Source organism: Salmo salar, chromosome 18 (assembly GCF_965601325.2).
Source record: "Salmo salar chromosome 18, fSalSal1, whole genome shotgun sequence".
Lineage (NCBI taxonomy): Eukaryota > Metazoa > Chordata > Actinopteri > Salmoniformes > Salmonidae > Salmo > Salmo salar.
In genome coordinates, this window is record NC_138308.1 from 28,727,714 (window position 1) to 28,799,802 (window position 72,089).

General features: G+C 42.6%; 3 protein-coding genes across 3 annotated transcripts in view; 2 read left to right on the top strand and 1 right to left on the bottom strand.

The window, feature by feature from the left end:
* Positions 1-458, bottom strand: part of LOC106577181 (monocarboxylate transporter 12-B) — a 15,549-nt gene extending 15,091 nt beyond the window's left edge. Inside the window, exon 1 of the mRNA XM_014155001.3 lies at positions 314-458. The gene's annotated coding sequence lies outside the window, so the exon portion shown is untranslated. The remainder of the gene's footprint in view (positions 1-313) is intronic.
* Positions 459-16,314: 15,856 nt separating this feature from the next.
* On the top strand, positions 16,315-54,504 carry LOC106577167 (tau-tubulin kinase 1). Its single transcript, XM_014154979.3, has 15 exons — positions 16,315-16,639; positions 18,558-18,716; positions 19,905-20,052; positions 21,297-21,370; positions 21,705-21,848; positions 22,815-22,919; positions 26,436-26,501; positions 26,668-26,760; positions 27,102-27,227; positions 27,531-27,688; positions 28,270-28,474; positions 31,002-31,186; positions 33,130-33,679; positions 41,847-43,975; positions 44,238-54,504. The coding sequence occupies exons 2-15, from the start codon at positions 18,609-18,611 to the stop codon at positions 44,692-44,694; spliced, it is 4,548 nt and encodes a 1,515-aa protein (XP_014010454.1). The 5' UTR covers positions 16,315-16,639; positions 18,558-18,608; the 3' UTR covers positions 44,695-54,504.
* Positions 54,505-58,706: 4,202 nt separating this feature from the next.
* LOC106577168 (solute carrier family 22 member 7) overlaps positions 58,707-72,089 on the top strand; it is a 16,507-nt gene continuing 3,124 nt past the window's right edge. Inside the window, exons 1-10 of the mRNA XM_014154984.3 lie at positions 58,707-59,098; positions 59,916-60,332; positions 61,133-61,236; positions 61,330-61,484; positions 61,697-61,865; positions 62,551-62,674; positions 64,901-65,010; positions 68,509-68,723; positions 69,442-69,550; positions 69,989-70,201. Coding sequence (XP_014010459.1) covers positions 59,955-60,332; positions 61,133-61,236; positions 61,330-61,484; positions 61,697-61,865; positions 62,551-62,674; positions 64,901-65,010; positions 68,509-68,723; positions 69,442-69,550; positions 69,989-70,201 — 1,577 coding nt within the window. The 5' untranslated portion in view covers positions 58,707-59,098; positions 59,916-59,954. The remainder of the gene's footprint in view (positions 59,099-59,915; positions 60,333-61,132; positions 61,237-61,329; positions 61,485-61,696; positions 61,866-62,550; positions 62,675-64,900; positions 65,011-68,508; positions 68,724-69,441; positions 69,551-69,988; positions 70,202-72,089) is intronic.

Sequence of the window (72,089 nt, forward strand, 5' to 3'; positions counted from 1 at the left end):
TTTGCCATCTAAGAAACCCTTCAGACAAACACAACGTCAACTCGGTTTGCAGGTTTACATATCCCAAAATGTTTTATATTTATTGAACAGGGTTCATAAAATCCTCCGTGCTGCATTAAAATAACCATTGGCCTTTCCATATTAAATAAGGATGATGAGGAATAGGCTATAATACATCAAAAGCTGGTTTACACAAGAAAATAGGTACAAAACATTTGCATTCACGAGTTGTATATGCGAAGTAGTTCTGCAAGTCACAATGTATACTGTGCAACTATGACCTAACTAAATTAGACAGCTTGACAATACTTACATCAACACCCACGATTAACGGTATCGTCGCTTGCCTCTTCCGCGCATTACGCTGAATACACTCACGAGTGAGGTATCCTATTATTTTCCACGTTTTTATAGTGCCTTTTGTGCCCGGCGGTCCCCATCATTCTGCGACTTATAGTTCAAGGAACTCCGGAAAACCAAGTGATTTGCATACGCAGCATCAAAGGGGCGTGACCGACCCCTCCTCCTGACTACAAGCACCCCACCCACCCTGGAATTAAGCCATTATGCACATAAACTGTGTACACCCTCCACTTCTGCTCCCAGAAACACATGCTCGCATGTGAAACTCTCCTTATCTACTTGTTGACTAAGGGGAATTATCCCTCACCCTCCCACCATATATATTTTAGTGTTTATCTTTAGTGTCCACAACACTGAGTTATTTTATGAATTCATTTTCATGCTTTATTATCCTCGAAATTACCATTCCTCTTGAAAAGGACAGGCATAGGTGTCTCACTTTCAATGAAGATTCTCCATTGATCCATTGAGCCTGTTGCACCAATGATTAATATGTATCATTGTTGTACCACACACAAGTGGCCTAGATGAGGCATATTTCTGTAATAAAGCCATTTTGAGGGGGAAAACAAACTAATTATAAAAACAAACATACAGGTGTGCCAAGCTTGTAGCGTCTTAATATCGCATTTACATAAGTATTCATACCCTTTACTCAGTACTTTGTTGAAGCACCTTTGGCAGCAATTACAGCCTCGAGTCTTCTTGGGTATGACGCTACAAGCTTGGCACACCTGTATTTGGGGAGTTTTTCCAATTCTTCTGTGCAGATCCTCTCAAGCTCTGTCAGGTTGGATGGGGAGCAACGCTGCAACGCTGCACAGCTATTTTCAGGTCTCTCCAGAGATGTTCAATCGGGTTCAAGTCCGGGCTTTGACTGGGCCACTCAGGGGCATTCAGAGACTTGTCCCGTAGCCACTCCTGCATTGTCTTGGCTGTGTGCTTAGGGTTGTTGTCCTGTTTGAAGGTGAACCTTCACCCCAGTCTGAGGTCCTGAACACTCTGGAGCAGGTTTTCATCAACTGTGAGACGTTATATAGCCAGGTGTGTGCCTTTCCAAATCATGTCCAATCAATTGACTTTGCCACAGGCGGACTCCAATCAAGTTGTAGAAACATCTCAAGGATGATCAGTGGAAACAGGATGCACCTGAGCTCAATTACGAGTCTCATAGAAAAGGGTCTGAATACTTTCTAAAAACCTGTTTTCGCTTTGTCATTATGGGGTATTGTGTGTAGATTGATGAGGACATTATAAAAAAAACATACATTTTAGAATAAGGCTGTAATGTAACAAAATATGGAAAAAATCAAGGGGTCTGAATACTTTCTGAATCCACTGTATACCAATCATCTGATCCTACATGTTATCTGTGCATGGCCTTGGAATACTCAGTTCCACAAAGTAACAGAGCAACAATAAGACTAAAGTTGTAACCAACGACAAGAGCAAAATGTCAATGACAGCATTCAAATATTCTCTGTACTTGCAATGTCACTACTGGCCTACTTGGCTTTCTTGGGAATTGGTAGTCCATTGGTTGGTGTATACTTTACATATTTGTTGAACTTTGAAGGGCTATTCAACCTCAACTGCCAAAATTGTACAAAAAATTATAATTCTCCTAAATAATTTGTTCCATTACATTTACAATTTAGTTCTTTAGCAGACGCTCTTATGTTTATTTTTTATCCTGAAAAACTCCCTAATCCTTGCCGATGACAAGCATACCCATAACATGATGCAGCCACCACATATAGAAGATATCAAGAGTGGTACTCAGTGTTGTGATGTGTTGGATTTGCTGTAAATATTCAGGAAAAAAAGTTTATTTATTTTGGAATATTTGTATTCTGTACAAGCTTCCATGTTTTCACTTTGTCTTTTAGGTTTGTATTTTGGAGGGATTACAATGTTGTTTATCCATCCTCAGTTTTATCATATAGCAGCCATTCAACTCTGTAATTGTTTTAAAATCACCATTGTCCTCATGGTGAAATCCCTGAACAGTTTCCTTCCTCTCCAGCAACTGAGTTAGGAAGGACGCCTGTATCTTTGAAGTCACTGGGTTTATTAAAACACCTTCCAAAACGTAATTAATAACTTCACCATGCTGAAAGGGATGTATTCAGTGTCTTTTTTTTTTTTTTACACTTCTACCAATCGGTGCCTTTCTTTACCAGACATTGAAAAACCTCCCTTGTCTTTGTGCTTGAATCGGTGCTTGAAATTCACTGCCTGATTGAGGGACTTTACAGATTGTTTGTGTGGGGTACAAAGACGGGTTAGTCATTATAAAATCATGTTAACCAGTATTATTGAACACGGAATGAGTCCATGCAATTTATTATGTGATTTGTTACGTATATTTTTTACTCCTTTACTTATTTAGGCTTGCCATGACAAAGGGGTTGAATACTTATTGACTCAAGACATTTCAGCTTTACATGTTTTATTAATTTAAAAAATGTTCTACCAACAAAATTCCACTTTGACATTATGGGGTATTATGTGTAGATCAGTGACACAACATCTCAATTTAATCAATTTTAAATTCAGGTTATAACACAACAAAATGTGGAAAAGTAAAGGGGTGTGAATACTTTCTAAAGGCACTGTATCTCAGCCATAGTAAGTAAATGTTTCTTCAATAAAGTAGCCATCAGCATAGTCAGCGCAGGTAAGGGGGGAGGAAAAGTCAAGTGTGAGTGTTTTGGGGGGGGGGGGGGGGGGGGGGGGGGCAAGGGGGCCTGCCTGCTGTGGGATTATTTAAAATACTCTTTGAAGAGGTAGGGTTTTAATTTTTTGGGGAATATGGGCAAGGACTCTGCTCTCCTAGCTTCAGGGGGAAGCAAGTTTCACCATTGGGGAGCCAGGACAGAGAAAAGCTCTGACTGGGTTGAGCTGCCCTCCCATAGGGCTGGGAGGGCCTAGAGGCCAGCGGCGGCAAAACGGAATACTTGGGTTAGGGTGTAGGGTTTGAGCATAGCCTGAAGGTAGGGAGGGGCAGTCCCACTTGCAGCTCCGTAGGCAAGTACCATGGGGTAGTGGATGCAAACTTTTACTGGAAGCCAGTGCAGTGTGTGGAGAAGGGGAGAACTTGGGAAGGTTGAACACCAGGCGGGCAGCGGCGTTCTGGATAAGGGGGTTTGATGGCACAAGCGAGGAGCCCAGCCAATAGTGAGTTGCAGTAATCCAGACGGGAGATGACAAGTGCCTGGATTCCATGGTATATGGAAACGAGCCCCTTATGTAATATCTAATGAAATCTCAGTACTCCCCTAAGCACACTCTAAAAACACAAGGAAGCCCCCAGAACTGCTACCATATATGATGTGCCTATTTATATAGTTTTGTACTTCACTATTGTTGGTAGCCCTTTACACTCGAACCTGTATACGGGTTGAAAATGGCAGATTTGGACACTGATAACCTCCTAAATTGGAACGCAGTGGCTGTATAGTAACATGCTGTTACGGCTTGGTAATCGTGGAGGAGGAATGAGGCGCAGGAAGCAGTGAACACAGGGTAGTGGTGTTTTTAATATACACTCACACAAAGACAAATGTTCCCAAACACAGGGGAGAAAACACATAAGCCGTCTGACAAGAAACAATCCCGCACAACACGGAAGCGGGCCAGCTAAATTAAATTGCCCCGCTAATTAACTAAACTGAACACAGGTGCCCAAAACCCAAAAAAGGGAAAACCAAAAAGGGAATCGGTGGCAGCTAATAGGCCGGTGACGACGACCGCCGAGCGCCACCCGAGCAGGAGGGGGAGCCACCGTCGGTGGGAATCGTGACACATGCTATACATGATGTCAGAGTTCAGGGTCTTTTCTTGGTTCTGAACTTGAGCATCACGCCCAACAAGAAGCTGCCCGCATCCCTCCCGCTAATTTGACAACTTTTGCTGTTTTTGTTGTTGTCTGAGTTAGGGAAATGCTGTAAATTACAAGGACTCAATGTATTTTGAAAGATGAGATGTTGAGGATTATAATAAATACCTCTGTGATGTCCTACAAGCAAGGCAAACACCCATAAATCCAAATGTGCACTTCATCATAAAACTCATGTCATATACAGTGTCAACATTTATGACCACTAAGTTTGGTGTACAGTTACAATATGACATGGCGTTATACCCTGGGTTATCCTGAACAGAATAAGCCTATGTTGGTTGTATTGTGAAGAGAATTTGAAGCAGACCACAAATCTGAATGCACTCATCATGACTCCTTTTTATGCGCACCAAAATGACGATCTGTTTCTCTGAATTGCATTGTGAAAGCCTAACACCGTAAGATCGTATTTTATAATTTAGCTAGTCATGTTGGCAATAGAACAACCTTTCAAATGATGCTGACCTGACCCAGATTGCGATTTATAATGGCCCGTTTTTTGATGGCATAAACAATAACAGTAATTGTGTAAAGGCGGGGATGCAGGGTTGTGATCCAACGAAAACAACTACTGTGCTCTCTCTAGTTCCTCAACCGCACATCTAGGATAGCTAAAAAATGCATCTTATAGTTGAAGACTTCTTTGAGTCATAAAAGTGCATTGAAATTGGTAAGACGAGGGGTGGGGGTGTGTGTCTTTTTGTCTATAACAGCTGCTGGGCAATGTCTAATATTAAAGAAGTCTCGAGGTATTGCTCGCCTGAGGTAGAGTACCTTATGATAAGCTGTCGACCACACTATCTACCAAGAGAGTTCTCATCTGTATTATTCGTAGCCATTTATTTACCACCACAAAGCAAAGCTCTCAACCAACTCTATAAGGCCATAAGCAAAGAAGAAAATGCTCACCCAGAAGCGGCGCTCCTAGTGCCCGGGGACTTTAATGCAGGCAAACTTAAATCAATTTGACCAAATTCTTACCAGCATGTCACATGTGCAACCAGGGGAAAACAATCCTAGGCCACCTTTACTCCACACACAGAAATGCATACAAAGCTCTCCCCCGCCCTCCATTTGGCAAATCTGACCACAATTCTATCCTCCTGATTCCTGCTTACAAGCAAAAACTAAAGCAGGAAGTGCCAGTGACTAGCTCAATACGGAAGTGGTCAGATGACGCGGATGCTACACTACAGGACTGTTTTGCTAGCACAAACTGGAATATGTTCCGGGATTCATCCAATGGCATTGAGGAATACACCACCTCAGTCATCGGCTTCATCAATAAGTGTATAGATGACGTCATCCCCACAGTGACTGTACGTACATATCCCAACCAGAAGCCATGGATTACAGGCAACATCCGCATTGAGCTAAAGGCTAAAGCTGACACTTTCAAGGAGCGGGAGACTAATACAGACACTTATAAGAAATCCCACTATGCCCTCAGGCAAACCATCAAACAAGCAAAGTGTCAACACAGGATTAAGATTGAATCCTACTACACCGGCTCTGACGCTCATCGGATGTGGCAGGGCTTGAAAACTATTATGGACTACAAAGGGAAACCCAGACGCGAGCTGCCCAGTGACGCAAGCCTACCAGACGAGCTAAATGCCTTTTATGCTCGTTTCGAGGCAAGCAACACTGAAGCATACACGAGAGCACCAGCTGTTCTGGATGACTGTGTGATAAAGCTCTCTGTAGCCGATGTAAACAAAACCTTTAAACAGATCAACATTCACAAAGCCGTTGGGCCAGACGGATTACCAGGACGTGTACTCAAAGCATGCGCGGACCAACGGTCAAGTATCTTCACTGACATTTTCAACCTCTCCCAGAGGTTTCAAGCAGACCACCATAGTCCCTGTGCCCAAGGAAGCAAAGCTAACCTGCATAAATGATTAACGCCCCATGGCACTCACGTCGGTAGCCATGAAGTGCTTTGAAAGGCTGGTCATGGCTCACATCAACAGCATCCTCTCGGACACCCTAGATCCACTCCAATTTGCATGCCGCCCCAACAGAGCCACAGATGACGCAATCTCAATCGCACTCCACACCACCCTTTCTCACCTGGACAAAAAGAACACCTATGTGACAATGCTGTTCATTGACTACAGCTCAGCGTTCAACACCATAGTGCCCACGAAGCTCATCACTAGGCTAAGGACTCTTGGACTAAACACCTCCCTCTGCAACTGGATCCAGGACTTCCTGACGGGCCGCCCCCAGGTGGTAAGAGTAGGCAACAACACATCTGCCACGCTGATCCTTAACACTGGGGCCCCTCAGGGGTGTGTATTTAGTCCCCTCCTGTATTCCCTGTTCACCCACGACTGCGTGGCCAAACACGACTCCAACACCATCATTAAGTTTGCTGACGACACAACAGTTGTAGGCCTGATCACCGACAACAATGAGACGGCCTATAGGCAGGTCAGAGAACTGGCAGTGTGGTGTCAGGACAACAACCTCTCCCTCAATGTGAGCAAGACAAAGGAGCTGATCGTGGACTACAGGAAAAGGTGGGCCGAACAGGCCCCCATTAACATCGATGAGCTGTAGTGGAGCGGTTCGAGAGTGTCCACATCACCAATGAACTATCATGGTCCAAACATACCAAGACAGTCGTGAAGAGGACACGACAAAACCTTTTCCCCTTCAGGAGACTGAAAAGATTTGGCATGGGTCCCCAAATCCTCAAAAGGTTCTACAGCTGCACCATTGAGAGCATCCTGACCGGTTGCATCACCGCCTGATATGGCAACTGCTCGGCATCTGACCGTAAGGCACTACAGAGGGTAGTGCAAATGGCCCAGTACATCACTGGGGCCAAGCTTCCTGCCATCCAGGACCTAAACGGCGTTGTCAGAGGAAAGCCCATAATAGCCCATAAAATTGTCAGAGACTCCAGCCACCCAAGTTATAGACTGTTTTCTCTGCTACCGCACGACAAGTGATACCAGAGCGCCAAGTCTAGGACCAAAAGGCTCCTAACAGCTTTTACCCCCAAGCCATTAGACTGCTGAACAATTCATAAAAATCACCACTGGACAATTTACATTGACACCCCCCCTCCCCTCTTGTACACTGCTCCTACTCGCTCTTTGTTTGTTACTTATGCATAGTCACTTCGCCCCCACCTACATGTACAGACTACCTAAACTAGCCTGTACCCCCGCACACTGACTCGGTACCGGTGCCCCCTGTATATAGCCTCGTTATTGTTATTCTTATTGTGTTACTTTTTATTATTACTTTTTATTTTAGTCTACTTGGTAAATATTTTATTCTTCTTGGTTAAGGGCTTGTAAGTAAGCATTTCACGGTAAAGTCTACATTTGTTGTATTCGGCGCATGTGGGAAATACATTTTTATTTGATTTTAAATTACTTTGCACACTTTGGACAGGTGTGTGGCCACATGGAAACACCAGTTAGACCTCTCACTCAAACCCTTATAATTATTTTGTCTTATATTGCACCAACCTCACATTTTCAAATAATATTCTTATCATGTTACTGAATGCATCCAGAGTATTTCTGATTTTGTTTCGTGGTCCCGTGTGGCTCAGTTGGTAGAGCATGGTGTTTGCAATGCCAGGGTTGTGGGTTCGATTCCCATGGGGGACCGGTATGGGAAAAAACAAAAAACAATGAAGTTTTTTTTTTTAATGAAATATATGCATTCGTCGCTCTGGATAAGAGTGTCTGCTAAATGACTAAAATGTAAAAATGTTATCAACAAATGCGGCAAAAGTTACAGTAAATGTAAAATGCACATAAAATCAACAGTGTAATGTTTGGATTCAGTCAGGTGAACTGTTGTGTCCTCACCTTTAGTCTAATAATTGACACATAACCTCCCTCTTAATTGCTACCATGGTTATGCCTTTGCATTCCGTATTTCTTCTGTAGAAATATCTCAATTTAGCCCTATCCATATAGGCCATTCCCACGAGTGATGGGAGTAAATTGTCCTGATATTTGTATTGTAAATATTTAATGTGTCCACCTGTTTTTCAGACTGCACCTGTGTCAATCTAAAGACGAGGCCCAATTCCCATAAAGGAAGGTGGCACATCCACCAAATAATCTAGCTTTGACAAAGTCGAAACGAGTCAGCTTTTTTAAGAATAAAAGCACCATACATAGAAAACAATTTTTCTTTCGATCTTTTTGGGAGACCACCTTTTCTACTCTTCCATTTTTTAAATGATTGGTCTATGTGCTGCAAATATTTATTACTCGGTCTATGTGCTGCAAATGATTATTACTCGGTCTATGTGCTGCAAATAATTATTACATGGTCTATGTGCTGCAAATAATTATTACATGGTCTATGTGCTGCAAATGATTATTACATGGTCTATGTGCTGCAAATGATTATTACATGGTCTATGTGCTGCAAATTATTATTACATGGTCTATGTGCTGCAAATTATTATTACATGGTCTATGTGCTGCAAATCACAAAAAAATATGGATTTAAGAGGCCAAATGAAATGAGTTAAGTGAGATTATTGAGAGACCTTTCAGAGAGATAAGTATAGGGTCCATCTAACACTCACATCTCATATCAATTGTCATTGTTTTACATCGGATTATAGCAGATTTCTAGATGAGTCAGGCCAATGTACCATTACCACAAATCCACAAACTTTTTCCCCATCTGAACAATCCCCCAGTACAATATCTTCAATTCAGTACATGCACATTGCACACAGCATATTGCCAGTGTTCCTTTTCTTAAGCACTTACACGCGGTAACCATTAGGTTAGACATCTCATTAGCAGACATATTGCTGGTGGGAATATTTACATGTCTCTGTACATTTAGATGAACAATGATAAAAGGTCCATCCGCTAAAGCATTCAAAATACTGTTAGTATCGTTTAAAACTTAGCAGGACTCACTCAATCAAGCTAAAACATGATTCTCAGGGCCAAGACAAACCAGTTTGCATAATTCTCAACATTACAAAATAAGAGTTTTGAACAATCACTTGCTCGTTTTGGGTTATTGGTAGTTTACGGCATTGCTGGAACATAGAGATCAATATGTTCTCTTGTTATCAGGGATCAAACTCCTCTTCTTAAACAACGCTGTGTAATGAAGGGACAAGGGACACTTCCAGGCTTTTCCAATAACTCCAATCACTCAATAGATCTTTATTATGGGTTTAATACGGGTGCATAAGGTAATTGCTGTCCTTGTGCTGACAAGTAATATTTCTTTACAAATGTCTGTACAAACCGAGCTCTTACATAATACAGATTTGATGGCTGAATTCATGACACGCAAACACCTGTGAAGAGGACCTTCACATTGAGCCAGACTAACATACTGTAAATTAAGTGTCCGAGTACAGGTGAATGGATTACTTTCTGTAGGTGCAAGGACTGGATGGAGACGGATAACTATTAAGCAGGTTTATCGGATCAAACCACATTAAACACCATCAGCGTGTCACGTCCTGACCAGCAGAGGGCGTATTGCTTAGTCTAGGTCAGGATGTGGCAGGGGGTTTGTGTTTGTTAAATGTTGGGTTGATGATTGGGACTTCCAATTGAAGGCAGGTGTGTATAGTTGCCTTTGATTGGAAGTCCTATATAGGTGTGTGTGTTTGTCTTTGGGGTTGTGGGGAATTGTTCTGTGTTGAGCCTATGCTTTGCCAGACTGTTGGTTGTTCGTTCATTCTCGTGAGTTCTTTGTTATTTTGGGTGTTCATTTTTGATAGTTAATAAAAGTCAAGATGAGCCTGCACATACCTGCTGCGTTTTGGTCCTCTTCTCTCCAGTACGACATTTAAGGATGAGTACGACTTATTTTATGACAGAATTCCCCACCAACAAAGGACCAAGCAGCGGAAGAAGGCTGGCGAGGTAAGGGAGACCGAGAGGCACCCCCAATAATTTTTTTAGGGGGGGGCACAAGGGCTGTTTGACGGGGCAAGAGCTGCCCGCCAGTCAACAGTCGTCAGAGCTGCCCGCCAGTCAACAGTCGTCAGAGCTGCCCGCCAGTCAACAGTCGCCAGAGAGGTCAGACTGCGCTGAACTGCCGGAGTGGCCAGACTGCCCTGAACTGCCGGCGTGGCCAGACTGCCCTGAACTGCCGGCGTGGCCAGACTGCCCTGAACTGCCGGCGTGGCCAGACTGCCCTGAACTGCCGGCGTGGCCAGACTGCCCTGAACTGCCGGAGTGGCCAGACTGCCCTGAACTGCCGGAGTGGCCAGACTGCCCTGAACTGCCGGAGTGGCCAGACTGCCCTGAACTGCCGGAGTGGCCAGACTGCCCTGAACTGCCGGAGTGGCCAGACTGCCCAGACTGTCCCCAGTTGCCAGACTGCCCAGACTGTCCCGAGCTGCCAGAGTGGCCCGACTGCCTGGAACGGCCTGCACCTGAGCCACCTCCAGGATAGGTGGGTTGGGGAGGGAGGGTGTAGCACAGTGCCGTCGTTGACGGCAGCCACCCTCCCTTCCCTCCCTTGTGGTTTAGGGGTTATTGTTTGTTGGGTTTTTGTTGGGGTATTGGGGATTTTCTTTTCTTTTTTAGGTGCATCCTAAAAAAGTCTGCACCTTGAGGGGGGGGGTACTGTCACGTCCTGACCAGCAGAGGGCGTATTGCTTAGTCTAGGTCAGGATGTGGCAGGGGGTTTGTGTTTGTTAAATGTTGGGTTGATGATTGGGACTTCCAATTGAAGGCAGGTGTGTATAGTTGCCTTTGATTGGAAGTCCTATATAGGTGTGTGTGTTTGTCTTTGGGGTTGTGGGGAATTGTTCTGTGTTGAGCCTATGCTTTGCCAGACTGTTGGTTGTTCGTTCATTCTCGTGAGTTCTTTGTTATTTTGGGTGTTCATTTTTGATAGTTAATAAAAGTCAAGATGAGCCTGCACATACCTGCTGCGTTTTGGTCCTCTTCTCTCCAGTACGACATTTTTAAGGATGAGTACGACTTATTTTATGACACAGCGACAGAACTAGAACTGTCTTTCCCTTCCTGTATCAATAAAGTTTAACCCCACACAGTAAAAGCATTGGCCAATAGGAAAACAGCTCGTTTATATCCAGATAAAGAAATAGGTAAACAGTTATTTCCTGTGAAACAGATTCACCACATATTAGCACTGTGTATAACTGACATATAAATGAAAAAATTACTCAGGAAATAATCCTACAATACTAACACTGATTTGAAGGGCATGTTGTATTCCCAAATGCATCAATCCTAGACTTGGTGGTCTTCAGGAGTGTCAAAATACATGGATATAACATATGGACCACTGAAAAAGGAAAAATAATTATTTTAACTTGATATAACAATTTAAGAAATTAGAGGTTGGGAAGCAAACAGAAATGTAATTTTATAATAGTACCTTCTTACAGCACGGGACTTCAGTAACTATTAGGCAACTATTTAACTAACTATTCAGCAGTTTTATGGCTTGGGGTTAGACGCTGTTCAGGGTCCTGTTGGTTCCAGACTTGATGTATCGAACCGCTAGCCGTGCTGTAGCAGAGAGAACAGTCTATGAAGTCCCATGCAGATGAATGATGTGCCAAATACTATCCTGACTAAACACTACAGATGTGGGATCTTAATTTGAGCCAGTTTAATACAGCAGGAAACGAATCCTGCAGCAACAGGAAATGTGAATTATTATGTGGATTATAGTTAATGGACATTTTTGTAGAGGTTGATACACTTTTCATTAGGGCAAATCAAGTCTCAAATGTCAGTGGAAATTACAAACCTTAGAAGCCTTTTAAAACTCAAATAGACTACAAGTTTGCATTCATTGCTTTGCAGGAAAATTCTCAGCAACAAAAGAGGCATCAAATGAAGATCTTACATCTGTATGTGGCAGCTGCACAGGGACTCTGGTTTCATATACTACTATAGGCCTAACTGGAGCCTGTAAAAACAACACACTGAAGTGTAAATACATTAAATGAAAAGAAAGACCCTCCTAAAACATTTTTTTAAAGAAGACACAGACACGTAGTTCCACAAAAAAACAACACAAAGGCATCAAATAGGGTGGAGATAAGAAGACGGTGGCCCAGATTAGGCTGTAAGTTAACTGCTACCCAGTTTGAGAACAGAGTAGCAGCTAAGATGAGGCAATTAACCAACATGGAGAGAAGGAAGGCAAAAGAGTAACAAACAAACAGAACAGAACATTCTGTGATGTCATAGTAGCAAATGTTGGGACATTGGGTGCAACACTTTTATTCTAAAAGAGGAGCTGCCAAAAAGCAACATTTTATTCATAAGGTCATTATGCTAGAAGTCAATGGGTGCAATAAATTGATGTTTCCTTCAATACTTGCTGGTCAGTTATTGCTGGCTTTTGAAATACAGTGCCTTCGGAAAGTACTCAGACCCCTTGACTTTTTCCACATTTTGTTGCGTTACAGCCCTAATCTAAAATTGCTTAAATAGTTTTTCCTCCCCTCCTTAATCTACACACAATACCACAAAACAGTTTTTAGAAAATGTTTCTAATTTATTTTTAAAAACCTGGAAATATCACGTTTACATAAGTATTCAGACCCTTTACTCAGTACTTTGTTGAAACACCTTTGGCAGCGATTACATCATCGAGTCTTCTTGGGTATGACGCTACAAGCTTGGCACACCTGTATTTGGGGAGTTTCTCCCATTCTTCTCTGTAGATCCTCTCAAGCTCTGTCAGGTTAGATGGGGAGCGTTGCTGCACAGCTATTTGCAGGTCTCTCTAGAGATGTTCGACCGGGTTCAAGTCTGGGCTTTGGCTGGGCCACACAAAGCATTCAAAGACTTGTCTCGAAGCCACTCCTGCGTTGTCTTGGCTGTGTGCTTAGGGTCGTTGTTGTGTTGGAAGGTAAATCTTCACCCCAGTCTGAGGTCCTGAGCGCTATGGAGCAGGTTTTCATCAAGGATCTCTCTGTACTTTGCTTCGTTCATATTTGCCTCGATCCTGACTAGTCTCCCAGTCCCTGCTGCTGAACAACATCTCCACAGCATGATGCTTCACCGTAGGGATGATACCAGGTTTCCTCCAGACGTGACGCTTGGCATTCAGGACAAAGAGTTCAATCTTGGTTTCATCAGACGAGAGAAATAGTTTCTCATGGTCTGGGAGTCTTTAGGTGCCTTTTGGCAAACTACAAGCGGGCTGTCATGTTCCTTTTACTGAGGAGTGTCTTTCGTCTGGCCACGCTACAATAAAAGCCTGATGGTGGAGGGCTGCAGAGATGGTTGTCCTTCTAGAACGTTCTCCCATCTCCACAGAGGAACTCTAGACCATTGGGTTATTGGTCACCTCCGTGACCATGGCCCTTCTCCCCGGATTGCTCAGTTTGGCCGGTGGCCAGCTCTAAGAAGAGTCTTGGTGGTTTCAAACTTCATACATTTAAGAATTATGGAGGCCAATGTGTTCTTGGGAGCTTCAATGCTGCAGAAATGTTTTGGTACCCTTCCCCAGATCTGTGCCTCGACACAATCCTGTCTCAGAGCTCTACAGACAATTCTTTCGACCTCATGGCTTCGTTTTTGCTCTGACGTGCACTGTCAACTGTGGGACCTTACATAGACAGGTGTGTGCCTTTTCAAATCATGTCCAATCAATTAAATTTAGCACAGGTGAACTCCAATCAAGTTGTAGAAACATCTCAAGGATGATCAATGGAAACAAGATGCACCTGACCTCAATTTCGAGTCTCATAACAATGGGTCTGAATACTTATGTAAATAAGCTATATCTGTTATGTTTTATTTTATAATTTGCAAACATTTCTAAAAGCCTGTTTTTGCTTTGTCATTATTGGGTTTTGTGTGTCGAGTGCTGAAGAAAAAAAAGAATCCAGAAGAATTAAAATAAACTTGTACCCTAAACAACATGTGGAAAAAGTCAAGGGATCTGAATACTTTCCAAAGGCACTGTACCTAAGTCAATAAGTAATAAATGGTCCAGTCTAGTGTGGTGATACTTAATTCTTGTAGCTCCAAGCACACTTGCATTGAATATCTTTAGTAACTGAACAGATGGCAGATATGGGAAGGGCTTTGGGGGCCAAAAGAGAGAGTTCCTGTCGAAACTGTAGGTAATGGAACCTTTGAACTGGGACAGGAACTCCCACCTAGACACAGACAGTCATATGAAGACAAAAATCATTGAAATCCCCATGTAGACTAACTGCTGCCAGTGTTTTTATAGCTTTCTTACAACTATGTTAGATGAAACAACACAAAACAAAAAAGACCTTACAAAAGGTCAATTAAAAACGATGCAATTGTACAGCATCACCGGTTGTCATCATGGGACAGGGATTGCAGAAGAAATGGTAAACTTTCTTAGTGAGAAAGGCAGGTATAAAAAACAGAAGTGGACACTCTTGTACTGTACTCATAGTTCAGCTATGTAGTGCAGCATCTCGAAACAACCACAAGATCATGACGTATCTTGAAAAGCTGACTGAAATACCAAAAGAACCAATGTTTTTTTTAATACCCCAATTAACCATGCTATGATAAAAAAGTGATGATGAATGTGCCACACTACAAGCAATGTACCACAAGCTGGTAAACTATCTCGACCAGCTTAAAATCCAAGCTGGTCTAAACTGAATTTTCCAGCAGGGCCCCATATGCAATTATACAGTCCAATACATCCACAGTGAGGTTTCAACTGATTTTTACTATTTGTCTTTGGTTTAAATGATTTAATAACATTTCAACATTGTTTAGCATTACCTAGTCCAATTGTGGCATAACTGTAGGCATATTTGTTTGCATCCATTTCAATGACGTGCTTATATTTTGAAGGTGAACTGCTGATTCCACTATTGTTGGAATGTTGCTCACTTCCACTATCATTAATGTTGCTCACTTCACAGTTGTCACTTACGCAGCCACTCCACTCTCATTTCAGTTTCTTCTGTGTTTCTGAGAGCTTATCCTGCGGTCGTTTTTTTCTCCAGTCCAAGAACTTACATCTCGCTTGGTTGGCCTGCCATCCAGAAAGGAACCTACTGCGAATTAAATAGTGATTGCAACGTGCAACGTCCTCTCAGAAACGTCTATATGAACACACCATATGGATGATTCTATTGAGACTCTTGAGCAGATCGAACCCTATCCTTTTGAAGGCCCCCCCACCTTACAGTGTTAAAGTAAACATTTTGCAGTTTTAAAACTAATGTCATGTAATTCTACTCATTTTGTCATGAGGTGGTGATTGTTCTTTAGCAGTTTTATAGCTAATTTCCTGTAATTCTGCACATTCAAATCAAATCCTACAATTCTACACATTTTGCCTTGACTAATGCCATTTTCATACGATATCTGAGTGAGAGTGACTAACAAAATCAATGCCCTGTGTGCCCAGTCTGTAATTTGATGATGATTAGGCTACTTGGTTAAGATAGCTGGCTAGACTACCTTACCTAGCAATCCAAAATGTTTTTGCTAACATGGGCTTTGAGTGACTGTCATTGACTGACATAACAAGTGAAAAACTACCGATGCACTACCAAATATCCAACTTGTAGCTTGTGTATTCCACATGTATAACTCTAAACAGTAAGTTGAGTCCGCAACTGACTTACTTAACATAAAAGAAAGAAAAAATAAAGTATGTATTTTGCAAATAGGCTCTGGTCTTGAGGGCCAAATATCAAGGTAAAATGCAGGACTGATCATTTTCATTTATCTGTGGGAAAACAGTGCCCTCTTGTGCGTAAAATTAAATCTCCACAAAAGAGGCCATGGGTGATTCAGTGTGAGATTATTGTGCATTTGTGCATTGGCCTAATAGCCTACGCTATGGCAGACACTGTTCATTTGGTACTGCATCTGAAACTGCCACTTCTGGCACATTTGTCATTCCTCAATAGGCGCTTCTTCGAGCGCTGCTCATCACGTTGCCACGCAACAACCATCCATGATCACGCAGGACCTAGCGCGTTGCATACTGGGAGTATCTCTGTGATGCTGATTCAGGGTCGCCAGTAGTTACCACAGCCACAAAGTCATAAATCCCGCCTATTTCTACAATTTATATGCTTAAAATCTGATTTTAAACCTAATTCCTTAACCTTAACCACACTGCTAACCTTATGCCTAACCCTAACCTTAAATTATGACCAAAAAGCAACAACAAAATCATGAATTTTTACGATAGGCCTATAGCCAGACTTTTTGGCTGTGGTAACTAGTGGAAACCCTGATTCAGAGGAGTAGAACGAAGCGGATAACCGGGAGAATGGAGACTGGTGCAACGACAACCGACACATAGCCTATGTCTTTACCACGACCTCGCTCAAGAAACAATGCACTTCTCAAATTCCTCGCGCACCGAGGCCTTACACCGACGTCAGATGATAAGGTCTGGATGCAATGTTTTTCTCTTTGTTGAATTGACGTAGATGATCTTGCGGACATAAAGCACATTCAAAGGCATTGGCACCTTGGCTATAATAATGCTGATACACGGTCGCTCGCTTTGCTATGATAACTTGGGATAGCAAACGCCCCTTTGCTGTTTCTAGAGAAGAAAGAAATCTGGAATAGATGATTGGCAATCTACAACACAATTATTGGCAACGTCGCCAGATGATGTCAAGAGCTTAAACATGACAATTTGTTTATTGTACATCTATATAACAATAATCATTAATAATTTATAAAAATTCACCATAATGCAGATTTACGTCAGGGATTTGATTCACTCACAACGGGAGATGTAGTCTTTTACAAGCATCTAGTCGGGTTCCTTTGCGTGGGCTTTCCCGACTGTAAACGACATTTCCCGTAGTGCCACTTGCGCCCTTCCCATGCAGTGGAATGTTGTATCGCGGTTGAAATGTGTGATATTGGTCCAATACGTGATTCCCGAAATATTTTTTAGGGGCAGAGTAAAGTTACACTACATGCCCATTGGGCCAAGGGCGCAGTACAATGGTGAATTCTTGGAAAACGTCAAGCCTACTCTGGATGGACTGTGTGCGCCGCCTGACGCTCAAATGGTTGCCTACCCGTTGAGGGAAGCACTGAAACTGCAGTGCGGAGAAAATGTAACCGTAGGAGGAGAATGATAGTAGAGCTTCTGTGCCCGGGGACTGCTGTTAGTTGCGATGACGAGTTATGCCTTATGGAGTTATGTCTAAGGAAAGCATATTAGAAACAGAACGAGTCCCTCCCTGTTGTAGCAGTAAGGTGAGAGCGCAAATGGCAATGCATAGGCCCAACCTCAGATAAGTGCAGTGGGCTACTGAAATGGTAGGCTACACCCTTTCGTAATGACATCTTTTGGGGGTTGTTTTACATTTTAGTCGATTAGCAGACGCTGTTATCCAGATTGACCTACAATTATCACAATTGACCGCTCTGTCTTTTTTTCTGTTGATTTTGGTTAGTTACAGATTTTGAAGAATATAAAGACATGAATCAAATATATGCCTACTAAAAGGGTTTTGCCAAATCTGGGTGTGTGGTATTGGAGTTGTTCAATCCAAAGTCCCTAATGCAGGTTGCTAAAACCTGGGAGGAGAAAAGGGAGATCAATTTTTCGAAATGATGTCTGCCAGGTAAACTTAATTATTTTTGATGTACTTTACTGTAATCAACTAAGTGTAAATTGGCATTATTGAACCTGGAATGAATTACATGATAGTTAATTAACGTGTATATTGCTTTATTACTTTACACTCCATTCCTCTGACATCTTTGAGAAGATTTGCAGAATCTGCCTGCCTCTGCCTGCTTGTTCTTCAGACTTGCATGTATTGTTGCATTGAGGGTATCTTCCGCACATTGTCTAGGGCAGTGGGAAGCTTCCACACTGGTGTGAGGCTCAGGATGTTCTCTCATGCTTCTGCATTTGATTTGAGAATGCCTTGACCCCAGCTGTTCTAATAGGTGTGGTGTCTGGCAGGCAGCGCAATCTTAGGGAATGCCAGCAGGTGTGTGAAATTAGGGGGTCTGTGGCGCTACTTTTGGCCTGCACGGTGCTGTATGGCGCTGTCCAATGTGCTAAAAAGAGCTTCTGTCACACCTGTGCCTATGGATTCCGTTTGCAGCGAATTTGCACGCAATCACACGTTTTAGCTCTAACTGTTGCTGTCCCTGGTGCTAAATCTGCGACCAACACATTTGTTTTGAACGCGGGCCGCGGTGCTGACAGTGGAGCTGAATTGTTTACTCATTAGCCCGTAGACACATTTGGGGTTCAGAGGCGTTAGTGAGTGAGATCTCTCCAGTTTACAAGGGGTTTGTAGCCTAAATTAGTGTGTTTTTCTTCCCAGGTAAATGGCTGAAACAAGTTGGGAGCTGCTGTGCCTCTGTCTGGCCGACCAATGCAGTGTGTAGGGACGGTCGCCCAGCCCGACGAAAACATGAACGGAGCGGGGGAGCAGGTGGACATCCTGTCTCCTAACTGCATGGTAAAGGACCGATGGAAAGTGGTGAGTTTATTTATCTTCAGTGCTATTTTGACCATGTAATTGTGTCTCAGTGGAGTGATTGGTTGAATAATTGAGTAATTGATTGAAATGAAATTAGTTGAGAATCCCTGATTTGGAATATTCCTTACCCTGATGTGAACTAGCGTGGTCACAGAACTGTTGGTGCTCTCTTGCCAAATCGTACGGGCAGTATGTTTCCATTAACTTGTCCAGGTATTTTTTTGTCAGCATTTAGAAAGTTCCATATTCATTAGATGTGACAATTGCCTGCTAGGGTCCATTTACATGTAACTATATTTAGTCAATAAAAACAGCTGGGCGTAATGATGTCACACCAACAAACAATAAAACCGTTTTATGCAAAAACCTACAGTGTCAAAACAAATGAGTGGTTGAAGTGTTTCCATTACCCATTTAGGCAAATTGCTCATTAATAAATTGTCGACGGCCTGTTTGCCCTCCCACCTATCTGATTCTTGTCTCAGGTAGCCCGCGGAAGACGGCATGGCCAGATTGCAATAATTGACTAATATTTGCCATATTCTAATAATTCTCTGTGTCATGGTGAAACTAGCACTCCTGTAGATCTGAATTAACTGGACGGTGAAACTTGCCAGCCAACCAGAAAAGCAAGGTGAAGCAATTCAGGCATTCTTAAAAGTCAGGACATTCTTGTCCTGCAAAGGAGCATTATTTTTTATAGTTGACAAAATAGATTTAGCAAGCAGTAGGCATTTAGAATGAAATGTGGAGTTTTATAGTTACATGATGTCATCATGTGCCCTGTGTATCTTCAAAATTATTCGGCAGTAATTTATTCAAAAAACACAGTTTCCACCATCATTTGTCGCGATAAAGAAAGTTAGACAATAAAGTTAAATCCATTCCTGTCAAATGGATAAAAATGTTATCAATCTTTAGAACATCTCTGCTATATCTGCCTGCCTTTCCATTGCAATAAAACCATTTTGTAGAACAAACCTGGGTCAATGGAAACCTGCCTAGTGATAGGTGTGACAAGGATTATAAGAGTTAGCAAGACAGCACAAACCGTTTTGGGACCAGGCTAGTTGAGAACTAGCATTTTTTAAATGTTCACTTTAAAGAACAGGCAGCCAACCCAAATTAGTAGACATCCACATTACTCCGTTTTTCACAGTGTTTATTCTTCTCTGCCACCATTTCCAGCTGAAGAAGATTGGTGGGGGAGGTTTTGGGGAGATCTATGAAGCATTGGACCTGCTGACCAGGGAGAATGTGGCTCTGAAGGTAGAGTCAGCCCAGCAGCCTAAACAGGTTCTCAAGATGGAGGTGGCTGTCCTCAAGAAACTGCAAGGTAAGGGTCTTTGTGGTTGAGCAGTATCTCACACACACACACACACACACACATACACACACACACACACATATACACACATGCTACAGGTGTGGTTAAGCACCTGTAACCCTATCTATACAAAGCACGTAATAAAACCCCAAAGGTTGTGGGTTCAGTTCCTGGGACCGCCTTTGCCAGTCTTTCCCTTCTCCTGCACTATACTGTATATAGCCCTATGTGATGGAATTCCACTCTCCTGTTGTGAAATAGATAAAAAGTGCAAGTTAAGGGCAGGCGTCTATCAAGGAGGGATAGGGATCACTAAGGACACGATCAATCAATGACAACATCACCTTGTACATGAATAAGCATGGCGAGGTTAATTACGTTGTCTATCTATGGTCTACAGTGAAGTGAGGTAAACGTTCGTCTGTCTAGCTATTTGATTAGTGTTATTGGCATCTGTCTGGACCAGGTTGAAGGTGTGGTGATTGTTTGTTTTGTTCGGGGGTTGGATGAGTTGGGTAGTCACTCGGTTGACATGTCTGTTGCACTGGGGTTTATACTGCTTTGTGAAAAATAATATTTTGGCATTGAGTGTTTCACATTGTTGGAATCCCGTAAAAAAACAGCTTGTCACAATCCAACTGAGCATGAGCGTATTGTGTTGAAATATGCAGAGATTCTAATCTCTTAGGCAGCATTTATTTGGGGGTATTTCTGTGGCTTGTTCTGGTCTATAGCCCCAGGAACAGATACAGAACTGTGACTGCTGGCAGGGAGGATTGTTAATGAGCATGAAACTGTGAATGTGTGTCTGCCTGGCTGTGCTGTTAGTGAGCACCCTTCTTCAAATGACTTGGGGAAATACCCTGAATGTTCTCTTACTACTGTTATTGAAATGCAAATCAACCTGAAAGACTAAGGTCATTGGAAATTACTTGCCTGAAGTTAGCATGCCCTACTTGTATTTTATGACTAAATCTAGGGACTACATGACTTTGAATATGTTTAATTCTCTGATAAATGCCTCATTCATATAGGAAGATACCACATTCTGAATGTATCAGGTCCTAGGAAAGCAATCTGATCCCAATTCTTCTAACAAGGATGCAAAATGTTTTGGGATTATTACAAGGGTTGGTCTAACATCTAACTGAATCAGTTGTTTAACTGTGATGGTACAAGTCGATTTATAGATAGCTAATGTTATACTGACTGTATTGTAACATTTACACTAACCTCTCTCCATTCTTTCACAGGAAAAAATCATGTATGTAAATTCATCGGATGTGGAAGGAACGAGAAGTTTAACTATGTGGTCATGCAACTTCAGGTAACCCTCTATCAAAACAGTCTGATAGAATTGCCTTAGGTAGAGAGAATCACAGCCAAGGCTACAAATAAGTAGGAAACAATGATTGAAAATTAATTATCCCTCTCTTCCTCTCTCGTCCCCCTCTCCCATTCTCCCCCCTCTCTCCCTCTCCATCCCCCCTCTCTCTTATCTCTCCCTCCCCTAACCTCCCTCCCACTCCCTCTTTCTCCCCCATCCCCTCTTTCTCCTCCCCCTCTTCCCATTTCTCTCTCTCCCCCAACCCTCTCCCCATCTCTCTCCCTCTCCTCCTCGCCCTCTCCCCCACTCTTTCCCTACCCATTCTCCCCCCCAGCAGGGGAGAAACCTAGCAGACCTGAGGAGGAGTCAGCCCCGCGGCACCTTCACCATGAGCACCACGCTACGCCTGGGCAAACAGATTCTGGAGTCCATAGAGGCCATCCACTCTGTGGGCTTCCTGCATAGAGACATCAAGCCTGTAGGTGGCGCTCTCAGTAACTATTAACTTAAAGCCTGCAGGTATAAGGCATTATGATGTGTGGTTACAGGTATAAGGCATTGTAAGGGGTAGAAAGAATGGTGGTGAGATAGAGAGAACGAAAGAGAGTGAGAGAGCGAGTGGGGGTGAGACAGAGCGAGACAGATGGGAGTGTGTGAGAGAGAGTGAGCGACCGAGTGGGGGTGAGACAGAGCTAGACAGATGGAAGTGTGTGAGAGAGACGGAGAAAGAGAGACTAGGACTGCATAATATGGGCAAAATATCTAATTGCGATTACATTTTTTTTACCAAATATTGTGATTGCAATTTGTATCGCAATATACAGTAGATCAAAACACTTGGGTGACTGTTGGAACCATAGAAATGTAGATTTAAATGAAGAAGCAAAGTGGAAAGCAGCATCGTTTTTGTTTGGAACAATGTTTGACCTAACAGAACAGCATGGAAACGTATAGTGAATCTAACAGCGGGGAGGAGGAGCTGCCATAGGTGAACGGGGCTTGGTGTGTGTGGGAAGCAGACGCAAGAGTAGAAAAAAACCGAAGTAAAACTATAAAAACGCGGCTGGGTAGCATTTCAAAATATTGCACGCGATATGGATTTCTTGCGATATGGATCTCTTGCGATATGGATATTGCACATCAATATTCCAATTTTGATTGGAATTTGATTAATTAAGCAGCCGTAAGAGAAACCATGTTGATCTCAGTCTGTGTGCTCAAAAATGGATAGCACTTTGGGTTAGTGAGCCTCAACGTAACATCTAGGCCTTATTGGCGCCAATATTGTCAATTAAAACCAAAAATAAGTCTAATTCGTTTAGGTTCTGGGCAAAAGCTAGTCTCACGTCTATACAATGATAGGGGGAAACAGTGCTTTGGGCTTCACCTGTTTTATATTCCTGTGATGTCCTCAACTCAATCTGTTTCTCGTTTTTTTTCCCAGTCTAACTTTGCTATGGGTCGACTCCCCTCCACCTACAGAAAGTGCTTCATGTTAGACTTTGGCCTGGCTCGCCAGTACACCAACACTACTGGAGAGGTTCGACCAGTAAGTAGCCGTGGAAGGATTTTGTTAATGTCATGTTTTATGGTATGTTAATATTCAAATCTATTGAATCATTCTAACAACAATATATATAATATGATATAGGCTAATATACAGTTGGCAGTGTTGTAAAGTACTTAAGTAAAATTACTTTAAAGTACTAATTAAGTCGTTTTTTGAGGTATCTGTACTTTATTATTAACATTTTTTACAACTTTTACTTCACTACATTCCTAAAGAAAATTATGTACATTTTACTCCATACATTTTCCATGACACCCAAAAGTACTCGTTACATTTTGAATGTTTAGCAGGACAGAAAATGGTCTAATTCAAACTTATCAAGAGAACATCCCTGGTCATCCCTACTGCGTCTGATATGGTGGACGCACTAAACACACGCTTCGTTTGTAAATTATGTCTGATAGTTGGAGCGTGCCACTGGCTATCCGTAAATAAATAAAAACTAGAAAATGTGGCCGTATGCTTTGCCTAATATAAGGAATTTGAAATGATTTTATATTTTTACTTTTGATACTTAAGTATATTTAAAACCAAATACTTTTAGACTTTTACTCGAGTCGTTTTTTACTGGGTGACTTTCACTTTTACTTCAGTCATTTTCTGTTAATGTATCTTTACTTTTACTTAAGTATGACAATTGGGTACTTTTCCCACCACTGACAGTTGGCAAACAAGATGCAGGCTAATATACAGATGGCTAGCCTGATGCAGGCTAATATACGGTGGTCTAGCCTGATACAGGCTAACATACAGTTGTTAGATACAGATATACAGTTGGCTAGCCTGATACGGGCTAATATACAGTTGTCTAGCCTGATACGGGCTAATATACAGTTGTCTAGCCTGATACGGGCTAATATACAGTTGTCTAGCCTGATACGGGCTAATATACAGTTGGCTAGCCTGAGACGGGCTAATATACAGTTGGCTAGCCTGATACGGGCTAATATACTGTTGGCTAGCCTGATACGGGCTAATATAGCACTCACTTCTGTCATCATGAAGTGCTTTGAGAGACTAATCAAGGATCATATCACCTCCACCTTGCCACACTAGATCCACTTCAATTTGCATACCACCCCAATAGGTTCACGAACAATGCAATCGCCATCACACTGCACACTGCCCTATCCCATCTGGACAAGAGGAATACCTATGTAAGAATGCTGTTAATTGACTACAGCTCAGCATTCAACACCATAGTACCCTCCAAGCTCATCATTAAGCTTGAGGCCCTGTGTCTCAACCCCGCCCTGTGAAATTGGGTCCTGGAATTTCTGACAGACCGCCCCCAGGTGGTGATGGTACGAAACAGCTCCACTTCGCTGATCCTCAACACTGGGGCCCCAAAAGGGTGCGTGCTTAGCCCCCTCCTGTATTCCCTGTTCACCCATGACTGCGTGGCCACGCACGCCTCCAACTCAATCATCAAGTTTGCAGACGACTCAACAGTAGTGGGCTTGAATACCAACCATGATGAGACAGCCTACAGGGAGGAGGTGAGGGCACTCGTAGTGTGGTGTTAGGAAAACAACCTCTCACTCAACATCAACAAAACAAAGGAAATGATCGTGGACTTCAGGGAAACACCAGAGGGAGCATTCCTCTATCCACATCGACGGGACAGCAGGTGGAAAGTTTAAGTTCCTCGGCGTACACATCACGGACAAACTGAAATGGTCCACCCACACAGACAGTGTGGTGAAGAAGGCGCAACAGTGCCTCTTCAACCTGAGGAGGCTGAATACATTTGGCTTGTCACCTAAAACCCTCACAAACCTTTACAAATGCACAATTGAGAGCATCCTGTCAGGCTGTATCACCGCCTGGTACGGCAACTGCACCGCCCACAACAGCAAGGCTCTCCAGAGGGTGGTGCGATCTGCAAAACGCATCACCGGGGGCAAGCTACCTGCCCTCCAGGACACCTACAGCACCCGATGTCACAGAAAGGCCAAAAAGAGCATCAAGGACAACAACCACCCGAGCCACTGCCTGTTCACCCCACTTCCATCCAGAAGTCGAGGTCAGCACAGGTGCATCAAAGCTGGGACTGAGAGACTGAAAAACAGCTTCTATCTCAGGGCCATCAGACTGTTAAACAGCCATCACTAACACAGAGAGGCTGCTGCCTACATACAGACTTGAAATCACTGGCTAGTTTAATAAATGGATCACTAGTCACTTTAATAATGCCACTTTAATAATGTTTACATATCTTGCATTACTCATCTCATATGTATATACTGTATTCTATACCATCTATTGCATCTTGCCTCGGTCATTGCTCATCCATATATTTATATGTACATATTCTTATTCCATCCCTTTACTTAGATTTGTGTGTATTAGATAGTTGTTGTGGAATTGTTAGATTACTTGTTAGATATTACTGCACAAGCATTTCGCTACACTCGCATTAACATCTGCTAATCATGTGTATGTGACCAATAAAATTTGATTTGAATTGATACAGTTGGCTAGCCTGATTCAGGCTAATATACAGTTGGCTAGCCTGATTCAGGCTAATATACAGTTGGCTAGCCTGATACAGGCTAATATACAGTTGGCTAGCCTGGGCAACAGGGGAGATTCTTTGTGTTTTTCTTCTTGCTGACTCAGCCTCCAGTCATCGATTAGATAGGCAGGCCTGTACTGCAGATATAGAACAGCGACGGGACCACACACTCATGCATGCACGCACACACAAACACACTGTTGTAAATTCTAACATGCAGTTTCTGAGGCACTATTCCTGGGACTTCCTTCAGAATGGAATGGGTGTTACTATCAAAATGGCGGTGCACATAACCAGTTTCCAGTTAGAGATGCCAATGACCATTAGAAACTAGAAACATTAGGAAGATGTCCAAGAAGATGATGTCATCTGATTATGGTACATTTAAGTTATGCCTTAAGCGTTGTAAATTCATTAGTTAATAGTTTGTTAATGTTAATTAATGCATAATTTATTTGGAAATTGCCTTGTTATATGTTCACATAGCGTTGATGTTAAAGGACAAATCTACTCAAAAACTATCTTTTGGTATTTTTTCATTAGGCCACTGTTGATGCAGTCCCCAAAACACATGCAAAACATTTTGGGACTGTATCAACAGGGGACTAATGAAAAAATCCTAAAAGATAGTTTTAAGTGGATTTTTCCTTTAAGGTTTTTACAGATGTTGTGCTGCCATGTGATGCTGTTCCTTATTCACCTGTGTTGTTTTATTTTTTGCAGTTTTGCTGTTCCTTTTTGGGCTTTTCTGTTCGAAGCGCATGCTTGTGATCCGTCTCATCAGTAAGGTGCTTGATCCCATTTACGTTTTTATTATCTCTCCCTGCCTGAGATATTTTCCATATCCTTCCTCGTCTCGTTTTAGGTTTTCTTTTAAGTACTTTAGTTCCATAAATCGTTTTCTTTCTAGTTGTCTGAGGGAAATTATGTTTCGGGTTTCGTCCTGAAAAGAGAACTTACCGCATTTTATTTTCCAGCCCAGAACTGTGGCGGGATTTCGGGGAACTGTTCGTTATGCGTCAGTAAATGCTCATAAAAACAAAGTAAGTGTCTATTTGGGGTGAAAAAATTCTATGCACTACAAATTAATTCCAACCTGAGGGTTTTGTGTTACATCATTTTGTCAGGAAATCTAAAATAGCTGTTGTGTATGTACTCCAGTAAATCATGAAAATTATTATCTGATTAATGCATTTTTTACCTTCTCAGGAAATGGGTCGCCATGACGATCTATGGTCGCTATTTTACATGTTGGTAGAGTTTGCAGTCGGTCAGTTACCATGGAGAAAAATTAAAGATAAGGTGAGCTACTATCTACAGTTGCTATTATAATTATTACACTTCCCAATATCAGTTGTTTCCAATATTTCTTCATCCTGGTCTAGGAGACCCAAAGGGGTGCACATTGTTATTTTTTACCTTAGCGCTACACACCTGATTCCACTAATCAACTCATCATCAAACCTTTCACTAGTGGAATCAGGTGTGTAGTGCTAGGGCAAAAATAAAATGTGCACCCTTTGGGGTCCCCAGGACCAGGATTAAGAAACCCTGCAGTAGAGAATGGTTACTAGTGTCTACTGGTGTCTGCTGTGCTCAACTGGTATCTAATGCTTTCTACTGTATCTCTTGTTTGTTACCAGGAGCAAGTGGGTCAGATTAAAGAGCGCTACGACCACAGAATGCTGCTCAAACACATGCCTTCTGAGTTTTACATCTTCTTGGATCATGTTTTAGGCCTTGACTACTTCACCAAACCAGATTACCAGGTACCTACTGTTCACTCCCTGCACGTGCATTCAAATGATTTATCCCCCATTGAACCTTGTTTTTCTGGCATTCATTTCAATAGCAGAGTGAACAAGACATGGAAGTGTGGCAATGTGAGACTAACTCCCATACCATACTCTCTCTCTTAATTTTTAGTAATGAAACTATAAAAAACCGTCCGAAGTAAATACATTTTAGTACTTAAAGTAAAGCTTATTATTGTATAGCAGGTTTGGTTGAATTTCAACTTTATACCTTACATACATTTTCCGAAAACCCTTTCCCTGTGATCGTCTATGCAGTTGCTGATGTCGGTCTTTGAGAACAGTATGAAGGAACATATCATCACAGAGAACGAGCCTTTTGATTGGGAGAAGGGAGGGACGGATGGAGTGCCTCTGTCCACCAGCACGTCAACGCCCCCTCAACAGAACACACGACAGACTCCCGCTGTGATTGGGTAAGGGAATCAAAATGAGCCATTTAGCTTTATGCAACTGTGAGAATTTGTAACGCACTGTTGTGTAAAATGAAAAGGGAATCACACTTCAAAACATTAAAAACGCATCCACATGAAGATGAACAGTCTATCCACTACTTATTAACAAGATTTAACAGCAGAAAGCAGAAAGGAATTCAAAGGGAATCACACTTCAAAACATTTTGGACACATCAATATGAAAACATCTAGCCAGCAAAGAGATTACACAATTCCCATTTACCGGTAGCCTAATTCACTTAAAGAATCAGGAACAAACAGTCTAATGCTGGGTTGTGACAATTCATTCAGATTTAGAATACAACTGTGAGGATTTGCAACACACTGTTTGCATTTGAAGTGATATATGATATTTTCGACAACAACACTAATTGAATTAATCGCCTGATCATTTTGTAAAAGAGAATGTGCTCTCATTAATGTTATAATGTAATAATTAAGAATGTTCTCAATAACTTACCTTGTTAAATACAGGTAATGAAAGAATGAATAAAAAAAGAAAGAAAATAGTCAGTATCAGTCCATGTTCTGTGCTTTCCCAGGGTGGTGAACGTGACTCTGGTTCCTGGGGAGCTGCCGAGGGAGAACACAGATGACGTTCTACAAGACGAGCACCTGAGTGACCAGGAGAACGCTCCACCTGCAGTACCCAGCAGGCCTTGCGAGGGGACACCTCCCCAGTTGGAAGCCGAGGCGTGGCACGACACCGACTTAAACCGCAACCAACTCAGGATCAGCATCAGCAAGGTACAGGAGGGACCATCTAATATGTCCTCATTGTATCTCACTGTGGTACTGGCAGCACTATGAAATATTGCCTTATAGTCTTTAAATATATTCAAACGGTAGAAGTACATTAGAAGGGCTAGTTTACTTTCTTGTTGGTTTTCAATGACCATCTATTACGTTCAGAGGATATAGACCATAGAAATAGAATGGGCTTGCAAGCTCTAACCCTGACAATTTGACTGGTAAACTCATGGGTGCACTTTCAATGGCTGCCTGGTATTGTGATGCAATCATTTCCATGGTAATGTAAAATGTTAATTCAGATGATGTTAACTTATGTGGCTCATGCAATGGAATGTATTTTTTGTAATGTCAGTTGTTGATTAAGTATATCACAGCACATATTGATGGTCATGGCTAGAAGGGATCCAGCTTTTGTAAAATTAACGTCAGATTTTGTGTTTTGTAGCAGGTTAGGAGAACTTATTCAGCAGGTTAGGAGAATTAACGTAGCAGGTTAGGAGCATTAGGTTAAGGTTAGGAAAAGGGTTAGAGTTAGCAAAAATACAACAAAAAAATGAACTTTTGACATTAATTTGACAAAAGCAGGATCCCTTCTAGCCAAGACACACATTGATGGGTCCACTTCCTACTTTTACTTCCTGGTTTGCTTCTATGGGTACACTCGCAATGGTAGCCAGTACACTCATTATACCATCATTGACTTGAATGGGGTCTCATTCTCATTTCAATGATATAGACATACCTGGTTGTAGATAGACCTGGAGATATACAGTTGAATTCGGAAGTTTACATACACTTAGGTTGGAGTCATTAAAACTCGTTTTTCAACCACTCCACAAGTTTCTTGTTAACAAACTATAGTTTTTGCAAGTCGGTTAGGACATCTACTTTGTGCATGACACAAGTCATTTTTCCAACAATTGTTTACAGACAGATTATTTCACTTATAATTCACTGTATCACAATTCCAGTGGGTCAGAAGTTTACATACACTAAGTTGACTGTGCCTTTAAACAGCTTGGAAAATTCCAGAAAATGATGTCATGGCTTTAGAAGCTTCTGATAGGCTAATTGATGTCATTTGAGTCAATTGGAGGTGAACCTGTGGATGTATTTCAAGGCCAACCTTTAAACTCAGTGCTTCTTTGCTTGACATCATGAGAAAATCGAAATAAATCAGCCAAGACCTCAGAAAACAAATTGTAGACCTCCACAAGTCTGGTTCATCCTTGGGAGCAATTTCCAAATGCCTGAAGGTACCACGTTCATCTGTACAAACAATAGTACGCAAGTATAAACACCATGGGAAGGAGACACGTTCTGTCTCCTAGAGATTAACGTACTTTGGTGCAAAAAGTGCATATCAATCCCAGAACAACAGCAAAGGACCTTGTGAAGATGCTGGAGGAAACAGTTACAAAGTATCTATATCCACAGTAAAACGAGTCCTATATCGACATAACCTGAAAGGCAATGAAGAAGCCACTGTTCCAAAACCGCCATAGAAAAGCCAGACTACGGTATGCAACTCCACATGGGGACAAAGATTGTACGTTTTGGAGAAATGTCCCCTGGTCTGATGAAACAAAAATAGAACTGTTTGGTCATAATGACCATCGTTATGTTTGGAGGAAAAAGGGGGAGGCTTGCAAGCCGAAGAACACCCTCCCAACTGTGAAGCACAAGGGTGGCAGCATCATGTTGTGGGAGTGCTTTGCTGCAGGAGGGACTGGTGCACTTCACAAAATAGTTGGCATCACGAGGAAGGAAAATTGTGTGGATATATTGAAGCAACATCTCAAGACATCAGTCAGGCAGTTAAAATCTTGGTTGCAAATGGGTCTTCCAAATGGACAATTACCCCAAGCATACTTCCAAAGTTGTGGCAAAATGGCTTAAGGACAACAAAGTCAAGGTATTGGAGTGGCCATCACAAAACCCTGACCTCAATCCTATAGGAAAATATGTGGGCAGAACTGAAAAAGCGTGTGGGTGCAAAGATGCCTACAAACCTGACTCAGTTACACCAGCTCTGTCAGGAGGAATGGGCCAAAATTCACCCAACTTATTGTGGAAGGCTACCCAAAACGTTTGACCCAAGTTAAACAATTTAAAGGCAATGCTACCAAATACTGATTGAGTGTATGTAAACTTCTGACCCACTGGGAATGTGATGACAGAAATAAAATCTGAAATAAATAATTCTCTCTACTATTATTCTGACATTTCACATTCTTAAAATAAAGTGGTGATCCTAACTGACCTAAGACAGGGATTAAATGTTAGGAATTGTGAAAAACTGAGTTTAAAGGTATTTGGCTAAGGTGTATGTAAACTTCCGACTTCAACTGTATTTCAGGTACTGTGTTTACAATGAATTTAAAGTGCTCAAACATGGTAAAGTAAATAATAACACCTTTACAATACAGTTCAAGCTGGTCTATACCTGCAGTACACAATAGGTCTAACTCTTGACAGTGATTGTTAACAGTGGTAACCCTAGAAACGCCCTTTCCCCCAGGGGCAGTTGGCTGCGGAGGAAGAGGAGCCTGCTAGAGGGACGTGTCCTGATGCCCTCGTGGGTGGAGCTCCCCCAGAAATGACTGGTGCTCAGGTCTGCGCTCTGCGGTACCGGAGGATCAACAGCCCAGAGTCAGACCGTGTGTCCGCCGCAGACGGGAGACCAGACATCTACGACAAACGAGGGTGAGGGCGCTATACACTGAGTGTACAAAACATTAGGAACACCAGCTCTTTCCATGACAGACTGACCTGGTGAGTTCAGGTGAAAGCTATGATCCCTTATTGATGTCACTTGTTAAATCCACTTCAATCAGTGTGGATGAAGGGGAGGAGACAGGTTAAAGAAAGATTTTTAAGCCTTGAGGCAATTGAGACATGGATTGTGTATGTGTGCCATTCAGAGGGTGAATGGGCAAGACTAAACATTTAAGTGCTTTTGAACAAGATATGGCCAGCATCATACCACCCTGCATCCTGCTGCTGGCTTGCTTTTAAAGCTAAGCAGGGTTGGTCCTGGATGGGAGACCAGGTGGTGTTGGAGGGCCAGTAGGAGGCACTCATTCCCAAGGCAGTGATTGGGGGCATTTCCCTGTGTAGGGTGCTCTCTTTCAGATGGGATGTTAAACAGTGTCCTGACTCTCTGTGGTCACTAAAAATCCCATGGCACTTATCATAAGAGTCGGGGTGTTGACCCTGGTGTCCTGGCTAAATTCCCAATCTGGTCCTCATATCATCACGGTCACCTAATCATCCCCAGTTTACAATTGGCTCATTCTTCTCCCCTGTAACTATTCCCCAGGTCATTGCTGTAAATTAGAATGTGTTCTCAGTCAACTTACCTGGTAAAATAAAATAAATAAAATGGTAGTAGGTTCCTGATCGCTGGTTTGAGTCAAGAATTGCAATGCTACTGGTGTTTTCATCCACAACAGTTTCCTGTGTGTAGCAAGAATAGTCCACCATCCGAAGGAAATCCAGCCAACTTGACACAACTTTGGGAAGCAATGGAGCCAGCATCCCTGTGGAATGCTTTTGACACCTTGTAGAGTCCATGCCCCAATTGCCCTGTTCTGAGTGCAAAAGGGGGCTCCGCTCAATATTAGGAAGGTGTTCCTAATGTTTTGTACACTCAGTGTATAGTGCAGACAAGTTATACACTGTTGTGCATATGTATACTTTATGTACACACCACACATCAATCAATCAAAGAGATTTTATAAAGCCCTTTTTGCATCAGCACCAGCGTAAACCCCCAAAGATCAAGCAATGGAGAGGCAGCAACACAGTGGCTAGGAAAAACTCCCTAGAAGACAGGAATCTGGGAACAAACCTAGAGAGGAACCAGGCTGCGAGGGGTGGCCAGTCCTCTTCTGGTTGTATTGGGTAGAGATTATAAGAGTACATGGCCATTAGGGCCAGATCGTTTTTTTCAAGATGTTCAAACGTTCATAGATGACCAACAGGGTCAGATAGTAACCATGGCTATAGAGCAGCCATCCTCAACAGGTCGACTGCAGTTCGGATCCGGACCCAGAATGACGTCAATGCGGACCACAGGTCTCGAAACTAAAACAGAAAAGGAAGAGATGAAGTGGGAGCCTAAGATCACGGTACACCAGATAAGACAGGCTGACCCTAGCTCCCCCGGCACATGCAAGCTATTGCAGCATTACTACTTGGGACTGAGACACGTGGGTCGGGAGACAGGGTCAGGAGTTAACCCCACCAACCACTTAAGGGATTTCAACAGACCACTAACCTACTACCCTGAGACTAGTGGTGTACCGCGGTTTCTCAGGGCCCCACTGCAAGGTCTGAGCAAGGGAGGGAAATGTGTCAGAGGAAAATTGCAGATTTATCTCTAATCTCCTGTAATTCTAAATATTTTTGCCATGGCTTGTGACGTGTTCATATTCTATCTGGGGAGTGGGGGGGTGACCTCCAGGGGGCCCCCAACCCCCCAAAAATAAACAATTTCTTATTACATTTCAGAGCCCGCTGGCCCCCCCGAGGGACACACACAAACACACACATACACTGAAAACACATTAAAACACAACACACATGCACACAGTCAAAATTAACATTTACCAAGGTTTTTGACAATGATTTTGTCTTCCTACCAGGTCTCGTATGGACATTCTGGGATCCCCGTCCCGCCACGTGCAGTCCTCCCAGCCGGCCCAGATGCACTCCCTGGAGGGAGGAGGTGGGGACCGGCAGGGTGGCAGTGGTAGACCAGGTCAAGAGGTCTCCGTAGCCTCTGTGGCCGACCCCGAGGCCCACAGTAACGCGTTCATCCGGTCTGTACCACTCGCCGAGGAGGAAGACTTTGACAGCAAGGAGTGGGTGATCATCGACAAGGAGACTGAGCTCCAGGACTTCCTGGGTCTCCTGGGCCCAGGGGCTGAGCCCACCACCTCGGGGCCCACCACCGACGAGGAGCCTGAGGAGCTGAGGCCCCTAGACGAAATGGAGGAGTGGAGGAGGTTACGGGGAGCTGGAGGTGGAGAGGTGGTGGTGAGGCCAAAGATGCGAGCAGGAGGCATTGGGGTGCCGCCAGAAGGGGAGGGGTCTAATGGGGCCAGTCCTGGGTACCCAGGTTATCACACTCTGCCTCATAGCCGTGGACACAGACCACGGCCACAGTCGGAGTACTTTGGAGCTCACGGACAGGTAAGAGCAATGGGCTGTGGGGTAGAGAAATGGTCTGTGTGTTGGTGTGCGAGTGTCTGGTTTGGGGTCCATTTGAACTGAATTGAAATTCGAATTAAATTGAAATGGACTGTCTTTGTCTGCATCTGTGTATGTCTTTTTGCGGGTCTATGTCTAGGTTACCCTGTTATTTCCTGTGTCGAAAATGTAACTGGACACAATTTGAAAGAATGGTATACTTATTCTTAATCTTCTCAGGCTTTGGTAGTTACTTTTTGAAGGTCCGTATACGTGTATGTATACCCACTGTTCATTTGATCATTTTCAGTACAGTGCAGAGCTTACTGTATTTCCGCTTCATCTATCCACTGACTCATGCCTGTAATGACAAAGCTGTCACAAAGTCAATGAATAATATTTGTACTGTATTTATACCGGTAGTGTTGTATTTAGTAAGTCATCCAGTGTATGCAACAGCACTGCAGATTCCAATAGCCTATAAAAAATGTACTTCCTCCATCCAGGATACACAGCTGTGCAAACAAACTTCATGAAGCACAGCAGTGTGGAGGAACTGTTATCTGCAATGACTGAATTACGGCCATAGTTTTAATAACATTCATTTGGGCAGTTACATAGATTTACGTCACTAAAATGGGTGGAGTGAAAGTTTGATTTTCCATCTGTAAATGATCTGCAGATGGTCACACTATCTGTTGATGAGCAATTGCTTGCTAAGGTTAGGGTTAAGTTTAGAAAAAGGGTAAGGGTTAAGTTTAGCGATAGGATAAGGGTTAAGGTCAGGTTTAGCGCGAGGGTTAGGCAGTGGTGGAAAAAGTACCCAATTGTCATACTTGAGTAAAAGTACAGATACCTTAATATAAAATGACTCAAGTAGAGGTAAAAGTCAGCCAGTAAAATACTACTTGAGTTAAAGTCTAAAAGTATTTGGTTTTAAATATACTTAAGTATCGAAAGTAAATGTAATTGCTAAAATATACTTTAAAAGTATAAATCATTTAAAATTCCAGACAGCACCATTTGTTGTTTTCAAAATATACGCATAGCCACTCAGACATAATTTACAAACAAAGCATTTGTGTTTAGTGAGTCCGCCAGGCCAGAGGCAGTAGGGATGACCAGGGATGTTCTCTTGATAAATGAAATTTGACAATTTTCAAAATTCAAAATGTAACGAGTACATTTTGGTTGTCAGGGAAAATGTATGGAGTAAATAGTACATTATTTTCTTTAGGAATGTAGTGAAGTAAAAAGTAAAAGTTGTCAAAAATATAAATCATAAAGTAAAGTACAGATACCCCCCCAAAAAGTATTTTTACTTAAGTACTTTAAACCACTGGGGTTGGAGTTAGTAGATAGTTTAAATGTTACTGATAGTCTGTAGAGCATCTACAGATGGACTATCCATATAAAGTGTTACCTTTTTATTTTTTATTTGGTTTAACCATTATTATTTTCTCATTGATACAAAGATGTATTTTGCTAGAGGCCTGTTCAAGATGGCAGCCATTTCAACCATTTTGTGCTGATGATGCAGGATGATGCTGTGGCGTCAGTGAATGTTCTGATAGCAAATATGTTTCTGATTGACATGTGTCAATCAAAGGAGCATGTTTTGTAGGAGTGTTATGGGTCATGATGGTAAACTGTTCCAGTACACAAAAACTGTTCCACTACACAAGTAGTGATATGTTTCTGCTCTCTCCTCTCTCTCCGCGCCAAGTCAATCTCTGCCTCTTCGAAACCCGATTTAAATATCTTGCCAAAATAACATTGGCCTGTACCTGCATATCCATGTCCAGTGACAGTCGGCAAAAACTGAAACACTCGAACAACATCCCTTTTTATCCATCCAAAATAAACCCCCACCCAAACGATTGTGCATAGGTCTCGTTTATCCCTCCCAAAAAAGAGATTGAAAAAAGAGATCCCTCCCCTTATATTTCTGCTGTCTGTGCGTGTGTGTGTTGGGCTCACTGTAACATGCACCCAGACACACAGAGACCCAGACACACAGAGACCCAGGCACACAGAGACCCAGGCACACAGAGACCCAGGCACACAGAGACCCAGGCACACAGAGACCCAGGCACACAGAGACCCAGGCACACAGAGACCCAGGCACACAGAGACCCAGGCACACAGAGACCCAGGCACACAGAGACCCAGGCACACAGAGACCCAGGCACACAGAGACCCAGGCACACAGAGACCCAGGCACACAGAGACCCAGGCACACAGAGACCCAGGCACACAGAGACCCAGGCACACAGAGACCCAGGCACACAGAGACCCAGGCACACAGAGACCCAGGCACACAGAGACCCAGGCACACAGAGACCCAGGCACACAGAGACCCAGGCACACAGAGACCCAGGCACACGTACAAACAGAGACCCAGGCACACGTACAAACAGAGACCCAGGCACACGTACAAACAGAGACCCAGGCACACGTGCAAACAGAGACCCAGGCACACGTGCAAACAGAGACCCAGGCACACGTGCAAACAGAGACCCAGACACACGTGCAAACAGAGACCCAGGCACACGTGCAAACAGAGACCCAGGCACACGTGCAAACAGAGACCCAGGCACACGTGCAAACAGAGACCCAGGCACACGTGCAAACAGAGACCCAGACACACGTGCAAACAGAGACCCAGACACACGTGCAAACAGAGACCCAGACACACGTGCAAACAGAGACCCAGACACACGTGCAAACAGAGACCCAGACACACGTGCAAACAGAGACCCAGACACACGTGCAAACAGAGACCCAGACGTGCAGATGCACAGAGACCCAGACGTGCAGATGCACAGAGACCCAGACGCACAGAGACGCAGACGCACAGAGACCCAGACGCGCATACAAGCAGAGACCCAGACGCGCAGACGCGCAGAGACCCAGACGCGCAGACGCGCAGAGACCCAGACGCGCAGACGCGCAGAGACCCAGACGCGCAGACGCGCAGAGACCCAGACCCGCCCAGCCGACGCGCAGAGACCCAGACGCGCAGAGACCCAGACGCGCAGAGACCCAGACGCGCAGAGACCCAGACACGCAGAGACCCACTTCAGACATTCCCATGACAGCAGAGATAGAGAAGAGACGGAGTCTTCTTGGCCACACCCCCACCTGATGCCTTTCTCCTCCACTCTTATTGGTCTTTTTCAGTTGGAGGAGGATAGGCCCCACCCCCACCACCCGCACCACTCTTTCCCGAGGCCCAACCAATTGAGAAGATTGGCGTCGTACGTGTTCTCGTCCTCTACCCTGGAGACGGAGCAGTATCCCCATGGTAACTTGGAAGCTGGGGCGTTGATCCAGAGAAGCCGCTCTGCCGAGAGCAGCCCCGCCCGTCTCCCCTCGCGGCGCCACATGCCCCTGGTACCCGGCAGCCCCGGGGGGTCGCGACCACGACACTCCGTCCTCAACCTGTCCCGACTCCAGATACAACAGATGCTGGCTAAACTAATGAACAAGACGTGATCGGATAAAAAAGCCCAGTAGGGGTTGTATCTGACATTTTGTGTAACCACATGCAGCGCCTTTTCACGAACCACAACAACAATATCCCTTCTCCTCCTCCTCCTCACAGAAAAAACACAGTCCTGGCTATATCTACGGGGATTGGAAGGTTTTAAAAAAGGGAATATTACAAAATGTTTTTTTTTTATTATTGTGCAGTAAACTGAGGCCCACCGGCCCGGCCTGTACCCTGTGCTCCGAGTGTGCCTGTGGGTTTGTGGGACCGGGGGCCAGGAATAGTAGGATTGCATTTTGTCCTTCTTGAGGAAGTGCAGGCAAGGTGGATATCCACCCCATGAGGCATACAGCTCCGTGGAGGGACAGAGAAGGAGAACCAGGAGGGGGAGAGAGAGAAAACCACATGGTCCAAAACCTTGTACACAACAGACACTGTACACACCACTTTATTGTACACTGACACTCGTTTTTTGAAAGATGCTGTTTTTATTCAAGCACTGAGTACTGTAGCTTTCTGAGGGTTAGACTTTTAGGCAAAGAGTCTGTGGGCTTTGTGTCATTTCTGCTCTGCCCGGGCATTCATCTGCACATGCTTAGAAGTGCTTTAGGACTGGCGCAGGCATGCCTGTGTGTGGATCATCATCACCACCACTATTGCCATTTTGATTCACATGTTGTTCTTGTTTGATCTAGTTTAAAGCCAAAATCCGTTCGTTTTTGTTATTTCAAATAAAGCATAGCAAAAACATTTTTTTTACGTTTATTTAACTACGCAAGTCCGTTCAATGACAGTCTAGGAACAGTGGGTTAACTGCCTTGTTCAGGGGCAGAAGGACAGTTCAATGACAGTCTAGGAACAGTCTAGGAACTGCCTTGCAGAACGACAGATTTGTACCTTGTCAGCTCGGGGATTTGAACTTGCAACCTTTCGGTTACTAGCCCAACGCTCTAACCACTAGGCTACCCTGCCGCCCCAATGACCATTAAAAATGTTGAATTGTCATTGGAGATGCTGCTTTAATGTGCCAGGATGTTGCCAGGATGTTGAGATGAACAAAGAGAAATTATTACTGTCATGGATCAGTATAGGCAATAGATTGATAGGCAATAGATTGATAGGCAATAGATTGATAGGCAATAGATTGATAGGCAATAGATTGATAGGCAGTAGATTGATAGGCAGTAGATTGATAGGCAATAGATTGATAGGCAGTAGATTGTTAGGCAATAGATTGTTAGGCAATAGATTGTTAGGCAATAGATTGATAGGCAGTAGATTGATAGGCAGTAGATTGATAGGCAGTAGATTGATAGGCAGTAGATTGATAGGCAATAGATTGTTAGGCAGTAGAGTGGCGTGTGTAGGCGGAGTAGGCAGTGTTGATAGGCAATAGATTGATAGGCAATAGATTGATAGGCAGTAGATTGATAGGCAATAGATTCCCTCATTTCAGTGGAATGCTGCTTTCTTACTGCATATAAATGTTTATAAGATGTATATAACACGTTTATAACATGTCTATCATATTGTATTCAGTTTCAGTTGTGACAGTATTACCAGTGTTACCAGCAATAATTTTTTATTTTCCATAATTGTATCTAGTTTACTGTTGTGAATAATTTAATTAATCTTGCCTTGAGTCTGGACAGAGGACATGGCTCTTGTTAAGAACACGCCTTCATTTTGATGCACCAGTCATAACTATAGATTTGTGAAATGTCCGTATTGTCAAAATGTGTTGCTAACTACTGTAATTGTTTTAAAAGGAGGGGATTTAGGCTGAAATTCAATTGAACCTGCCCTAGTAATGTTTACGCAGTGCCTTTGTTTACAAACGTACCTCTCTACCTAGTAGTAGTGCTTTTTCTTTTTTTACAAAGGAGAACAGAATTTCCAAACTCCTTTTCATAATAATTGTTTAATGACAGGATAGGAGCAGAAGGGCTCATGCGGGGTTTGAACCGGGATCCCTGCCGCGAAGGGGAAGTAGGCCTATATGGTGCCGGAGGTGAGAGCATTGGGCCAGCAGTAGTAGGATTTAGGATTTATTTCATTATCAGTAGGCATTGATTTATGTCAATGTGAAATTCAAATCTTCCTACCATCACATCTAAGCCAATATGACACCAATGTTGATAAAATCAACATGATTGGAGGTTTTCCATCACACCACTCTTGTTATGATCCATTCTGATTCCTAATTCTATGGATTTGACAGTACCCAACACCGCTCTATCAATTCATTTCATTTGACCATGGGAAAAGAAGAGCTATACTGCTTTAACACCACAATGCAGGTTTAGTTGAATTGAGGCCATGTCTAGATTGTATAATGACGGGGAAATGTAATACAGTTGCCCGGTTGGTCTTCCATCAATTTCACTGTTTTCAGTGACCCAATAATGACATTCACTGAATGTATTTATCACCCTCTGATGAAGCTTAGTTCTGAGGCTCTATGTCGAGCATCTCAGGGTAGGAGTGCTGATCTAAGATCAGGTATCCCCTGTCCATGTAATCTTATTCATTATGATCTAAAAGGAAAAATGTATGCTAGATTAGCACTCCTACTCTTGAGATGCTTTGTGAATATGGGCCCTGATCTCAGTTCAGTTCGTACAATAAATAATATCGGACGCCACTTCGCTTGAACTAGTAAAGTCTGATGTGATAGGTCCTTGTTTACGCTGGTCTACAGTTTATCTGCTGCACTTTGGTTTATTTCCAAACAAGAAAAGTATACTCACGGATCAGTGAATACCTAAGTAAGGTTGGTAGGCATCTGTTAAAAACATTTGTTAAAAACATTTTGTTTGTCTGGTAACGTTGAAGTGGGTTTTGGGAGTTTTCCTACTGAAGCATTCTCATGTAAAATGGCATGCAATCATATACTGCAATCGTAGCCTGTGTAATGTTGCTCCAGTCCTGTGTGTACTGTCCTGATTACATGTAGATCTGGGTGACTTATTTGTGCTTGTGGAAAGATAGCTAGATGGCAAGAGGAAAAACATTGTCTGGTTTCTGAGTCACTTATTTATTGCCCAGTGTCCCAATCTTGGCCAGGTCGCAGTTGTAAATGAGAACTTGTTCTCAACTGGCCTATCTGGTTAAACAAAGGTGAAATAAAAAATGTGTCTGTGAGAGATGCAGATGTAGGATCTTAATTTGAGCCAATTTGCTACAGCAGGAAAATAATCCTGCAGAAACAGGAAATGTGAATTATTATCTGGATTATAATGATTGGACATTTTGTAGGGTTCATACATTTTGTTCGTTAGGGCAAATCAAGTCTGAAATTTCAAAGTGGAATCGACAAACAACTCATACACTACAAGTTTGTATTTCCTGCTGTGCAGGAAAATTCTCAGCATCAAAAGAGTGCTCAAATGAAGATCCTACATCTGTTCAGTGAAAGAAGAGACTCTTGTATAAAATACTTTTAGGATTATTTTCCTGCAATGAACTATCCTCCAGTTCATTACAAATAATGTTTGTGGGAGGTGGGTTGGAATGGGAATATGTAAGATAATACAGTGGCAATCATAGTTTTTTAACACTTTGGAGCGAATGTAAAAGATGTCAACCATTATTTGAACAACATTGTGATCCGTGAGTGTCTCTCAGTAGAGGACAGTACAGTCACTATTCTCTTTTTGTGAATATATTATAAGCATTTGTTTTTGTATCACAATAACCCTGTAGAGTTATGTATAACATTATGTATTTAAAAGCATGTATATCAAGCCATTTTTTAAATAAACATACAAAAAATTGATATTAGTACATTGCTGGATCGACAACGTTTCAACACTTTGATGTCATCTCGTCATGTGATCTTGTATATTTGCTTCACAGCTGTACATACATTTGGCAATGCACTGTTTGTAACCATGGCTACACATGAAATCACACCTGGGTTGAGCAATTTAAAAGAAAACAGAGAACATAACATGTACATATATACAGTATTATATGTATAATGCTGTGCTATGGACTTTCTGTGCCTTTTTTTATTCATGTATGTCAACTATACTAGACAATTCTCAGACGCTTGTATACAGCCAAAATATGATTAAAGGATTTGGGAAGTACTTAATTTAGCCTTTGCTGCCTTTTGTGTTTATTCAGTCATGGCTAATGGAAAATGGTTTGATGCTATGGTAGTCATTTTTAAACGTATCTAAAGTTTTCTAATATATTAATGTTTTTAAGGTCATACACTGGTTCTGCTCTGCAACAGTTTGCAGGTGTCTGTGTGTATTGATGTGTACTGAAGTATTTGTGAGGGTGTTCTTCGTATGTTTGTCCTTTTCATTTCATTAACTCATTGTTAGATAATACATCTGATATTTCATTATTATGTCCTACACTCTTAGAAAAAAGGTTTCCAAAAGGGTTCTTCAGCTGTCCCCATAGGAGAACTCTTTTTGGTTCCAGGTATAACCCATTTTTGTTCCAGCTAGAACCCTTTTTGGTTCCATGTAGAACCCACTGTGAAAAGGGTTCTACCTGGAAGCAAAAAGGGTTCTCCAAAGGATTATCCTATGGGGACAGCTGAATAACCCTTTTAGTTTCTAGATAACACCTTTTTTTCTAAGAGTGTGGCGTTCAGGGAAGGTATTTCCTTTTCTTTGATACTTGTGTACTACAGCCTCTCTCTGTGATGTGCTGCAGGCCCTGGAGCAGATCAGCCCATACCAGGATGGCAGTGGGGAGGACCTCAACTTCCAGGGTGTAGAGAGAGAGAGGCCTAACCTTCCCACGCTGGCCCTGCATCGCTTTCGACGGGTGGACTTCCTCTCTGCCTTGCTCACCGGCGCCGCCACCCTTCCGCCTCTCCAAACCTCCTTTGAGGTTGATTCCAGAACCTGTGTTGAGCAGGATCAGGATGGGAATGTGGATGCCGCTGAGGTCGGGGCTGGGGCAGTGTCCAGCGATGATGGGAGCCCCAAGAGCAGCGAGCACAGCCAGGAGGGTGATGATGGAGCTCCCTCTACTCTTCTTGCAGACGAACCTCCTCGGGACTACCCTCGCCGGGCCTCTGCAGGAGTGGGGTTTGGTGGTGATCCGGACCTGGAGCTGGAGGAAGGCTCCAAGACCCTGGTGCTCTTCTCCCCTGGAGACGTGAGGAGGTCCCTTGCCGTGGTGGGCGATCTGCCCCCGGACGATGCCGGGAGCCACCAGGGGACGCTGGCAGCCATCACACCCCAGTGCGAGAGAGCTCTGGGAAGCCTGCTGGACGTGTCTGAGCCAGGTACTTTGTTCTCCCAGTTGAAGTCCGAGCCCAAACCGCCTTCGACGGCCGTCTCCTCCATCCTGGTCAATGTGGCGCCCAATGTTGTTACTCCCACCAGCACCTCCCCTCCTTTCACCAAAGTAGAGCGGACATTCGTACACATTGCCGAGACGACCCACCATAATGTGATGAGCTCCTCAGGGACTCTGCAGCTCAGGCTGCTGCTCCCTGGGCTGGTTGAGGAGCCCACAGACGAACAGGAGAACCACTCGGAGGAAGAGAAAGAGGAGGGTGTCTTGGATGGAGAGAAAGAGAGGAGCAGGGAGAGCAGATCCGATGTGGACCGTTCAGACAAAGACGTTGAGAAGGAGAGGGAGAGTGGATCTGAGGGTGAGGTTCCAAACAGAGACATTGAAGAGGAGAGGGAGAGTGGATCTGAGGGTGAGGTTCCAAACAGAGACATTGAAGAGGAGAGGGAGAGTGGATCTGAGCGTGAGGTTCCAAACAGAGACATTGAAGAGGAGAGGGAGAGTGAATCTGAAGGGGAGTTCCAAAAGACGTATGACGTACAGAGGAGGGAGAGTGGATCAGAAAGCAACGTCTTTGAGAAAGACGAGGAAGGAGATGAAGTGAGCAGGTTTGAGGAGGAAGAGGAGAAGGAGGAGGAGGGGAAGAGAGAGAGTAGGTCCAAGGAGGAAGTTCCCGAGAGAGAAATCCCAGGTTCTCCAGAGAGAGACAACAGGGCTAAGGAGGAGGAAAAGGATGTTGCAAAGAAAGAGGTTGAGGAGTTAATCCCTCCAGAAAAAGAGATGGAAGAAGAGCCAGAACTTGGGGACGAAGCCCAGCCAGCGATCCAGTCAAACCTCTCCTCTCCCATTCTCTGTCCCCCAGAAGAACCTGAAGCCCAGGATATCCTGGTTATTTCAATAGAAACCAAGTTAGACTCTGAAACAGAGGACACCCCTATTGTCGTTTCCCCTGAGATGGAGCCAGCCCAAGACGTGATGTTAGCAGAGAAGGAGAGCCAGGTCCAGCTCGAACAAAACAATGAGGCTTCTCCACAGGAGGAACCAAAGGACCCTGGTGATCCAGAAAAATTGGCAGAGGCCAGCAAACAGACCAGGCCTCGGAAAATTAGCCGAATCCCGGTTCTCTCTCGGTCTGAGGAGGACACCAGCTCGGACCAGGACCAGTCGGCGGCATCCCAGTCATTAAAGTCTCGTCAGAGGGCCAAGCGACCTCACCTAGCCAGGTTGGTCATGGAAAGGAGGCAAGGTCGCATGCTAAGACTGGCTTCTGTTTCCTCAGCGTCCTCTGCGGATGATGGCTGTAAAGTTCCAGCAGAGATCCAGTCAGAGGAAGACACCCATGATGAGGACAACTATCTGCCCAGGAAGGAGAGGGGAATTTGGGGGGAGAGGAGTGAGGGGCGTCAAAGGAGCAGGATACCCCGTCCTGTCACACCTGTTAAGCTGCAGGGATCCTCTGTTACACCGTCTCATGCTGTCTCCCAAACGGGCCCCAATGCTAAACTCCACAAACCACAACTTTCAACTATATATACTAGGTAGGTTCAATTAAAAGCGTATTTGACAGGAAACACATGCTCGAATCAATTCCCGATCTCTAGGGGCTCACGCCAAGGCTGCCTTTTATCCACTCTGTTGTTCACCCAGCCTTTTGAATAATATTCTGAATGGATAATAATATTAATATTATGTGAAAACCTCCAGATTATAATCTTTAAGCATAATTCTACAACAGAATTCAGAATTCAAAGCGTCATTCTACATTTATGACTATCTCTGTGTTGTATCTCTATGTTTCAGGCATCAATCACACAAAACTAGGACCCCAAGAATAAATGTTCCACTGCACCAGAGGTCCCAGACTCTGCAATCCCGACCTGGACCCGGGGCCAACTCCTCCTCCCTATTCTCCACCCCCCAGACCCCCCTGCGTGGGGTCATCTCCCGAGCCCCTCTCTCTGCATGCCCCTCCCCACGTAGCCTCAGCACCTCACCCTGTTGCTACTCCACTTCCCGGACCGACAGCCCCTCCCCTCAGCGCCCACGCCGGGGGGCTGCAGTTACAGAGGTCCGGAGGCAGCTCATATCCGTGCGGGCTCAGACTGCACTTCCGCTAAAACCCAAACCGCCTCAAACCGATGATTCCTCAGCCCCTGGGACGCCCAGGAGGCGAGGCAAACTTTACCCGTTGTCATCTACATCCACACCCACCAAGGGGAAGTCAGATGCGTCTGAGAGCAAGACAGCCACCAGATAATATAGCCTAGCTTAGTGTATCAGGGCTATCTATCCACCAGACTATCCACACTGCACTTCACACACCCCTTTATCTACTGTATGTCAGAGTAACTCCACGACCTCAAACGTGTTTGTGCGAAAACACTATGTTTCAACTCTCAGCTTAAGATAACAAAGAGGGGTCTGCTTCTAATCACAGTTAAGGCCAAGAACAAAACCAGTAATAGAGAGCACCAGGCAGCAGTGAGATCCCCAATGCCACAGACTCGGGAAGTGGGTGTGAGCCCCAATGCCACAGACTAGGGAAGTGGGTGTGACCCTCAATGCCACAGACTGGGGAAGTGGGTGTGACCCCCAATGCCACAGACTGGGGAAGTGGGTGTGACCCCCAATGCCACAGACTAGGGAAGTGAGTGTGACCCCCAATGCCACAGACTAGGGAAGTGGGTGTGACCCCCAATGCCACAGACTAGGGAAGTGGGTGTGACCCCCAATGTCACAGACTAGGGATGTGGGTGTGACCCCCAATGTCACAGACTGGGGAAGTGGGTGTGACCCCCAATGCCACAGACTGGGGAAGTGGGTGTGACCCCCAATGCCACAGACTAGGGAAGTGGGTGTGACCCCCAATTCCACAGACTAGGGAAGTGGGTGTGACCCCCAATGCCACAGTCTAGGGAAGTGGGTGAGACCCCCAATGCCACAGTCTAGGGAAGTGGGTGAGACCCCCAATGCCACAGTCTAGGGAAGTGGGTGAGACCCCCAATGCCACAGACTCGGGAAGTGGGTGTGACCCCCAATGCCACAGACTCGGGAAGTGGGTGTGACCCCCAATGCCACAGACTCGGGAAGTGGGTGTGACCCCCAATGCCACAGACTAGGGAAGTGGGTGTGACCCCCAATGCCACAGACTAGGGAAGTGGGTGTGACCCCCAATGCCACAGACTAGGGAAGTGGGTGAGACCCCCAATGCCACAGACTAGGGAAGTGGGTGAGACCCCCAATGCCACAGACTAGGGAAGTGGGTGTGACCCCCAATGCCACAGACTAGGGAAGTGGGTGTGACCCCCAATGCCACAGACTAGGGAAGTGGGTGTGACCCCCAATGCCACAGACTAGGGAAGTGGGTGAGACCCCCAATGCCACAGACTAGTGAAGTGGGTGAGACCCCCAATGCCACAGACTAGTGAAGTGGGTGAGACCCCCAATGCCACAGACTAGGGAAGTGGGTGAGACCCCCAATGCCACAGACTAGGGAAGTGGGTGAGACCCCCAATGCCACAGACTGGGGAAGTGGGTGAGACCCCCAATGCCACAGACTAGGGAAGTGGGTGTGACCCCCAATGCCACAGACTAGTGAAGTGGGTGTGAGCCCCAATGCCACAGACTAGGGAAGTGGGTGTGAGCCCCAATGCCACAGACTAGGGAAGTGGGTGTGACCCCAATGCCACAGACTAGGGAAGTGGGTGTGACCCCCAATGCCACAGACTAGGGAAGTGGGTGTGAGCCCCAATGCCACAGACTAGGGAAGTGGGTGTGAGCCCCAATGCCACAGACTAGGGAAGTGGGTGTGACCCCCAATGCCACAGACTAGGGAAGTGGGTGTGACCCCCAATGCCACAGACTAGGGAAGTGGGTGTGACCCCCAATGCCACAGACTCGGGAAGTCGGTGTGACCCAAAATTCCACAGACTAGGGAAGTGGGTGTGACCCCCAATGCCACAAACTAGTGAAGTGGGTGTTCGTTACCTCCTACTGCAGCTGTGGCCTCCCTGCACCTGTCTGGGAACTTGTTCCTTAGCAGGGTTCGAATTACACATTGACTCTTGGGGCTCTGCACGATGATGGTGCCCAATGTCCATATCGATTGTGGGGTGCCTGATTTGTAATGGGGTTCCCCTAGCCTCCCCTAGCCCCCCTGTGATTCTGACTCAGTACAGCAGCCCTCGTATGCCTTAATAAGACCTGTTCTAAGACCAGTTCTTGTCTACTCCTCCCATCACTAATGCTTCCAGGGAAGAAAGAAAACTGCAACAGCAGAGCAGCAGCCTCTGATCTCACTTACTAGTTTGCTTAAAGAAGTGCTTTAAATTAAAATGATTACGTGTGATATGAAAATAATATATAGCTAAATTATAGGATTAACTTTATTTAGGTCAGACCACGGATTGTAGTTTAGGTAACACTTGACGTTCCTTCTTATGAAGAGTTCTGAACTGTTATATTGCGTTATAAGCGTTCATAGCACCTTATGGAAGTCATAGAGCATTATAAAACTACAATAAAGCAATAAGGTACCAGAAACTGTTATATATTATGAATATCTCTCTCATGCCTTATTACTTGATTGTCAAGTTTCACAATGCTCAATGACTGCATCTATGAGATTCTATTAAGGTTTTTAAAGCATTATAACACTTTACAAGGTGCTTTGAATAAAGTTACCGTCATGTAGATAAGAATCAGATCTGGATTGGTGTGCAGTTTACACTTGGCATTGTTATTTCTCTCTCACAACCAATCAGGGACTGGTAAATCTACATTTTGGAATGATAACCTGTGCCCGACCTAATGTATGATAACCGCCATAGAGTAGTATACAGTCTCATAAAGCCCTATGAAGGTGTTCATTAGACAATATCACACTTCACCAGGAGCTGCTTCACGTGTTGCTAAATGTTTCATACAGTAGGCCAATCTCTATTTGAACTAAGGGTAACGCTTTAAATTAAGGTACCTTTTATTGTAAAGTGTTACCTAAATAAGTCTCATTATTCCTCTGTCTTTTTCATTGAGATAGAAAAGGATTTTGAGGGAATCGAAATGAATGCATAAAGTCGATGTACTTGTGGCTTTGTAATGGTCAGCATGTGTTCTTGTCTACCTTGGGAAGCGGTTCACCCAGATATGATCATGAGTGGCTTTTATTTTGTAGGAGTTCATTGGATGTACCTAGAGAGTCCCAAATGGCTCTTTATTCCCAATTTAGTGCACTACTTTTGACCAGAGCCCATAGGGAGTAGGTTGCCATTTGGGGCGTAAATTAAATCAGAAACACATTTAAAGATAGATACTGTGGAATGTGTCCAAATGAACATGATTTCTGTTATTGTTGTGTTAGGGACTGTACGTTATTTATAATGAGGGATACCTGGAGGAAATCGGATCGCTCTGAAAAGAAAATGGATGGCCCTCCCTTCAGTAAAAAATATTGCACGCTTGAAAAAACACTAGTGACCTTCCCCTATACCCAAAATAATAATTCAAACAAAGTGGATAGCAGACAACATGCCTAACGTTTAACCTCACTCGTAGGACAGACAAGAGCCTTAGATATGCAGTTTTAGAAGCTGTAAGCATTACATGAAACCGTTTCGTAAGCATTACATGGCTAAGTAGCAAGGGCGGCGGGCCAGAAGGTTGTGGATTCGCAGACCACTGTGGACAAGGGTAGGGGTGAAAAGCTCTGCTTTCTAATAAAACCACTGCATGAATCTATCATCTTATTTGCAGGTCTGAGAAAAAAATAGCCTTTTATAAACGCAGAAGCAGAATCTGTTTTAATACCTCAACAGAGCATGACAGCGAATGAGCGCATGCTGCAGCACAGGCGACGTTTTGATTTCTATACAGGCTATTGTTAAAAAAGAGGGTAGTCTTCAGTTTGGAACAGTGGTAAAGTTGTCTATCAACTGTAAAAATGGAGCGCAACCGAACAAGTTATGACTGAGGTATCTGATCATCAATGAATTTGAGAAAAATACATTTGTTTTTTTAACACAGCAGCCGCAGATCATCAGGTAGGCCTATATGCACTTGCAACTTTTTTCAATTGTGAAACTATCATTTTCTAATTCATTCTATTTTATTCCATTACATTCTTGTTACAAAATAAAGATCCATAGCTCACCGCATGATCCTCAAACCAAAGACTGGCCAAACTCATGTTTCTAAAAGTGAATTCAAAGGCATTGTGGAATGACAGTGTAGCCTAATTAGGAATTTTTTGTTTCATTGATATTTCATTCTAAGTAATTATTTTAAACAGCCTTAATGCAAAATGTATAGGCATGTTGTTAAAGTGCTGTTGTTGAAATGCTGAGCACTCCTGCCTGCTTGTAGCTTGTCACAAATCCTTCAGAATGTATTTCTTAAATGGCAGACTAGACCCTTATACAGAAACCCAGCCTAAAACGCCAAACAGCAAGCAATGCAGATGTAAAAGCACGGTAGCTAGGAAAAACTCCCTATAAAGACAGGAACCTATGAAGAAACCGAGAGAGGAATCAGGCTCTGAGGGGTGGTCAGTCCTCTTCTGGCTGTGCCCGGTCGAGATTATAAGAGTACATGGCCATTAAGGCCAGATCGTTCTTCAAGATGCTCAAACGTTCATAGATGACCGACAGGGTCAAATAATAATCACAGTGTTTGTAGAGGTTGCAACAGGTCAGCACCTCAGGTGTAAATGTCAGTTTGCTTTTCATAACTGAGCATTCAGAGGTCGAGACAGCAGGTGTGGTATAGAGAGAAGGAGACCGAGAGAGCGAGTGAGGGAGCATGTCCAGTGAACGGGTCAGGATTCCATAGCCGCAGGCAGAACAGCAATAACTGGAGCAGTAGCACAATCAGGTGGACTTGGGAGGGGGAACAGCCAAGAGTTGTCAGGCCAAGTAGTCCTGAGTCATGGTCCAAGGGCTCAGGTCCTCCTGGAGGGAAGAGAGAGAGAGAGCAAGTGAGACATTGGAGAATTAGAGGGAGCATACTTAAGATCACAGGACATCAGATAAGACAGGATAATTACACCAAATAGGACAGACTGACCATAGCCCCCCGGCACATAGACTATTGCGGCATAGACACCGGAGACTGACACAGGGGGTCGGGGGACACTGTGGCCCCATCCAACGATACCCCCGAACAGGGTCAACTAGGCAGGATATAACCCCACCCACTTTGCCAAAGCACAGCCCCCACACCACCAGAGGGATATCAACAGACCACCAACATACTACCCTGAGACAAGGTGGATCTCCCCCACCGCACAAGCCCGAGGGGGTGCAAAACCGGACAGGAAGATCACGTCAATCACTCAACCCACTCAAGACGAGTATAGCGGGAATAAAGCCTGGCACGACATGATGCACCCCTCCTAAGGATGGCATGGGAGAGCACTAACAATCCAGTAACTCAGCCCCCCCATAAGGACAGAGGCAGAGAAACCCAGTGGAGAGAGGGGAGCCAGCTAGTCAGAGACAGCATGGGTGGTTCGTCACTCCAGAGCCTTGCCGTTCACCTTCGCACCCCTCTGCCAGAATACACTTAAGCATAGGGCCTACTGAAGAGATGAGTCTTCAGTAAAGACTTAAAGGTCGAGACCGATTCTGCATCTCACATGGATCGGCAGACCATTCCATAAAAATGGAGTTCTATAGGGGAAAGCCCTCACTAGCTGTTTGCTTAGAAACACTAGGAACAATGAGGAGGCCTGCGTCTTGTGACCGTAGCGTACGTGTAGGTATGTACGGCAGGACCAAATCGGAGAGATGGGTAGGAGCAAGTCCATGTAATGCTTTGTAGGTTAGGTTTTATTTCAGACGACTGTACAACCATCGAGATGAATTGTGCGGTCAAACAGAAGAACTCTTTGTTTCTTGGGACCTAGAACTAGCATCTCTCTTTTGTCAGAGTATATAAGTAAAACATTTGCCACCATCCACTTCCTTATGTCTGAAACACAGGCTTCCATGGTAGGCAATTTTGGGGCTTCACCATGTTTCATCAAAATGTACAGCTGTGTTGTCTGCATAGCAGTGAAAGTTGACATTGTGTTTCCAAATTACATCCCCAAGAGGTAGACTCTATTGTGAAAAAAATAGTGGTCCTAAAACAGACCTTGAGGAACACCCAAACTTAACTTAGATTTTTCAGAGGACAAACCATCCACAGAGACAGAGTGATATATTTTCGACAGATAAGATCTAAACCACACATAAACTTGTCTGTGTAGACCAATTAGGGTTTCCAATCTCTCTAAAAGAATGTGGTGATCGACGGTGTCAAAAGCAGCACTAAGTTCTAGGAGCACGAGGACAGACGCAGAGCCTTGGTCTGACACCATTAAAAGGTAATTTACCACCTTCACAATCGTGGTCTCAGTACTATGATTGGGTCTAAGACCAGACTGGAGCATTTCCTATACATTATTTGTCATCAGGAAGGGAGTGAGTTGCTGAGCAACAGCTTTTTAAATAACAATTTGAGAGGAATGGGAGATTCGATATTGGCAGATAGATTTTTAAAAAAAAATCTGTCTCAAGGCTTTTTAAGGAGATGCTTTATTACTGCCACATTTAGTGAGTTTGGTACACATCCAGAGTATAGGTAGCCATTTATTATAGGACGGCAAAGCACAGGATGTAGCTCTTACAGTAGTTTAGAGCTGGAAGGTTTAGAGGCCATGACTATTATTGTGAATGTGTCTAGAGATACAGGATTAAAAAACTTGAGTGTCTCCATTGATCCGAGGTCCTGGGAGTTCTGTGCAGACTCAAGACAACTGAGTTTTGGAGAAATACGCATAGTCTGTAACTTGCTTTCTAATGATCATGATCTTTTCATCGAAGAAGTTCATGAATTCATCGCTGCTGAAGTGAAGGCCATCCTCACTTGGGGAATGCTGCTTTTTAGTATCAAAAATACATTTAGGATTGTTTTTATTCTCCTCAATCAGGGTGGAAAAGTAGGCTGATCTAGCAGCAATGAGGGCTTTTCAATATTACATGGTACTGTCTTTCCAAGCTAATCGGAAGACTTCCAATTTGGTGGGGAGCCATTTCCATTCCAAATCTTGCTTCAGGGCTCTGGTAATTTCTGTATGCCAGGAAGATAGTTTCTTGTGACAAATATGTTTTGTTTTTAGCGGTGCGACTGCATCTAGGGTATTACGCAAGGTTAAGTTTAGCTCCTTGGTTAGGTGGTTTTTGTACTCCAGTGTGGAAGGGAAGTCTGGAAGGGCATCTAGGAATCTTTAGGTTGTCAGAGAATTTATAGCGCGGCTTTTGATATCATTGGTTGGGGTCTGAGTTAATTATTTGTTGTGATTGAAAACGTAATAAAATGGTGGTCCAATAGTCCAGGATTATGAGGATTTTTTTTTAGATCCACAATATCTATTCCACGGGACAAAACTAGAACCAGGGTATGATTGTGGCAATGCGTAGGTCCCGAGACATGTTGGACAAAACCCACTGAGTCTAAATAAAATACAAATATTATCTGCCATGACTACGAGGTCCGATAGGAATTCAGGGAACTCAGTGAGGAATTCTGTATATGGCCCAGGAGGCCTGAAAACAGTACCTATGAAAGTGATTGAGTAGGCTGCATAGATTTCATGACTAGAAGCTCAAAAGACGAAAACGTCGTAAATTGAAAATTGCTGTCATAAATGTTAGCAACATCTCAGCCTTTGTGGGATGTGTGGGGATATGGTCACTAGTGTAACCAGAAGGAGAGGCCTCATTTAACGCTTGAGCCATGTTTCATCAAGCCAATCACATCAATCACAAGCCCTATCTCAAATATGAAGACCTACCTCTGTCAAACAGGAAGGCCTAGCTCTTATTTCTTGGATATGAAGACAATAGTCTCCAACACAAAACCCTCTTGTTGTTAGTAGCCTAAAGTAAAATTAAAATGAAGACCGTTTAAATGAATTAAGCCTTCTCAAATATCTGTGGCTGGTGCTTCATAGTAATGTAGGTTGTGTAAGTTACTAGAATCGGGCTTATTGTGAGGTCAATAAGTCTGATAAATATATTCATTATGCGCAGCGAAACATATCGTTTTTATTCAAATCAATTAAAGCAGTAGAAAGCTTACATCCGGTCCTCCTTTTCATCGCCACACTTTCCCTCTCAAACTGAACAGGACATCAATAGGCCTAGTCCGAACGCACAGGAATAGAATTGTTTTGAGAAATTCAAACATTATTTTCAAAAGAAGCCATTCACTCATCTCCTGAAGTGCCAACGTACACAGCACAGTCATTGGTTAGGCAGCACAAAAGGGTTTACATCAGCAAGAGCAGGGCAGGCTGGGGCTCATGATTGGGATAGCCTATCCATTGAAGTGTATAATGCTGTGTAGCCGAGTTTTATATACACCATCCCAGGGGCGCAAAAACACGGGAAGTACATTTTCTTGGAAATATAACTTTGCCCTGTGCTTCTCCGAGCATGCTCTTCGTATAGCCTAGGCCTATAGCCTATAGAATATGCATCATTTGATTGAGACCACACTAGGAGCACTTGATATTGCGCACCCTGCAGATAATCAGGGATGAGGGGCAGCATCGGGCACACATTGAGATGTAATTTTCAACTACTTCTCAAACACTGAGCAATATGACATTTCATCGAACCTGGACTAGATAAAAAAAATACTCAACCCTCCCCCTGACTAAAATTGAAATAGCATGGCCCAGCCCCATTTTCATCCAGGTCCCAGTTCTGAATATTTTGAAAAGTCCTTCACAGTTTATACACATGAGGTAGAGCTAGTTATACAGGTTCATAGAATGTTTACTTCAGGTGTAAAATCATCAATCATTCCCATTTCCGACATTTTGCTAATTCCTAAACATTTTACCAGTTACAAAATCCTATGATTTTGAACATACCGTGTACCTACTTACATATTAAAAACATCCCTGTAGAATTGTATTTATTTTGCACTTTAAATGTCACTATGTTTCTTTGTCTTTTCTCAGTATGTTATTCTGTGCTTCACGTATAATGTGTTACCCTTTTATCTTACAGGAATCATAATTTCTCTCATCAAATGACAAGGATAATACAACGAAACATCTACTCTAGTACAATACGTTTTCAAATCCATTTATTTTGCTTCATACAATACCCCAACAACTTTCTGATGTCACCCCAAAATGTCTTGAACAATGTAGTGAGACATGCACTCAGGTAGAGCTGCTATGTGATGTCAATCATTCACAGTTTAATATGAAGCAATTTCATTGGCTCACACTAATAAAAGTTTGCTTTTAATTGGTCCATCTATTTTACTTTTGTACCAATCAGCATTTCCAAGAAATTTGGCATGCCTTGAAATATACTTGCTTCTGGTGTTCCATAATAGTTTATTGTACATAATATAGTTACTTCTTGAGACAAAAGGTAATCTTTATTTTTATTTGATAAATGAAAGAAGTCTTTAGAAAAAAATTGTAATTGCATTTGTTTAGTTAACTTTATTTTTCAGAAGTATCAAATTGTTGGATGAGACCTCCTCAAGCTCTAATAATACTGCTGCATTTAAACTAACAAAAATGTGTTAAATATCTGTGTTTAATTTGACATGATTCAAAATATTGTTTGGTGAGAGAGATGGAACTTAATATGGAATGTAATCCCCCCCAAAAAACAGCATTCATAACTAAATGTAAATTGAAATGCGAAGAAATGCTAACCAAACAAGGGTATTACAAACTACATGTACTTACATTTTTAAGAATGTCAAGATAAAGTATCCAATCTAAAGCGTTGACTGTTGTACATGTACTTTATCAATGAATACATAATGTGATGGTAGGAAGAGGGAGCAAAGATGGTATTCTGTTATGGGTACATTCAGTATGTTTTCTGTCCCCCTTCTCTGTGGACTATCGATCTGCCCAATCCAGGATGAACTTTGCATGAATGTGCTTCATGAATTAAATCATTATCCAATTAACTGCTTATTATATGAACTAGCTTGCTGACAAGTTGCCATTTGATCACTGATGATCAACAATAAAGATCTGCTTCATTCATGTTGGGATTGACCATTGACTTGGTTTGAATATTTATCTTTGTTTAGCTCACCAACATGGAGACCATCCATGTTGAATTTTTGCATTATGATGACATGTACAATTCATATACAATTCAAAATAGCCCTGTAACAGCAAAGCTTTACCACCATATTTTACAGTAGGTATGAGGTTATTTTCTGCATATGTATCCTTCTTTCTAGGCCAAAGAGCTCTATTTTCATGTCATTTGACCATAGCGCCAGTTCCAATCCAAGTGCCAATGCCGTTTAGCAAACTCCAGGCGGTTACATTTGTTGGTTGCTCTCAATGAAAGTGTCTTTCTGGCAACCGCTCCACAGAGCCTATTGGCAAAGAAGATGGTGTCAAATTGTAGATTTGGAAACTTGGTGACCCGAAGATGTGACCAAGTTCTGTAATTCTCCAACTGTGGCCCTTGGGGACTTTTCTTTGCCTCCAGAACCATATTCCTCACTGTGCGTGGGGACAAGATACACATGCATTCAATACCAGGCAAGATTACCACTGTTCCAGTACCCATTACCTGATTTATGAAGGTCAATAACCATTTGTGAGTTCTTTGCTTTTTCCTATGCGTGTTACTTCATTTTTCTACCCCAGTAAAACAGGAAGCCATTGAAGACCAAAATGCATTCCATAAGATAAGAATCATTTAAAAAAAGTAGAATGTTAATGCAGATTTTATTTTGTTTGTTTATATTTATAAGAATCTTTAGGGGTGCCAATAATTTTACCCCTATTTCTTTGAGAGAAAAAGTATTACTTGTTAAACAAAATCAATTTTTCTGAACAATTGCTCAGTAGCTCAGTGTTTGTATTATTTATTTTATGCAGTCTTTTTTAGTCATCTTTGTCAAGGGTGCCATTCATTTTGGACCGGACTGTACATCGATATTCCATGATTTTGATTTGATTTCATTAAATTAAACCGCGGCCAGTGTGCCCCAATGCCCTTCCTTGCTTTCATGCCTCACTTCTCTTTCGGGGCAAAGTGAGTTGGCACATTAGTCTCCTCAGTTACCCATTTTCAAAGGATTTAAGATTAAACTAGCAAAACCAGAGACACTTGTACAAAGTCTACAGTACAGAACAAATCTATTACAGATTTCTACAACCTGTGGGTCTAATCCTGAATGCTGATTGGTTAAAAGTGCATTCCAACTGGTGTCTATTCCACAAGTTACCACCGGCTAAATCTATGACGTTAAAATGATGATTTTTACTCTGTTCCATCTGACTGCGCAATCCACAGTCTCATCAACCCAGGCAGGGAAATTATAAACTTGATCTCCACTATAAAAAGCATCTAGACATTATCTCACATTTCTTTTAGACTAACATTTACTTTCAACAGGGGAGAAACCTTACCGTCTGTCTCCGAAATTTGCAACATTGTTTCAATATTCAAATTCGATGTCCAACTGTCCCATAGTAATGAATGTGTAGGGGCATAATTTGTATGGATATATACAAAGAAATGTAAATTGAAAAAAGGTCATACGAAATGAAGTGCAGCTAGTTTGCTGTCTTTCCAGCTTCAGTTCAAAGTTATTGACTGGGTCGCGTCTATAGATACAGAACAAAAAGAACGAACAACTGGGTCACGTCTCTAGCAACCCTAGACTTGTGTATGGACTATATCTTGTGGAAGAAGTTGGTTGGTCACATATAATAAGTGGTAATCCCCGAAAAGCCGGTGTTTGTTGGATATATATCCAACAAACACCGGCTTCAAGGACAAAAACACCAGGAAATCTGCTCAAGGTGATTTTAATTTAAAAAATCTGAGAAACATGTGTGATCTTATCCAAATGTAATAAAAGTTTGAAATGATTATGTTTTTGTGAAATACTCATTATGTTTGTGCTTCTTTCAGTACATTTGCAGTCTACAAATGATTTATAATTATGTTGTGAAAACAATTCGGCCAGCTGAATGTAGTTTGGGCCTCCTGCCCTAAGAGGTACCAATGAAGAGCTTAGGGCTGTAACCATGGTGTTCAAGTGGCCATCAACTTCTTTTTTATCTATTTTGGAACTGCTGTCCAAGCAATAAATCCAATCCTTGGCAATGCTTCAGATGATTAATAAAACAGCTAGTTCTAAAGTAATGCACACATCCATCCAAACATGTTATTTGAAGTACAGGAGTGTGTGCAGCTGTTTAGTTTAGAACTCAAGAATACAGGACCCTTTTACTCTTCTAAAGACAAGTTCTCTTTTGAAGACAAACATGTAATTTGTGTGTCTCCTTGGCTGTGAAACAAAAGCAGCATTGATCCAATGCCATAGTCCATGAGCATGTCAAGTGAATTCACTGAATAAAGCAAACAGTAAACTACTGTTGACCAAATAATGAGGTCAGACTTGTAAAGGAGTGAGGACACAATTCAAGGAATCTCGGACAGTTCTTCCAGGTTCAACCTCTTTAATGATGCATCAACTGAAGGATTCAAATGAACACCATATCAAGACCTGAGTTGTACATCTCTTATACTGTATTATTTCAACTTGCATTAACATGTACTCTACATTCACATTGTTTAGCACAGAACCACATACATTCTCAATGGTCAATATGGAAACCTCAGTTCAGTTAGATGATTACTTCGTGGTCTGTAGGTCTTGACGTGCATTCCATTTTTTTATAGTCAAACATATTCAATGGAAACAAAAACAACCTTGATAAATGTAGATTAGCCCATAGCTTCTTGAGAAGAGCAGAGTTAACATACGCACAGTGCTTGAAATCAAACGTACTTTTATGTGATGCGTACTACTGATTCATATTTGTGTGTTTATATATTTGTATAAATTGAATGTACACTGAGTGTGAAGTGATGATCCCTTATCGATGTCACTTGTTAAATCCACTTCAATCAGTGTAGATGAAGGAGGGGAGACAGGTTTTTCAGGCTCACAGTTTCTCGTGTGTATCAAGAATGGTCCACAACCCAAAGGACATCTAGACAACTTGACACAACTGTGGGAAGCATTGGAGTCAACATGGACCAGCATCCCAGTGGAACGCTTTCAACACCTTGTAGAGTCCGTGCCCCGACGAACTCAATGCAAGTCAATATTGCAACTAAATTTTAGGAAGGTGTTCTTAATGTTTTGTAAACTCACTGTATATTTAATTATTTTAATTGAGGATATACAGTATATCTAGATATATCTGCATGTTCACACCCTTTAAATCATCATTGTACCGGCCTCTAAAATCATTGACATGTGCCACCATTGACATATGGCATCAGTAATTGTCTTAAAATAAATACAGTTGTATTATTTTGAAAGAATATCGGTCAACTAGATAAGGACATTAACTGAATTAAATGTGGTGTGCTTGCTAGTCTTGAAGTATGTATGGTTGTGAAATAGTATTAGTAGTGGTATTAGTGGTAGTAACGGCAGTAGTAATGGTAGTAGTAGTAATGGTAGTAATAGGGTTTTCATAGGCTTTGTATTAGTTATTGTGACCTATTTTGAAGTGGTTTGTAGTCTTCGAGTTATTATAATGAATTATAGTGGGCTAGTATAGTAAGCTATAGTAAGTACTATATGATCATAAGCCATATAATGGGTTTTTAAGCTCTCAAAATCTTTCAGTTTGAACATTCTGCAAGTTTTGTGGCAGTGATTTGAGTTTAGAATATTGAAGCCTGCATTCTGCAATTAAAATGAATTATAGTTTAGAAATTATGAATGGTAGCAAAACGGTGTGTTTTAGCCATCTAAGTTGAGGCAGTCCTAATTAATTTGCATGCAAAGAGGCACCCGATAATCTGGTAACAATGCCAACACACTGGACGCATAAGAAAGAAATTTGAATACAATGTGAATACGTTACAAACCTTTATCAGATAGTGATTGGATCATATTGATCAGATCACAAAACTCACATGTTAGCACAAGGTGTAAAGGAGGCTTTGGTGTCAGTACCTCCTTTTTTCTGTATCACAGCATATTTATTACAAGAATGTGAAAACACTCAAAAGAAAAACATTGTGTGTGTGGACAATGAACTATATTGACTTATGCACAATGTCAACAGTGTATCAACGTACCAATATCTTGTGACAAAAAAAATATAATATAAACAAATTTAAAATGTTTGTCACACCTCTCCAATCAAAACAGCTCAGCTCTTGGCCAATGTGCTTGCCTCACACTGGTCCAGCTGTCAGCTAACACAACAGCCTAGTTTCTGAACTCTGCTCCCAGCGCAGGGGGTTGGGAGGTGGGGAGAGAGGGTGAGTGTGATTGAGTCTGGAAGTGGCGTAAACGTTGTTTCCCATTTTGGTTATCTGGGGTCTGGGAACATATTTCCTCAAAGCTTATTGAAGGTGACTTAGAGTCCTATCTACTTCTACTTCCATTGGAAAGCCAGTGGAGGTGTTTCTACCTGAGAAGGACGTGTTGCCAGTAGAGAGGACATCAGAAGGCAGGCTAGCTCTTAGGACTCAAGACTTCAACCTGTGCGGAGAGTTGTCTGTGGTCCCACTGCTGGAGGGAAGTACTGACCAGAAGAGTCTCTCGCCCACCCTCTCTGGACCCAAGACCTCTACTAAGTAAGTCCTAAATGATTTAATCCTCTCAAGCTCCATGGATGAATACAGATGTAGGATCTTAATTTGAGCCAGTTTGCTACAGCAGGAAAATAATCCTGCAGCAACAGGAAATGTGAATTATTATGTGGATTATAAATAAATCCTTAAGAGTGCGTGTGTGTCAATCTAAGTAACATAATAAAATAAACCCCCATCAAAATCTGTCAGTTTAAGCTAATAATATATATTTTTGCATGGACTGCATCTCAATCCATCGCATCCACATTTGTCAGCCTTACGCATCTGCATGGAAGGAGGCCGAGCTACAGCAATGTTTGTCAGACTGAGAAAACCCGGTCTTCTCACGAAAACGTCTGTAGCGTCCGAACGGTAAAACCCCCATAAGCCCACAGGACTCGTCTGAAGTCGGTAAAGCTGATGTGCCAACTTCTGTCTGTAGTGTGCGAACCGTTTGGGCTACAAACTAATATGACCCCACTGGAAACAAGAGACACTCACTTTTACCATGGTGTTCTCCGTTTTGCTCTACAACCCCCCTCCCTCCCCCCAACAGCTTAGAGTTTTAGTTAATTGACATTTTTGTAGCGGTTGATACATTTTTCTGTGGAAATTACAAACTTCAGATGCCTTTTTAAATTTGAAACCTCAAGTACACAACAAGGAAAGTTCTCCTGGATCAGGGTGACCAATTTAAGATCCTACCTCCGCATTAACGCACTCACATTTTCCTCATTGCAGACTGCATACAAACAACACATTAGGGTATGTGTCAATTTTCTGCATGGCTTAAATTAAATTGATTGTCTTCCACTTTTAGCCGTATTGCAAAGGATCACCCACTTGCCCAAGCTTGAGGATGAAGTTTGAAAACATTCTAGAGGAGATCGATGGCTGTGGATGGTTTCAGGTGCTGATCGTCACTCTGCTCTGTATCCCTCGAGTGATACTACCGTTTCACTTCCTGCTGAATAACTTCATTGCCGCCGTACCCTCTCACCACTGTGACCTCAGCGCTCTGGATGATGGCAACATCTTTGGGAATCTGACCCAGGAGCAGAGACTGACTGTCAGCGTTCCAGTACAGGAAGATGGAACTCCAAGCTCCTGTAAGATGTTCCCAGAGCCCCAGTTCCACATCCTGTCCAACTCCAATAACAGTGACCTAGCTACAGTCCCCTGTCAGAATGGATGGGCATATGACAACAGCACCTTCAAATCCACTATGGCGACAGAGGTAAAATACTTCCAATGATATCAGTTGAGTGGTGGATAGCTGATGCTAATGGTTCAAAGGCCAAAGCAAATTACAAAGGTTGACAAGATAAAAGGAATAAAGCAGAGGAAGGCAATAGGTGGCCCATTGACCAAATTCGTCCTGCAAGCGATTTTATTTGGCCCCAAATGTTTTCTTAATAAAAAATAAAAAATAAAAAAGGAATTCAGCTCAAAAATATTTTACGTTGGCATTTCCATTCCCAAGTATTCCCATGAGTAAATAGAGAGACAAACAGTGTGTGATCGATCCTGTCTCAATATATTATCAAGGTATGAAACGATTATGATATTGTCAAAGGAAATGTAGACTTCTTGCCCGTTTGGCCTTAATTGTGGTCTATTTGCAGTACATTAATGATTATAATGATGTTCCGGCCCCTCGACCTACGACTAGCAGATTAATGTCATTTTGTATTAACCAAGGCTTTGAGCAAATTATACAGCGTCTTGACCCATGAACAACATACAGAACCAAACTGAAAACTCTGTAAGACAATTAAGAGAGAATAAGGTTTTAAATGAGACCCCTCAGAGTTAGTCAATTATTTTCAAATTCCCTGGTTTGTTGTTATAGCCACATTACATGCAATTCTGTGCCCATTTATTCAATCAGAATTTCACTGGTTAGATATTGTCCCCACTTTAAGTAACATACTATTATCATTATCATTATTATCCTACTTCAACTGGTACATATAATAGGAATTGTGAATGCATGCTTTCTTGACTGTCACTATCATTGCTCCTCTTTCTATAAAGTGGGACCTTGTCTGTGACAGAAAAGGCATGAATAAAGCCACAGCCACTATTTTCTTTGTTGGCGTGATGATTGGAGCTATAGCCTTTGGTACCCTCACTGACAAGTAGGTCCTTTTACCCCAATAACTGATATCTACATTCTTTCTTTACATTGAATTATTTATTAGTGGCTATGTTTCTTGAATGCTCTTTTCCAGGTTTGGGAGGAAGCCTATGCTATTGGTGTCTTATACCATATCCATGGTATTTGGATTTGCCAGTGCGTTCTCTAACTCCTATACCATGTTCGGAGTGATGAGATTCTTTACTGGCTTTGGACTTACAGGCATCAGCATCATCTCGACTGTTCTCAGTAAGTTAAGCTCTACAGCTTTCATATGAACAAAATGTTAGACTCCATTGCAAAGCAATGGAATTAAATGCAGTTATGAAAGTATTACCTAACAACATGTTAATACAGTGTATTTAATAGTGTTGTTATGGAGGTCTAAGAGAAACTTCATGTAAAGTGAAACCCAACAATATTGTTAAAAAATGGTTAAACTCTATTTACGTTCTTTCAAGGTGTGGAGTGGGTGGACATTAAGCACCGGGCATTAATAGGTATAACGGGCAGCATGGCCTGGTCGTTTGGCAACATGATGCTAGCGGGCATTGCGTATCAAGTGAATGATTGGCGGATGCTAATGATTGCTGTCTCCGCACCCCTGGGCTTGGCTATCATCACTTGGTGGTAAGAATACACTGGGTGATATCCGGACCATATCCTAAACATATCAATGGATATCTGGATTTGACATGTTTTTGATACAGCATGGTACAAGATGCAGACGAAGATGCATATCTATACATGTGTAACCAGCCCCACCCACCACCATGGTGTAGAAGAACTCACCTGAATAATGCACATTCCAAATTTTGCATCACATACAGTATACTACTGTATAATATAAACTGGGTGGTTCGAGCCCTGAATGCTGATTGGCTGAAAGCCGTGGTATATGAGGCCGCATACCATGGGTATGACAAAACATGTCTTTTTTACTGTTCTTGTTACATTTGTAGCCAGTTTATAACAGCAATAATGCACCTCTGTGGTTTGTGTTATTTGGCCAATATACATTTACATTTACATTTAAGTCATTTAGCAGACGCTCTTATCCAGATATATACCACGGCTAAGGGCTGTGTTCGGGCACTCTCTATACCACACACCCTCGGGCCTTATTGCTTAAATATAGTTCACTACAGTATTGTAGTGACCTTAGGACAAGGTCCTTAGTGACATAACAGTTGAAGTGTTGGACTGCGAGTCACAGGAACCCACATTTGAGTCAGGATTTGAGGCTACACTCCAAATTCACACAACTGGTTATTATTGTGCTTTGACCCATTGTAATGGTTCATCATCACTGCAGGTGGCTCCCTGAGTCTGCCAGGTGGCTCATAGCCAATGGCAAAGTGGAAAGAGCCCATCTTTACCTGGAGAAATGTGCTCGTTTTAACAACAGAAAGGACTTCACGTCCAAAATCAAACTTGAGGTAAATGCAACAATTTTCAGTTGCTAGTATTTACTGCTAATAATTGCTCTTATTCAAAAATTCACATGGCATGCAATCATTTATACAGCTTCATTACAGTTATGAAGTGTTAGAAAGAGCATAGGTTTGAAGCACAAATATACAGTACCAGTCAAAAGTTTGGACACACCTACTCATTCAAGGGCTTTGCTTTATTTTTACTATTTTTTACATTGTAGACTAATAGTGAAGCCCTATGAAATAACACATATGGACTCATGTAGTAACCAAAAAACTGTTAAACAAATCAAAATGCATTTTATATTTTATATTTGAGGTTCTTCAAGTAGCCACCCTTTGTCTCAATGACAGCTTTGCACACTTGGCATTCTCTCAACCAGCTTCATGAGGTAGTCAACTAGAATGCATTTAAATTAATAGGTGTGCCTTGTTAAAAGTTAATTTGTGGAATTTCTTTCCTTCTTAATGCGTTTGAGCCAATCAGTTATAATGTGACAAGGTAGGGGTGGTATACAGAAGATAGCCCTATTTAGTAAAAGACAAAGTCCATATTATGGCAAGAACTAAACAAATAAGCAAAGAGAATCGACAGTCCATCATTACTTTAAGACATGGTCAGTCAATCCAGAAAATTTCAGGAACGTTGAAAGTTTCTTCAAGTGCAATCGCAAAATCCATCAAGCGCTATGATGAAACTGGCTCTCGAGGACCTCCACAGGAAAGGAAGACCCAGAGTTACCTTTGCTGAAGAGGATAAGTTTATTAGAGTTACCAGCCTCAGAAATTTCAGCCCAAATAAAGGCTTCACAGAGCTCAAGTAACAGACACATCTCAACGTCAACTGTTCAGAGAATGTGTGAATCAGGCCTTCATGGTCGAATTGCTGCAAAGAAACCACTACTAAAGGACATCAATAAGAAGAAGAGATATGTTTGGGCCAAGAAACACAAACAATGGACTTTAGACCAGTGGAAATCTGTCCTTTGGTCTGATGAGTCCAAATTTGAGATTTTTGGTTCCAACAGACGTGTCTTTGTGAGATGCAGAGTAGGTGAACGGATGATCTCCGCATGTGTGGTTCCCATCGTGAAGCATGGAAGAGGAGGTGTGATGGTGTGGGGGTGCTTTGCTGGTGACACTGTCTGTAACTTATTTAGAATTCAAGGCACACAACCAGCATGGCTACCACAGCATTCTGCAGCGATTTGCCATCCCATCTGGTTTGCACTTAGTGGGACAATCATTTGTTTTTCAACAAGACAATGACCCGACACACCTCCAGGCTGTGTAAGGGCTATTTGACCAATAAGGAGAGTGATGGAGTGCTGCATCAGATGACCTGGCCTCCACAATCACCCAACCTCAACCCAATTGAGATGGTTTGGGAGGAGATGGACCGCAGAGTGAAGGAAAAGTGCTCAGAATATGTGGGAACTCCTTCAAGACTGTTGGAAAATAATTCCGGGTGAGGCTGGTTGAGAGAATGCCAAGAGTGTGCAAAGCTGTCATAAAGGCAAAGGGTGGCTACTTTGAAGAATCTCAAATTTAAAATACATTTTGATTTGTTTAACACGTTTTTGGTTACTACATGATTCCATATGTGTTATTTAATAGTTTTGATGTCTTCACTATTATTCTACAATGTAGAAAATAGTAAAAACATAAAGAAAAACCCTGGAATGAGTAGATGTGTCCAAACCTTTGACTGGTACTGTATGTGGAGGATACACTAGCCATAAATGTAACACACTAGAACTAACTATCACAACTCAGCAGCATACTGCCCTGTATCCCACTGCTGCCTTGCTTTTAAAGCTAAGCAGGATTGGTCCCTGGATGGAAGACCAGATGTTGCTGAAAGGGGTTTTGGAGGGCCAGTAAGAGGCAGCCTTTCCTCTGGTCTGAAAAAAACGACCATTGCCCTGTGTAGGGTGCTGTCTTTTGGATGGGACATTAAACGGGTGTCCTGACTCTCTGTGGTCACTAAAAATCCCATGGCACTTATCATAAGAGTCGGGGTGTTAACCCTGGTGTCCTGGCTAAATTCCCAATCTGGCCCTCAAACCATCACGGTCACCTAATCATCCCCAGTTTACAATTGGCTCATTCTTCTCCCCTGTAACTATTCCCCATGTCGTTGCTGTAAATGAGAATGTTTTCTCAGTCTACTTACCTGGTTAAATAATAAAAAATAAACTACCTTAGCCTCTCTCCCATACTGCTTAGCACCTGTCTGATGTGGTTGGCATGGACAACCATAACAAGACCTACTCCTACCTGGACCTGGTGAGGACCCCAAAGATGAGAAGACTGGCTCTACTAACAGGCATAGTGTGGTGAGTATATCTGGCTCTAATAACAGACATAGTGTGGTAAGTATATCTGGCTATAATAACAGACATAGTGTGGTGAGTATATCTGGCTCTAATAACAGACATAGTGTGGTGACGATATCTGGCTCTAATAACAGACATAGTGTGGTGAGTATATCTGGCTCTAATAACAGACATAGTGTGGTGACTATATCTGGCTATAATAACAGACATAGTGTGGTGAGTATATCTGGCTCTAATAACAGACATAGTGTGGTGAGTATATCTGGCTCTAATAACATACATAGTGTGGTGACTATATCTGGCTATAATAACAGACATAGTGTGGTGACTATATCTGGCTATAATAACATACATAGTGTGGTGACTATATCTGGCTATAATAACAGACATAGTGTGGTGACTATATCTGGCTATAATAACAGACATAGTGTGGTGAGTATATCTGGCTCTAATAACATACATAGTGTGGTGACTATATCTGGCTATAATAACAGACATAGTGTGGTGAGTATATCTGGCTCTAATAACATACATAGTGTGGTGACTATATCTGGCTATAATAACAGACATAGTGTGGTGACTATATCTGGCTATAATAACATACATAGTGTGGTGACTATATCTGGCTATAATAACAGACATAGTGTGGTGACTATATCTGACTCTAATAACAGACATAGTGTGGTGACTATATCTGGCTATAATAACAGACATAGTGTGGTGACTATATCTGGCTCTAATAACATACATAGTGTGGTGACTATATCTGGCTATAATAACATACATAGTGTGGTGACTATATCTGGCTCTAATAACAGACATAGTGTGGTGACTATATCTGGCTCTAATAACAGACATAGTGTGGTGACTATATCTGGCTCTAATAACAGACATAGTGTGGTGACTATATCTGGCTCTAATAACAGACATAGTGTGGTGACTATATCTGGCTCTAATAACAGACATAGTGTGGTGACTATATCTGGCTCTAATAACAGACATAGTGTGGTGACTATATCTGGCTATAATAACAGACATAGTGTGGTGACTATATCTGGCTCTAATAACAGACATAGTGTGGTGAGTATATCTGGCTATAATAACAGACATAGTGTGGTGACTATATCTGGCTCTAATAACAGACATAGTGTGGTGAGTATATCTGGCTCTAATAACATACATAGTGTGGTGACTATATCTGGCTCTAATAACAGACATAGTGTGGTGACTATATCTGGCTCTAATAACAGACATAGTGTGGTGACTATATCTGGCTCTAATAACAGACATAGTGTGGTGACTATATCTGGCTCTAATAACAGACATAGTGTGGTGACTATATCTGGCTATAATAACATACATAGTGTGGTGACTATATCTGGCTCTAATAACAGACATAGTGTGGTGACTATATCTGGCTATAATAACATACATAGTGTGGTGACTATATCTGGCTCTAATAACAGACATAGTGTGGTGACTATCCCTGGTCTCATATCTGTCACAAATCATTACACTGCTTTGTGTCTATTTGTGTGTACTGTATGGACTGGTTTGGGGCTGTATGGACTGGTTTGCAGTACTGTATAGACTGGTTTGCAGTACTGTATAGACTGGTTTGGGGCTGTATGGACCCGTTTGCGGTACTGTATGGACTGGTTTGCAGTACTGTATAGACTGGTTTTCAGTACTGTATAGACTGGTTTGGGGCTGTATGGACCCGTTTGCGGTACTGTATGGACTGGTTTGCAGTACTGTATAGACTGGTTTGGGGCTGTATGGACCGGTACTGTATGGACCGGTACTGTGTGGACTGGTTTGGGGCTGTATGGACCGGTACTGTATGGACTGGTTTGCAGTACTGTATGGACTGGTTTGCAGGACTGTATAGACTTGTTTGGGACTGTATGGACTGGTTTGCAGTACTGTATGGACTGGTTTGGGGCTGTATGGACTGGTTTGCTGTACTGTATGGACTGGTTTGGGGCTGTATGGACTGGTTTGTAGTATTGTATGGACTGGTTTGCAGTACTGTATAGACTGTTTTGGGGCTATATGGACCGGTACTGTATGGACCGGTACTGTATGGACTAGTTTGGGGCTGTATGGACCGGTACTGTATGGACTGGTTTGCAGTACTGTATAGTCTGGTTTGGGGCTGTATTGACCCGTTTGTTGTACTGTATGGACTGGTTTGCAGTACTGTATAGACTTGTTTGGGGCTGTATGGACTGGTTTGCAGTATTGTATGGACTGGTTTGCGTCTGTATGGACTGGTTTGCTGTACTGTATGGACTGGTTTGGCGGCTGTATGGACTGGTTTGTAGTATTGTATGGACTGGTTTGCAGTACTGTATAGACTGGTTTGGGGCTGTGTGGACCGGTACTGTATGGACCGGTACTGTATGGACTGGTTTGGGGCTCTATGGACCGGTACTGTATGGACCTGTACTGTATGGACTGGTTTAGAATCTAGGCCTAAAACTAGGCTGTATGGACCGGTACTGTATAGTATGGTTTGGGGCTGTATGGACTGGTTTAGAATCTAGGCCTAAAACGAGGCTGTATGGACCGGTACTGTATAGACTGGTTTGGGGCTGTATGGACTGGTTTAGAATCTAGGCCTAAAACGAGGCTGTATGGACCGGTACAGTATAGACTGGTTTGCGGTCCATACAGTACACAAACCAATGAGGAATCTCCATTGAAAGTGCTTCTTAAGGACTAGTTTTAGGCCTAGATTCAATTAGATCAAGCATTAACCAGCGATAGCACACACCCGCATAGCTGATGTTTTGGCGGTGTCAGAGGTGGAACTGCCTTGGAGCTGTAAAATCGTGAGTAGCTGCCCTTGCAATGATTGTCACGAAGCCACAACCGCCCCACTCGCAGTAGGGCGGTAGAAGATTAGAACGAGAACGTGTAGGCTATATAGAAATAATTATGCTCAAATTGAAAAATCATAAAACTAAGTAATGAATATTTTTATCATCCTTATCGAAGTGTAAATTACATCTCTCATTCCAGTGTTTGAACTTGTAAACAAGGCTGCATGGGATTTCTGTTAATGTCCGCTATAGGTATAATGCCGGAAGCCATTTGTGAATTTGACAGGTCTAACGCAGTTCCACCTCCGACACCCCCGCAATGCAGATGTCGGCGAAAGCAGATCTGATTGGATAGAGCTCTTGATTAATCTGTTTCTGTAGAAAGTGTCCTTATGTGTCTGTGAGTTATCTTTTATCTATATCAAGTCAAACATAATGTATGCCTCATTGACTACTTTGGCAATGTCATCGTATTTCCAGTCACGATAGTGTAATTTAGCCTAAACAGTCATTAGCCTCCGTCCAGAATGACTGGGCTTATCACGACTTTAGGGCACTGCTATAGAGGGCGGCTTGAGAACGTTCATAACAATGGCATGATGCGACCGAGTGACAGAGATGCAACTTATGACAAACACAACTTAGATCTCATTGTGTCCTCTCCTCACAGGTATGGCGTGGCCTCAACATACTATGGGATCAGTTTAAACATTACAGGGTTTGGCCTGAATGTCTACCTCACCCACTTTATCTACTCTGCCATCGAGGTGCCCGCCAAGATGGTCGTCTACTTCTGTCTCAATACCATTGGTCGGAAACACTGCCAGGCAGGCACCCTTCTGCTAACGGGAACCTGCATCGCCATCAACATCTTTGTGCCCAAAGGTGACTACATAAATAGGCCATTATAATTGCTTTATAAATGATCATAAAGGTTGTAAATTAATTATGAATTATAATGCTTGTATGCAAAGAAATGATATGAATAAAGAAATATATATTTATTAATATTGTATAAAAAGTTTATAAATGCTTATGAACGTTTATAATAAACTGTAACCCAATAGAATTCCTAAATGATTATGTGGAGTAAATTGGACAGTAAGGGATGTTTATTATTTTGCCTTTTTTTCATCAGTGTTTGAGAGATGACAGTCTTATTGTCACGTCCTGACCATAGTAAGCTGTTATTTTAGTAGAGTAAGTCAGGGCGACAGGGGGGTTTTCTAGTTTAGTTTTTCTATGTTGTTATGTTCTAGTTTTGTATTTCTATGTTGGGTTGTTCTAGTTTTGTATTTCTATGTTGGGCTTTGTTTGAGATGATCTCCAATTAGAGGCAGCTGGTCATCGTTGTCTCTAATTGGAGGTCATATTTAAGTTGGTGTTTGTCCCACCTGGGTTTGTGGGAGATTAATTTTGAGTAGTGTATGTTTCACCTCTGCGTCACGGTTTGTTGTTTTTGCCATTCAGTTTATTTATGTATTGCATAGTTTCACAGTATAAATAAAATGTGGAACGACACACACTCTGCACTTTGGTCCGCTCCTTCCTACGACAACGTGACACTTATCCTCAGGATCTGTTGTTTTGTTCCTCTGTTCAGGTCAGTGGCATGTTCGCACCATCGTCGCTGTGCTTGGGAAAGGCCTATCAGAGGCCTCCTTCACCACTGTCATCTTGTATACAGCTGAACTCTACCCTACGGTCGTAAGGTCAGATTTACCGGTGCATTTTTACAGTGAAACACTATTAGAGTTCATTACCTCAAACTGAAGCATGTTTTATTTAACATTTTACATTGACATTTTAGTAATTTAGCAGACGCTCTAAGCTAGAGCGACTGACAATTAGTGCATTCATCTTAAGATAGCTAGGTGAGACAACAACACATCACAATCGTATCAAGTACATTTTCCCTCAACAAAGTATTTATCAGCAAAGGGGAGCCGTGAGAGTTGCTCAGGCCGCATAACAAAAATTACTAACTAAAATAAATGTAACCTTTATTTTACCATGTTGTCCCATTGAGGTGAAAATACCTATTTTTCAAGGGAGACCTGTGGAATGCAATGTACGGTGTCCATATTAGGACAGCTTCAGTCTCAGCAGGAGTTTTCTGAGTCTCACTATCAACATTTTCTCCCTAACAGACAAAATGGGTTGGGTTACAGTAACTTCATGGCTCGGTTGGGCGTGTCCATAGCACCCCTCATCATTCTATTGGAGGACGTGTGGAAGCCCCTCCCTGAAGTCATCATCTGTTTTGTGTCCATTCTTTCTGGTCTGGTGGCCTTCCTTCTCCCAGAAACCCACAATGCAAGGCTGCCAGAGACCATTGAGGACATTGAACAAACAAAAAAAAGGTAACCCAGCCGACTTCACAAAGATTGTCAATGTAATTTGTAACCCGCTGTTACAGTATATACCAGCAGTAGTGGAAAAGTACCAAATGGTCATACTTGAGTAAAAGTAAAGATATCTTAACAGAAAATGACTCAAGTAAAAGTGATATTCACCCAGTAAAATACTACTTGAGTAAAAGTCTGTGTTTTAAAAAATATATACTTAAGTATCCAAAATAAATGTAATTGCTATAAATCATTTCAAATTCCTTATATTAAGCAAAACAGATGGCACAATTTTCTTGTTTTTGATTTATTTACGGATAGCCAGGGGAACACTAATTCTCAGACATCAATTACAAACTAAGCATTTGTGTTTAGTAAGTCTGCCAGATCAGAGGCAGCAGGGATCAATCAATCAAATGTATTTATAAAGCCCTTCTTAAATCAGCTGATGTCACAAAGTGCTGTACAGAAACCCAGTCTAAAACCCCAAAGAGCAAGCAATGCCGGTGTAGAAGCACGGTGGCTAGGAAAAAGTCCCTAGAAAGGCCAAAACCTAGGAAGAAACCTAGAGAGGAACCAGGCGATGAAGGGTGGCCAGTCCTCTTCTGGCTGTGCCGGGTGGAGATTATAACCAGAACATGGCCAAGATGTTCAAATGTTCATAAATGACCAGCAGGGTCAAATAATAATAATCACAGTGGTTGTAGAGGGTGCAACAGGTCAGCACCTCAGGAGTAAATGTCAGTTGGCTTTTCATAGTCGATCATTCAGACTATCTCTACCGCACCTGCTGTCTCTAGAGAGTTGAAAACAGCAGGTCTGGGACAGGTAGCACGTCCGGTGAACAGGTGAAACTGGATGACCACATGTTCTCATGATAAGTGCTTGAATTGGACCATTTTCTTGTCCAGGCATTCAAAATGTAACGAGTACTTTTAGGTGTCAGGGAAAATGTATGGGAGTAAAAAGTACATACTTGCTTTGGAAATAGGGGAGTAAAAGTAAAAGTAGTCAAAAAATATAAATAGTATGTACAACGTTCGTACTTCAAAGTATTTGTACTTAGTTACTTTACACCACTGTCTACCAGGGCCGCCAGGAAAACATGGTACGAGGCGGCATCCCTTGCAGTCAGAGTGCAGTATAACTGCAATACACTGCAGTTAAAGTGCACTATAACTGCAGTATGCTGTAAATACTGCATCAAAAATAACACAGTTTTCTTTACTGCAGTAAGTTTGCAGTGTAACTGCAGTTAGAGTGCAGTATAACTGCAGTTATTCTGCAATTACTGCGTCCAAAATACCACAGTTGAATGCAGTTACTGCACTTTTACTGCAGTTTCAAAACTGCAATCTTTTTTTGTAAGGGATTTGCAACAGCACTTTTCTATCAGTTTGATTTAGTTGAATAAAATATATTGATGCATTAAAAAGACAGGCATAGGGTTGTTCTTTAGACCGATTTGTCAACTCAATTTCTCTGTCCTTCACATCAAAGTGCTGCTGCAGACTCTTTGCATGTCTTGACCAGTCAGATTCACGGAAATCGCAGGTCGTGCGAGACAGGCACAAGCACAAAGCTCAAGGCGCACTCTCTGCTTTCCTCCGGAATTTGTTAAGCAAGTGTGATAACACATCACTCCTGACAGACACAAGCAAAAACTATTCCATAAATGTAGCACCCTACACCTAAACATTAGCGATCTGACATGTTTTATTGCATGACAAATATAATATTTTTCAGTCTGATCAACTGTAGGCTACTAACAACAGCAGCTGCATAGTCAAGCCTTCTATGCACCCTGTCCCTCTAGCCAGGGTAAACAAAGCAGTAACGTTGTGTATTTATAGCCCATTTGTTACCTAGACTTTTTCCATCCCAAAATATTAACTGCAATTAA

Bases quoted from the DNA above. Each gene is read 5' to 3' on its own strand.
- LOC106577167 (XM_014154979.3), top strand. From the start codon at position 18,609: ATGCAGTGTGTAGGGACGGTCGCCCAGCCCGACGAAAACATGAACGGA. The intron at 22,920-26,435 runs GTAAGTAGCCGT...TTTATTTTCCAG, and splicing joins CTACTGGAGAGGTTCGACCA to CCCAGAACTGTGGCGGGATT. The intron at 26,761-27,101 runs GTGAGCTACTAT...GTTTGTTACCAG, and splicing joins GGAGAAAAATTAAAGATAAG to GAGCAAGTGGGTCAGATTAA.